The 72,089-nt window shown below is 30.5% G+C and overlaps 1 long non-coding RNA gene across 2 annotated transcripts; it reads left to right on the top strand.

Moving 5' to 3' along the window:
- Positions 1-19,000: 19,000 nt before the first annotated feature.
- LOC142330277 (uncharacterized) lies at positions 19,001-43,613 on the top strand. 2 transcript variants are annotated; one of them, XR_012757762.1, is made up of 3 exons: positions 19,001-19,139; positions 25,172-25,378; positions 41,586-43,613. It is a non-coding gene; the product is annotated as an uncharacterized LOC142330277 (long non-coding RNA). The 2 variants fall into 2 exon arrangements; XR_012757754.1 differs by lacking the exon at positions 41,586-43,613 and having other exon boundaries at positions 25,172-25,537.
- The last annotated feature ends 28,476 nt before the right edge of the window (positions 43,614-72,089 follow it).

The raw sequence follows: 72,089 nt of genomic DNA, 5'->3' as shown, positions 1-72,089 counted from the left end.
TTTTAACGAAGGTGATATTTCATGCGATCCCAGATCGAACTTCCTCCACATCGTAATATGTCTCTTCCAAATTCTCTTTTATTCTTTTTTACCTTCAGTTCCATTCTCGCTTAAAATTTTTGATCGTATGTCTACAAGTCAACCCATTTTATTGTCAGGTAGCAAATGTTATGTTTTTAATTCTAGCGTCAGCTTTTGTTTGTGAGAATTCTTGATTAAATGAATTAGTAAATTTCTCTGTTAATAAATTTGTATACTACAATTAGATATCAAAATAGTAAAAGTAACCAGAATTAAAATCGATTTGAAATGTCTAAAATACTTTCGTAGCAAATTTTAAACGTTTTTATATCTATTTTTGCACCTCGGAGGAATTAGGTTTAGCAGCTAATATTTTTATTAGAAACCTGGAGAATTATAATTTTCGACTGTGCAATGCAATTTATTGTGTTATTTTCAACATTTGTACTTAAAAACATTTACTTCATGTTTTTTTTAAATTTTTAAATGTGATATATTTAAAAGCTAACTAATGGAACTTAAACTTAAGTTTAATTATAGTTTAGATTACTTTAAAAAAAGTTTAATTTATAATATTATATGAATTTAAAATATCTGAAAATATCATTCTGTAAAGGATTTTACGAGAAAACTAAAACTACAATCAAGCCGTTTCAATTATTGTAAGAAGTGATAAAATTTTATTATGGAGTAAAAATACCACCATACGATAAAAAATGTCTTAATAATTAATTTTAAAATGTCTTAAAAGTATAATAATTTTAATGAAATATTTTGCTGATAAAAAATATCTGCAGTAGCAAATGATGCTCAGTAATCCCTGACCAAATAGGGCAAAAACATGACCTTTTTAACAAATTAACACTGCTTATGACTAACAAATAATTAGAAATATTTTTAATTAGGAAAAGAAAAATATACGATTATCAAATCTGTAGTAAAAAAATATCACAGATCACTTTAGTAACGTATTTAGCTAACTAAATCTATGTTCTTTAATTATCTGAAATGACTTCTTAATCTTCATTAATATAATTTGATCAGATTGATATTAACTACAAGGTACTCTGCTTCCAGGAATAATTAACGGATTTTTATTTTAAATTGTAAATAAACTTTTATTATAATTACCATTTCAATGTAAAAAATTTTTATTTTTAGCAAATTTATTAGTTTCAGTATCCTTACCAAAAGAAGATTGAAAATGAGATATCAGAGGTGCGCGCGCGCGTGAGATACTAGTTGTCATTTACTTGATTAATTGTCTCTATAATTAGAGTGGAGTGAGGTCAAGAGATTGCTGGTAAATTGCTCTAGATAATAACCGAACCGGTTTTGCGCGCTGTAGGAAAACTTCATCCAAGAATTAAATAATATAAATAAATAATCAATGTTCAATAAACAAGCCGTTATCAATTATTTCATTCGCATTTAATAATTAATTGATATTAAATACTGACCAAATATAAATATGTGTTTTTTGTAATTTCTGTGTTTATTTATATTTATATAATCATTTGATTCGGCCTAATTATGAGAACAAAACAACTTGTGACGTGTAATAAACTATTCACTCTTAAGTCAGCAGTACACAGTACATAGTTTGCCCTTCAAAAGGGGCATAAGATTCAACGGTTTTTTATGTGTTTTGTCAGAAATTCTACTTAGTATAGAAGTTTATAAGATCTAAACATAGGACCATCACTAATTAAGAAGCGACTGCTAGAAAACTAATCTGGCAATGTTTGTAGTGTATTAAGTTGGCGATTACTCAAATGATGGTTGTAGTGTATTTCAAATAAGGAATTATTTTTTTTTTGTATTACCATACCTAAATGCGCAGCGTTTGATATAATTTCCAAAAAAAAAAAAAAACACTTTTTTTTACAAGCTTTATGTGGTAAGAAGAGTAAGTAAAACGGGGATTGGAGTTGATTGTAATATTCTAAACCGCAGGATGAAGTCATAACGTAACTAAATACTTCTGTTTGGAAAAAATAACTCTTATGTCTTAATTATAGCGTTAAGCATAACACATAATAGATTTTTCTTCTCAAAAAATCACATTACCGTCGGTGAATACTGGTATAAAATCCACCTATCTTATTTATGAACTTTGTAAACTTTGAATAGCTATTTATTCGTTCAGCATTTGTAAAAAAAAAAGTGGCTCAACACTGAAAAATGAATTTTGTTGGTCCACATACAAATTTCAAAGATTGTGAAAAGATTCTGATCAGATTTGTCTCAAAATAAGATAATTATACATTTCAGACGTAATAATTATGTATACATTTTGAAATTATTATAATTCATCTTTTAGAAGAAGGGGAATTTGGGTTTTTACTATCAATATCACCAGGATATTATGGACTACCAAAATTAATAAGTTGAGCTCTAAATTTAATGTTGTAGTTGTTAAAGTTATTTAATAACACCAAAGATTTTAGATTTTCCAACTGACTAACAATAAAAGTGAAAAAAGGTGAAGCCATACTCATTAGAAAATCTCATCTATCATAAAAATAAATTTATAAAATAACTATAATAAAATAAAGGGAAAATCAAGATTAAAACAAATAAAATGAGGAATATTTTTAATGAAATGTTTGCATTAATATTTTCCTGATTTATTGTTTTGTCAGAAGAACGCTGTTAGATCACATTTATGCAGTTTTTTCAATGTATCTAACCATACTGTAAGAATTTTAGCAAAGCCCGGAAAACTTTATTTCTGGAAAAGAATAGATTCTTCATTTTGGGTAATATATACTGTTAAGATCTAACCACAACATCCTCTGTACGATCTTATTGTATGAGTGTTTAATAACTAACTTACTTTCCATTCCTTAGAAGTCCCATCAGGATTTACGCCCAGTACACAGCTTCTGCATTTGTTTTTGAAGTATCTGATGAACAGGACATCCATTACTCTATATTTTTTCATGGAAACTTTCACTAATATTTTTACCTTAAAGTTTAAAGTAAAAAGGTTAAAGTTTAAGTAATTGTCTCCACCTTAAATCTTTCATGAAATCATATTTATATATCCATTTATGCAGTTTTTCTTAGGGTTCTATTGAAATTTTATAGATTGGAAATTTCTCAATGTTTTTCCAATCCTAATCTTTTGGTGGAAATATATAATACGCTTAGCAAACGATAAACCGGACAGGAATTCAAATTCTGAACCTTCAAAATGAATGAACATGGAGATCGGCGAAGGTATTAGTATTTGTACCAAAAAAGTCTAAATGCAATCACTTTATACATCCCGTGACAATTCTGATCATTCTTAGGCAGGTGATTTCAACTGTAATAATTTACACTCACGGATTTAAATTGGTGGTCGAAGTAGGTGTGTATACGTATTCAATCAAATTTTTTTTTATTGTATATTACCAATGCACCATGTACACTTTTCTGTTATTATATTATTGCTTCATAAGCATGTAATATAGTAAATATACTTCCATAAAAGAATATATATATATATATAATGTTACATTGATTGTTAATCCGTTTAAAACTGTCTTTTTTTATAATCCTTAAAATCAAAATAAATAATTACGAAAATCTGTTTACTATACATAAAGAATAAAAAAAGCAAAATAACCATCGTTAACTCCACTAAAATTAAAATTCCTATCATATTTGCTAAACGTTTTTAACAGGAATTGAATACAAATGTACAAAGTTGTAAAGAAAAATAAAATATTTTATGCCTTAGTTCTTTACTTCACCACAGCTTCCTTACTAAATCGAAGCTATTGAAATACAAAAGAACTTGAAATAAAATTTACCTTTAAATACGAGTGTAAAATTAAAATTAAGAATGAAAAATGAACTTAAAATTAACTAAAAACTTATTATTAACTTAAAATTAAAAATTACTAATAAAAAATATAATATTATAATACTATAATTAAAAAATTAACTAATAAAAATTGTTTTCTGATTTGATTTAATAACGTTTAAATTAAATAACCTATTTTTTCTTGTGAATGATATAGAATGTAAGTTCTATATCATTCAGAATTGCTAATTCTTCGATTCCAGAAATATCGTGATATAAATTTCACACTCCAGAGTCTTTTTATTATTTACAAATTTTATCATATTTTCTTCCAAAATTTCATCAGCTTTCTCTTGAAATATTCTTTCTTAAGTATCACATAAATAAAAAAATTTCACCGATACCATTAATGTTGTCTAATATTGTTTTAATGGTACATTTTAATATATTTATTTGTATATGCTTTCAAAGCTTCGATTTATTTTTACATCGATTCTAAAGGGCTTTAATGGTAGTCACGGACGTCATGATTACAAAATTATTAGATTTATTTTCAACTATACATCTTATTTATTAAAGTATTACCATTGACGAATTTTATTTAAATTCTATATATCTTTGTTGCCAACCAGACAGATGATTCAACTTTTCATTGAAAAATATAAATGTACAGGAACTTTGAAATTACTAATGCGATCAAATTAGAATTTTGGAGAATAACTTAAACGTATTGGAGATATTTAAAGAGTTTAACTCTAGCAAATGTGCTCGTGATTTTAGTACGTTAAAAACCTCCGTTACATTGGCCTTAGAGAACACATTCTTACATTTGGATTCATTAATTAATTTTCGGTGACAGATAAATATATAAATCACACCCTTTTTTGACTTCCGGTTTCCTAATATTTCGCGGAAGACCACACGATTGTGCGTTTTTAACTAACTGCCTTTAACATTTGCTCCTTTCTCATTTGCTAACACTATGGTTCTTTTAGGCGGGAACTTAAATCATATACTAACATAAATATATTGATCGGTTACCAAAGTGACAATATTATCAATTAATCCTTGCCGGCCTCCGTGGCGCGAGTGGTAGCGTCTCGCCCTCTCATCCGGAGGTCCCGGGTTCAAATCCCGGTCAGGCATGGCATTTTTGCACGCGTTACAAATTGTTCATATCATTCTCTAAACCAATATCTAACGGTTGTCCCGGAGGTTAAAAAAATCCTTGTTTATTTTTGTAGTAGTCAACTGTTAGGATGATGAGATGAAGTTCAGTGTGGAGAGAGGTGTTCCACAGGGTTCGGTATTAGGTCCTACCCTGTGGAACATAGCTTCGGACAAATGTTCAGGGAGAGATATCCGGAGGGCTTCACACCGGTGGCATATGCTGACGATTTGGCTTTGGTGTTATTAGGAAAAACTGAAGATGAGCCGAGAACTGCCGGAGTGGAAGCGGCCAGTGTAGTCCGGAGATGGTTGTCCACCAATGGACTTCGCCTCGCCGAGGAGAAGGTGAAGGTGATGTTGATGTCGGTCAGGGGAGACTGAGTCCCATCAGTTTCTGTGTAGACGACAATATAATCTACCCCAGTACAGCCACAAAATACCTGGGAGTGTGGCTGGACAGGAATCGAACATTCTCCATATATGTGGAAGAGCCAGCTAGAAAGGGGGAGAGGGTGGTGCAGGCATTGAGTAGAAGCATGACTAACAAAGGGGGCCCAACACTGCTGGCAAGTGTTCTCTCGTCAAAGGTTTTATACGGAGTGCAGATTTGGCAGGAAGCTCTTTCCAGAGCTCGAAATGTTGGTCGATTAATGAGGCTGCAACGCAGACTTAACCTCCGGATCGGAGCGGGCACTGCTCCAATTGTTGGGAGGTCGGTCATGTCAGGAAGGACTGTCGTCGTGAGACCAGGTGTCCTTCCTGCAAGGCGCATGCGTCCCTAGTGACCGGGATTGCAAGGTTCCCCCTGTGACGCATGGTTCGGCCGCTGCACCGGAAATCTAGGTGGTGCCAGTCTGGGACAGCCCCGTTCGGGAGGGATGGAATGCTTAGGTGTCTCTCTTTAGATGAACGGGTGGGGCTGATAGCACTACTTGGCGGAAGTTCATTTCTGAAGTCCTGATGGGTGATCCTTTCGGCGTTTCCCTATTTGTGGCGAGGCAATGTAAGACCGGAGTCCCGATGAGAAGACTCCCTTTTCTAGATGCATGACACGGAAAGACCGGAGTCCCGGTGAGAGGATTCCTTCGGAAGTCTCTTTATTAGAGAAATGATACGAGAAAACCGAGTCCCGACTGCCTAGGTGGGGCATTGGGAACGATATAGCCGGGCCCAGGGTCGCTGCTCATGTAGTTTGAGGTGATTGCACCCCTGAAGCTGAGTTTATGTTTCAGTGCGGGTCCGGATCTGAGATGTGTGGCAAGTAATGAAGATAAAAATTGTTGTTTATTTATTGCGTTTCTTACAGGAGTAGTAAACATTATATATTTTCTTTTGCCAAAATGTTTTTTGTGATATTTATTATGTCATGCTCATGAGGTCTCTTTACATTCATTTAGTCTATGGTTTGCTTAATTTTTTTTGGAAATGCTAACTTCTTTTGTTGATAAATCAATTTTTGTTCGAATGTCATAAAATGCTAATTAACTATAATTTTATAATTTAGGTTATATTGGTTTTTTTTAGCTGCTTTTTGTTTTTATCTGTTTTTTCTATTTTTATGGGGAGATCATTTATATTCCTACTTTAGTTCTTGTTTTCATTTTATGTCTTGTTTTCTGTTTTCATTTAACAAATTCTTTTTGATAATTTCGGAAGGTCCTTTCGGTAGAATCCACTTTATATATCGTTATTAACAGGTTTCATTTAGAATAGAATATAATCTGTAAAATTACAGGTTAATTAAGTTATATTTTATAACAGAGAAATTTCCTTGTTGCTTATATTTTATTAATGTTTGTTTCCTTCTTTAACTACTTTACCCTAGGGGTATGGTAACTATTTTCCTTGTTCACTCTTTAAAAATTAAAAAAGGGTCTCTTTCAACTGATAGAAGCTTTTGCCCTTAACATAAAATATCACCTTATAATCTTCCAACACAGTAGAAGTAATTTGGGGCATTCAAAGGAGATAAAGGTTGAGGAGCTTTCTTCAGTAAGAAATAATTAGAGTTTTCCTGATTTATATTCGATAAATAAGGTTAAACGAATATTTTTTTTCTGTATTCATTAATATTGTGTAATTTTTTTTCTACGACTTCTGTGTTCTGATAAACTCTATCTCGTTCGTCCTATGGCTAAATTTTGAGTTGGAATGTCGTTCCAAATTTTGGCGCAATTTTACTGTAAAATAGAAAAGAAATGTATGATAGCAGTCTGAATTAAAGTTTTACGTTCGGTTAAGACGTTATATAGTGTTCATGAAACAGTATAATTTCTGAAAAACTGTATAAATCCAGAAAAAAATTAATTTTAAACATGAAGAGCCTTATAGTAACAAGCCAGTCGTTCAATATACCAACCACTGTTTTTTTCAAGTAAATAAATTCTACTAGTCACAAAATATTACTTATATAATAGTTTAACGTTTATTATAGGATTCAAATTAAGAAATTAAAATAATTTATCGTAAAATATTTATCACCCAATAAAAGAATGGATGCATTAATTATTGCACTCAAATAAATAAATATCATTTAATAAGTAATTATAAATACGTCTATGAGTTAATTTATAATTAGTTATAAAAATTATGATTGCTTTTATTAATTGACAATAAATACATTATCTACATAAATTAATATCCACATATGTGTTATCAATAACTAATAATTTTCTGAGGTCATTTTAAAGACCCTAATTTGATAGCTATTAAAATAAGCAAGAATAAATTGTTATTTTGTTTACTATTATCTTTCATAATATTTTTACGTAATAATATTTTAATTACAATTAACATAAATCACTGTCAATTAATTAGAAAACAAAAATATATGCATATAAATCATTTTATACATATTTACTTTTTTATTAGTTGGTAAGCAGTATATTACGTCGTCATCGCTCAATTATCATCTATTGGCAAAAAATAAATTTTTACATCGAAATATTGTAAATGTAATATGGGTAAATTATGTACATGTGTGATAAATAAAAAACAAAATCTATACGTAAACTTGTAGGAACTAAGGTAAAAATGCAGTGCTTTATCTCTACATTTTTAAATTATTATTTAAATTATTGATCCATTGTCATACAATATTTTTTGATCTTAAAATATCTATTTCCGTTCTTTTTTTTCTAATTTTTACTGTTTTTTACCTAACAGCTTAATGTTTAAATCAAAAATGTCACTTGAAGTAGAGAAGCTTTGTCTGCGTATTGAATTAAAAATGTAACCTATAAAAGGGCATAGATTATTGAAGCTGATACTTTTATGGTAAAAAAATAAAAAAATTTTAGCCCCTTTTCATTCAGTATATTGTCACGTATTTATATTTAATACTATAACTTTAGCCTGCATGCATTCTCAATAAATTTAGAGAAAAAGATTAATTTATCAGTCAAAATGTTTTCAAAACAGAAAATTTAATTTTATTCATGGATAAAAACCTTCTCTGACAAACTTTTAATGGAATAAAATCTTCGCCTCACCTATAACTACGTTAATACGATTGTAAAAATAGGTAGAAAAGAATAATATCCATGTTTACAGATTTAAAAATTCAGGGAAATATAAATTTTAATAAAAAATCCCGGTGATAAGTTTGGTAAATGATATTTAAAATAATATGTAATATAAATAAGAAAGTAATACAAGTAAGGCTTTTTTTTAATGAACATAATTTTTAATAAATTACAAAGATTTCACTTGAAAAATAGTAAAAACTGTAATCAATATAATTTAACATAAAAGGTGTTCATAAACATAACGAAAATCAGATTTATAATCTTCTTGAGGAATAATGGGCAGGAACAGTGGTAAAATATTGTTGATTAAATTTTTTCACTGGCTGATGCCTTCCCTGGATGGTGGATGAGCAGAAATTCGAATTAAATCAAGTGATCTACAGAATAATGTAGGTACTGCCTAGAATTGAGAAAAATGAATTTTGTAAAAAAAAAATCGTGTACTACTGATGGATTCTTACCAGCTGGAAATGATACACTTGTCATTTGCATTGTTAACCTAAGAAATGAATGTATATAGACCAACACAAAATTTTACAATATATTTTTTTGTTAATATATATCCTTACTATTATTAAAATACTTGCTTAATAGATTTTCTTTTTCTTTAACTTAAACAATTATAATAATTATTTTCATTATTAATTTATAACTATTTTAGCTTTTCCTCATATCTCCAATTGTAGAGAATTATAATAGTAATAAATGATGATCCAAACATTGTGGAAAAATTGATTATTACTTAATAACGGAATAAGAAAATCAAATAAAAAAGAAATGAATTGGGTTTTTATAAAAAATGATAGATAATAAGTAAAACATTACCAACGAGACACATTGCAGAACATTCCGTTGTTTATGAATTAATTAACCTATTTTAGTTTAGTCTATAAACAAAACAACCAAACAAAAATAAACATGTTTATTAGTTAAAAATTTTCAAACATTTTCTATTTTAAATAAAGAAATAACTTAATTAGCAAACGGTATTTAAAAAGATGTATTGTCCCACTTAATTTACAGACAAAAAAATTTATGAAATCAGTTAATTTATGAGAAAGTTTGTTGAAACATAATTACCGTACGTTTTGTTTTTTGACAATATTCACATTTAATGAAATGTAATAGGAATGGTATTGAACGTAAACAAGAACAAAGAGAAGCTATGAATGTTCTGTTTGTTTTTGTCAAGTCTACAATAGCAATTAGGATGTATGTAGGAAAACAGTGCAGTTAATTGCAGTGTAAAAGCATTTACAAATATTTACTCAGACCAGTGATTAGGCGTCATTGTATTATAGAAACGACCAAATGACGCACGACTAATGCGTGTAAACTCAGAGGCGAGTCATTGTAACCGCGTTGTTTCCTTCAGGTAATTTATGACAACCGTCGGACCAGTCATTACCCGGCATTCTAAAGACATAATGGAGCCAATCAGCTTACCTGAGCCTGTCATTGTCGCAGCTAACTCGCCCGCGGGGTAATTGGGCCGATTCTTTGGTCGCCCCACTATTTCTCTATTATATTCTATTCATCTCTTGTTAAACTCTAATTTAAATTGGACTTATTGTCCTCATGTCGTGCTTTATCCCGACATCAATAACGCTTGTACTGTTGGATCAGGAAACTAATTATTATCCGCTTTTATCAAACTTCTGATCCTTAGAAGATAAACCGACAAAGTTAAAAGAATTTCAAACGAAATTCTTACGGTAAAATGATTATTTTATTCACAAATCAACGTGAATGAAATTAATACTGTATTTTAAAGTTAATCTTTAAGTATAAATTATTGTACGATCAGTCATTATTTATATGGCATATTTTAAGATGACTTCTAATAATATGTTAATCATTTCTGAAACATTGCAGCAGATGACAACGTTCTTAAAGTTTTATCCGATTGAAAAAAATATTGTTAAAAAAATTTTGGTGTAGAAATTGAAAACAACATTACTTCGTGCTGGTATTTCAGTGTTTTCTGTTTGTGTATAAATTAACAGTCTTAGTCATCTTAGCACTCCCAAATCCAAGTATTCTATCAAATTTCTTACCAGTCGCTATATCATAATTTAATTCTTTTATTTTTTTGTTTTCTCTAATGAATAATATTAACGTTTTCAATTTGACATTGTACTCCTTAATAACAAGGTAAGTTATTCACATTGAAATTTAACGGATTGTATTACCCAAACTGACTATCACTAACACTAATTTTGTCCCAACAACCAGAGTTAATTGATACAAAACAAATTTATCATACCTTTCTTGTATTTGAATCAGTAATCAATTAGCTGGACGTAGTCATGAATGAATAAAATAAATTAATTTTAATTTCTGACAATTTATTTTGTTACGCGGTGCATTTCATCAATATACAGTAAGAAAAAATAAATCTGTTGTTTATGTGAATGTCGATATTATTATTCTTACTTAACCTTTGTCGTCTTAATCATCTTGAATTGAATATTTATTTTAAAGCAGCAACGAACAGGCTTATGCTCAATTACAGATTACGATAAAATTTTTATCGTATGCCATGTATTCCATATCTGACCGGAGATCGAACCCAGGACCTCTGGATGAAAGGCCGAGTCACTACCACTCCGTCACGGAGATTGGTGTAATTTAATAATATTAGATTAGTAATTAATTTTTTCATTAAATGTAGATTACCTTTTATATCTTATGTTTTTATCTGGAAGGTTTGAACTCCGATCAGGCATTGCCGTTTTCTTACACTATGTACAGGATCATTCACGGGAACCGGATGTTTTTGAAGTGGGTTGTACTCGGGCGTTCGTGGTGGAAGGAGCACGTGGCTGGTGTCTGACGTTTCCTTTGTTCATAGGATTTACATTTTAGTCGTTGAGATGGAGTCGTGGACGCTAGACCAACGCCTGTACGCGTATGACAGTTTTGTGCGAAATGACGAATCCGTAACTGCTGTTCAGCGAGATTTCCGCCATCAGTTTAATATCCATCGTAATGCAAGTGTCCCTTCTCGTAACACAATATTGCGATGGGTAAACAACCTTCGAACACAAGTGGTTCATTATTGAAGAAAAAACCACCGGGTCCCCGACGAACTGCTAGCAATCCGGAGAACATCGAACGAGTATGGGAAGCCATTGTCAGAAGCCCACCCCGCTCTATTCAGAGGCATTCAGCAGCGCTTCAAATGAGCACAAGTACGGTAAGACGAATTCTGCATACAGACCTGCATTTCCATCCTTACAAGATAGCCGTCGTGCAGCAGTTAAACGAGCAAGATTTCACGCAGCGATTACAATTTTGTCGACAAATGCTTACCATTTTTAAAGAAAATGAAAATTTGTTATTGTTAATGAGTGACGAAGCCCATTTTTATCTGAATGTCTTCGCATCGGCTTCACGAGAGACCACTTCATAGCCCAAAGGTGACTGTCTGGTGTGCAATAGGAAAGGCCGGTGTTATTGGACCATATTTTTTTGAGAATGACGCTATACATAATAATAGCTGATCGTTACATTCCGATGTTGAATACGTTTTTCATCCCTGAGTTACGAAACCGGGGAATCGATTTTCAAAATGTGTTATTCCAGCAGGATGGAGTTACAGCGCACACAGCGAGGGCAACGATGGCTGTTCTCCGTAACTTGTTTCCGGGACGGATCGTTTCCAGATTCGGCTACATTCCTTGGCCCCCTAGGTCCCCCGACTTGAGTAGTGATTTTTTTCTGTGGGGGTTTCTGAAATCGCGTGTGTACGGCAATAAACCGCGTACATTGGAGGACCTAAAGATCGCAATTCGTCATCACGTCACCCAGATTGATGTAGACATGCTGCAAAGAATTGAGGCCAGTTACCGTGAAAGACTACAATAATGTATTGCCCAAAATGGACATCGCTTGCCGGACATAATTTTTCGTTCATGAGTAAGTAACAAATGCTTTGATTTAACAAGTGTTTCAGTACCAATAAAACTTTTTTAAAGTAAATATTCAATTTTTTATGATTATTTTAAAAACATCCGGTTCCCGTGAATGAGCCTGTATAGCCATATCACATTCTACCTAGCAGGTTAGCATCAGAAGGGCGTCTGAAGTTAACATTCTTGCCAAATCCCAAGAAACGCTGAGAAAAAGTGTTTAAACAATTTTAACTGAAAAAAAATTATTTAAGTCTAAAATATTTAAAAAATATATTAAAAGGATTATTACGTTAATTATTGAATTGAGGGTTTAATAAAATTAAAGAATCAACGTAAAACACTATATATTTATGTATTAGTTAGTCGTTATATTACCTATTTTTCCATCTAGCTCTATAGCAGAACTGTAGCTGTAGAAGGGAAAGTATTGTAATCGGTTCAATTTGGGCATGTGCGTTTTTCACTGGATCTTGACGTTTTGACACCTCAGGAACCCAAAAATACCGAATGGGAATTTTCTGGATGTTCGTATGTACGTGTGTGTCGGTGTCTCAAAACGTATATCTTCTGGACTGATTTTGACCAAATAGGGTCAGATTACTTCTGTATATGGGGCATTTATGCCATTAAAGTTTTAATGTAAAAGGTCAAGGGGATGAAGCTGTAGAGCCTGGTCACGCTCAGTATCTCAAAATTTCGTCTAATTAGGTCCTATTTTTCTTAGGCACATTTTTAAACAATTAAAAATAATAATATTTGCAAAAAAAAATTTTAATCACACCCCCACTCCAAAAAAATATCTACACTAAGTGTTATACTGCGTCAATAGTACCCCGTGTCACAGAAAGGAGCGCTAGTGTAGAACTGACGTACAGCTATTGAAGAAAAATAATATATTTTCATAAAATGATAAATATTTTAACTTAAGTAGAGTATGTATGTGTGTGTAAAGAGTGCATCAGAAAAAGGCTGCGCGACGGGAAAGTCCTACAGTTGTCTTAGCTTTTTTCTGAAAACGTAAAAAATTCCTTCGAAAGAGTTTTTTTTTAGAAATCATACAGTTGTTTTTTAGGAAATTTTCATAAAAGAAGATTAGGATTCTCCTGTCCCATATATATAATGTTTAATGTTGTTATTGGTAACAAAATTTCAGAATCGGTCGGAGAGAAATGGTGTTTCGGGTTCATAGTTCATAGGTATACTGCTTGGAAAAGCGTCCCTATGTGTTGCTCCAAATATTACTTTCATTCATTTAAATGTTAAAGCATATAACCAAATAAAGTTAAATTTATGGATTGAATTGTGATTGGATTCATTTTATAAAACATATTAGAGAGTGGCTTCTTAGAAAATAAATGTTCATGTTGATTTCACACATATATATATTATTATTATTATTATTTTGCTTTTACGGCCAACATGGGACCACTTAAGTCAATTTTAGTTGGATCTTTTCTGAGAAAAGCGTGTTATTTTACTCTTCCGAGCTTCCTATTTTGTCGTTTGTCTGTCTTTGTTTAAATCTAATGTTTTTTGTCTTTTAGCCTTGTAATTTTTCCAGTTTTATTCTGTAGGAAATTCCCAATTCTTTCATATCTTCTCTAATTTCTTTGATCCATCCTACTTCTAGCTTTTGGAACCAGAGCTTTTCAATGATATTTTTTGACAGCCTTGTTTCCGGTATCCTTATGAGATGAGCAAAGAAAGAGATTCTTTTTTTCCGCATAGTATCAGTAACAGGCTCTATTTCTCGATACACCACCTCATTTGGCACAATCCACCATTGGCCTTCTTTTTGGTGTTTTTTATTGATACACATTCTGACAATTCTCCTCTCTATTTTCAGAATTTTATCAATTCGGTTTTTCTGAGTGATTTTGAAAAGAGTCTCGCTTCCGTAGGTGACTTCTGGCTGAAGTACAGTTTTATAATGTTTTTAAGTTTTGTTTTAGCAGAAAGGCATTTTTGTTATATGTTGACCAAGTTAATTTTTGGGTTTAATCATTTTATTTGTCCTGTTTTGCCATGTCACTTTTTCATTTAAATTATAAGTTATTATTTCCCCTAGATATTTAAATTGTTTTACTATTTTAATTTTCTGATTGTTTACCGTAATGTGCTCACACACATATATATATATATATATATATATATATATATATATATATATATGTGAGTTAATGGTATGTAACTTCGGTTACTACCAATTCTTGGAAAGTGCAGGCCAAAGAAGAACGACCCACCACTCGTCTCAACATCACGGACTGGAGTCCGGAACAGAGCCCAACAGAGATGCGTCCTGAAGGGCAGCCATACCAGAAGCGGATGAAGAGCTTCTACACAACCTCTCCTTTTTTAAAAACTTACAGTAAGATAAAATAACCCAGCAATTGCGACTCCTCCGGAAAAGGGGACGCATTGCTCCATCCTTGTAGCTAGTGCCCCGTTGTGGCGTATTCCTGCTAGCCTATTAAGAGTTAGCACCGAAAGGACTTCAGTGAGCGGTCTGAAGGGGAATTACGTCGGGAGGACAGGCTTTATAAGCCTAGCCTTCCGCGGTCGGCCCATGAAATGGGTTCGATAACGCTGGTTCAACAACGGATTGGAATGCAATTAAATCCGTCTTAAATTCACTAAAATAATAATACACAAAACTTGAAAAATTAGACCCGAGATATAAAATAACCCTTTTAAAAACCAAGCCCGATTAGAATGATTCAGCAGCAAGGGACTCTGTCCAGGTTCTGCGATAAAGTAGGGAGTAATAAACTCCTGCCAACTTTGCATTCCATTCCATTCCATATATATGTGAAATCATATGCTATTATGATTAATCATAATGCTATTATATATGCTGTATATGCTATATATGCTATATATATATGATGCATTTTGAAGCAAACCCTTTTTTTTCTTTTCAACAAATATTGGAAAGAAACAAAAATTATGGTAACATAATTTTTTTTTTTATTTCATAAGTTGGTAGTATTAACATTTGATCAACATTCACCATTTGTCTACAGAATGTGAATAGTTATACACTTTTAAGAGCTATAGTCAATTTGTACATTGTGTGTAAAGTTGAAGATTTTATGTTTCGCGTTCTCAAAATCCCATTTTACTTTCCAAAGGAGGATATGCAGACATACCTTTAATTTATGATTATTGCAATGGTAACTCGTTGACTGCAAAAATGCAATATCAAGAAAGATTTCCTAATGGAAGGCTTTCAAATCATAAAACCTTCGCTTTAGTTTTCCATTATTTATGCACAACTGATTCTTTTCCTACGTTCTTATTCCGTTGAAAGACAAGAACAACGTCGTTCGCTTACGAGGAGAATTTAATACAGCAAGTTCAAAGTAGCCTGGGTCTTAGTACTGGAGGGATTTCAGATGGCATTGGTTTGCCGCACAGTACAGTATGGCGAATGCTTAACAAAGAAAATCGCAGCCCGTACCGCTATCAGAAGGTTCAAAATACTGCCTGGCGGCTTTACGTTGCGTCTAAATTTTGTCACTGGCTTCAAGAAAATAGTCATAAATAAGTTCTACTTTATTTTATGATTAGGCAACATTTACAAGAGATGGAGTTAATAATTAGCGAAATAAACATCACTAGGATTTTGAAAATTCACATTCCACAGTAGAAAGCGGTTTACAGCACAGGTTTTTTGTTAATTTTTGGTATGGATTATCGATAAGCATATGACTGTATCATTTATTTTCGAAGGTCGCCTTACGGGAAAAGAATATTTTATTTTTTTAGAAATTACATGCTACAGTTTTTAGAAGACACTCAACTAATAACGCAACAAGAAGTGCTTTTTCAACAAGATGGGGCTCCTATAAATTTTTTTTGATAAGTTAGAAATTATTTTAATGCAAAATTTAGGAACAAATGGAACGGGCGAGAAGGACCGATCGGTTTCCTAGATCACCTGATCTGACGCCAATGGACTATTATGTGTTGGAACATATGTAATCGATAGTATACGCTGAAAAGGTCCTTTGGCAAGAATTTTCAATGCGTTTGAAATTCTGCGAAATAATTCCCTTACGGTGAATGATCCAAGGAATTTTTAAATGAGCAGATTACTGTGATAACAGTGAAGGAGGACATTTTGAACAATGTTGAATAGAATGTTCTAAAGGTTTTTTTACTATTCTATTTTTGTTAAATGATTTAATTTGCAGATATTCTCGGATGTCAAAAGTATTATTCTTTCTGGTAAAAAATTAATGTATTTTTTTGCCCACGTTTCGAATATTTTAACATCAAAATATTCGAATGTTTTTGATGTTTCGAATTTTTTGATGCTATATTTTGAAATTAATTTTTTGTAACTGGTTTTTGTTTTGCAGTTGACTTTATTTACATAATTTTATTCAGAATTAAATTCTCTACAAGTTTTTTTTTTTAAAGTTCTACTTATTTACTTATCTATTTAACAAAGTTGTCTATAAAGCATAAAAAACGGGGTTTTCACCACAGATTTTTCTCAAACTGGATTTGAGAAAACCCAGTTACTGTTTTCTCAAAAACCACTGCAGATACTGTTTTGAAACCTGTTTTATTCAATTTCTCAGTTAAAAAACCATAAGAAACTATTCACCTTATCTTTTTATTTGGATTCCTAGAATTTCAATATCGCTTTATGTCACTCTTTGCACAGTAATCGTGGTGAAATCTTTTACCAGCCGTAACTCGCTAACGAAGCGTTTTTGGATCGATGTTTATGAAAATATTTTTCATTATTTTCACTGGTAGAACTCCTCCTGAAATTTTTTTCGTTTCTTCGTGATACACTCTGTATAATAAACAAATAGACAGGTAGTTGTTTTACTACAGTTATTTTTACTTACGATACGTTGTTTTTTATGCCGTCCGTTAGTTTTTTTGTTTATCTTTGTATACAAACAGTCCTTTGGATAACAATAACATGTAAACTATTATAAATTTTGGAACGAATCCGGTCAGTGATTGCTTTTCAGTCAAAAGGGGCAATGTATAAAAACATTTTTCTTGGGTTTAGTTTTCGGCATAGATTGAAGATTTTGATCAATAATGTTGTTTGTATCACATTTGGTTTAATTTTAATTCCCAAAAAAATTTTTAAAAATCTGTATTTCTTTTCCAAAAATAAAAAATTAATTTATTCGTTTTTAAAATTCTTTATATAAAAAATTTCTGAAAGAGTAACACTGATAATAAAATCTGTAAAAGTGATCATATTATTATTATTATTATTACTGCTTTTTTCTTTTTTTAAGAGTAAAGACAATTAATAAGTCATCGCGAGAAAAATTAAAATGTAATCAGTGTTGGCAATGGGTTTCTTATGGCTAATTACAGAATTCATTGCTGAGATTTGGTAAGGGTAGGCTTATCTATTCAGTAATAACCAATTCATTATGTTGAACTTTACCATTGAATTAATTAAAATTTAAACCTTATTATTATCGGTTACGTAAATAACTATGATTAATTTGTTTTTAAAATGAGTTTACGCAACGAAAAAGCATATGAGAAATGGAAGTGGGACTATAAGACGGCTAATAGTTTATGGGTGTCAGAGGTTAGATCGAGACATAATAATTAAAATAGAAAAGACAGGCGTAGTTTGCATCGATAACCTCTTTATCAGAACCTCTTAAATTAGTGAGGTTGGAATTCTTGCTTGGGCTTGAGTTATTATTTTTTTCAATCTTGGGAACAATATTTTTTATTGAGATGTATGTAATTATATGTTTACAAATTTATTTTTATTGATGTCTCATAATATTGTCTTCAGTCAATGTATATTTCAAAATAGTAAACGAAGTAAAAATCAAATAAAATAACGTGAAAAAATAAAACAAATAAACGGACATTACATCCGATTTGGGGTTACTACATGTCGTTTCTAATTGTTACATTGCATTTTTCGATTCATTGTTATAACGATAATAAAAGAATTATCCTGTGGTAAGTACAAATCGATCTTCGTTCTATATGGATCAGAACGCAGAACACAGTTAAATGATTTTATTTGTAGATATTCTCGGATGTTGAAAGTATTATTCTTTCTGTTTAAAAGTTAGTAATTTTTTTTACCCACATTTTGGACATTTTGATGTTAATAAAATCCATTTTTTGTTACTTGTTTTTGTTTTGTAGTTGACTTTATTGCATGTAGTACATGTAGTATTTTCACTGTAGTATTTCTTTGGTGTAGTTACGATTATCCATCAGTTGTACAAATAAATGCTTATTTATTAAATCAAAACGGCAATAAACGACAATATTCCGGCTTTGCTAAAAACAGGGGAGTAATAAGCTCTTCTTACGTTCTACAATGTTATACAACGCTGCCTTATTTTTCTTTCTTGTGATTGCTTTTCTAGCACGCTATTATTTTATCAGAAAATAGTTAAATTTATCTTTTATTTAATATTATGTAACCTTAAAATTTAATTAAAAAAGCTTATTGAACATTTAAATTGTATTGCGTAAAAATTACACTGTTAATTGCGTATTTAAAGATTGTATTAAATAAAGAAATGGCACCCTTTGACAGTCATTGCTGATAAATAATATCTCTGTTCTCATGACTATCATTTACATTTAATTTATCAATTGTATTAATAAACTATAATTGAACTATTATATTTTGTTTGAAACAGTTGTTCACTATAAAGGCTTGCACAAGAAAAAGGAAGTGAGAATGTAAGTAGTTGTATTTAAAAATATCTGTTAACTTGCTCTGCTGTATGATGAATTAAATAAAATTTAGATATATTTACATAAAAAATGTATTTTTTTTTTTATTATACAATTATAATCTTAGTCTTAATGGTCTTCATTAAATACAACATTTTATTCAGAATTTCAAGACTATTGAAATGGTCATTTTAATGGAAAATATCTTCGCGTTCTGCTCAAAGGGCATACACTACTACATGATCAATAACCAAATTTTCCGACAAAAGTGTTCAGGACATAAAAAGTAAACTCTCAAATTATTAATAATATTTGGAAGTTTAAATAGCAAATTCTGAGGAACTGTTTTGTTTTTTTTTCTAAAATTAAAAAAAAAATTAAATAAATGTGAAATCTATTATTATATTATGTAAAAAAAAACAAAAACAACAGAAAATTTAAAAAGAAAATATTTAATCTTTTATTTAATGATACTATGATCTTTATTTTTACTATTTCTAAATCGACTTAAATGTAGCTTAATGGAAATATATAAGGGTAACTTCATTAAAATATGTCTTCCCTATGTTACAGGTTATGAATTTGAAAGTCCTCCTATTTAAAATAAATTAGAGTGTACAATTTAAATTAGAAATATCTATATTCCATATTTTTTTAGAATATGAATTAATAAAACTTTTACTCTTACTCGATAAGAATAAGTTTTTAGCACAGGATCAAATTTGGTTTTACAAAATCGTAAGTGATTGAAGAGACTGTACTGTTTTATTATTTCATTAAAGTAATTAATTTAGAAATGTTAAACTAATTTAAAATGGCTGCTACATTAATATACGTATTTAAATTAACCTTGCAAATTAAGTTATAACAAAATCATATTTATTAATAACATTGTTTATGATAATAGCATAAATAGATTTTAATTAAAAATTATATTACTGTCGGCCTTACTTTATTCGGTTTTAGGTTTTTGAACTTAATTAAAACCTACTCATTAAATTTCGCTAATAACACTTTAATATCTTTTAATTGTCTTTATAAGTTAAATATGTATACATTAGCTATAAGTATTTACTTAAATATCTAGTAATACAAAAATTAACGATTATCAAATTCATAAGAATATCCTCTTAAATTTTGTTTAATGGATTTTATAAGACCATTAAAATTTTCCATGTTTTATTTAGCTTCGAGATATAATTTTTATAATTTTCTAATATTCGAGAATAGACTTAAAAAAGTTGTAAAAACTAGTTCTCAAAAATGAAGTCATATCCATTCTAGAACTACAGAAGAAAATTTAGGAAAAGTTTTGTCGATTAATTCCAGAAAACTAGAAGAAATAAACATCACTTAAAATAGAAATATAAGGATTTTAGTGAACTATTAAAAAGTAATTTCCCAACTAATCACAGATTTCAAGTCTTGGCTGAAGGTTTTTGCATTAATCCTACTGTAGAAGTATTTGATTTAAGTGAAGGAGAATTAAGATTCTCATTAAAAAAATCTTCAAAAGAATTTTTTTCTATATAAAGAAAATTGATTAAAACAGGAGATTATTTTTATTTTTTTGACACATTTGTTAAAAGCTATTCAACTCGTTCTGCTGAATGGAAAATAATTTTACTCCAAATTTTGGAATATATTTGTGACATTGGAGTTTAATAATAAATATTACCCTAATTTAAAATTTTCTCTTTTAAATATTATTAATAATAGTTTTTTTTGTCTTCAGTCATTTAACTGGTTTGATGCAGCTCTCCAAGATTCCCTATCTAGTGCTAGTCGTTTCATTTCGGTATACCTCCTACATCCTACATCCATAACAATTTGTTTTACATATTCCAAACGTGGCCTGCCTACACAATTATTTCCTTCTACCTGTCCCACCAATATAAAAGCGACTATTTTAGGATGCCTTAATATGTCTGTCTCTTCGTTTTTAGCTATATTTTTCCAAATGCTTTTTTCTTCATCTATTTTCCGCAACACCTCTTCATTTTTCACTTTATCCATCCATCTGATTTTTAACAATTCCCCTATAGCACCACATTTCAAAAACTTCTAATCTTTTCTTCTCAGATACTCCGATCGTCTAAGTTTCACTTCCATATAAAGCGACACTCCAAACATACATTTTCAAAAATCTTTTCCAGACATTTAAATTAATTTTTGATGTAAACATATTATATTTCTGACTAAAGGCTCGTTTCGCCTGTGCTATTCGGCCTTTTTTATCGCTACTGCTTCGTGCATATTTAGTAATTCTACTTCCCAAATAACAAAATTCTTCTACCTCCGTAATCTTTTCTCCTCCTATTTTCACATTCAGTGGTCCATCTTTGTTATTTCTATTACATTTCATTACTTTTGTTTTGTTCTTGTTTTCATGCGATAGTTCTTGCATAGGATTTCATCCATGCCGTTCATTGTTTCTTCTAAATCCATTTTACACTCAGCTAGAATTACTATATCATCAGCAAATCGTAGCATCTTTATCTTTTCACCTTGTACTGTTACTCCGAATCTAAATTGTTCTTTAACATAATTAACTGCTAGTTTCATGTAAAGATTAAAAAGTAACGGGTATAAGGAATATCCTTGTCGGATTCCCTTTCTTATTATGGCTTCTTTCTTATGTTCTTCAATTATGTTGCTATTTGGTTCCTGTAAATGTTAGCAATTGTTCAGATCTCTGTATTTGAACTCTAATTTTTTTAAAATGCTGAACAACTTATTCCAGTCTACGTTATCAAATGCCTTTTCTAGGTCTATAAATGCCAAGTATATTGGTTTGTTTTTCTTTAATCTTCCTTCTATTATTAATCTGAGGCCTAAAATTACTTCCCTTGTCCCTACACTTTTCCTGAAACCAAATCGGTCTTCTTCTGACACTTCTTCCACTCTCCTCTCAATTCTTCTGTGTTGAATTCTAGTTACGATTTTTTATGTATGACTAGTGAAACTAATTGTTCTGTATTCTTCACAATTATCTGCTCCTGCTTTCTTTGGTATCATGACTATAACACTATTTTTGAAGTCTGACGGAACTTCCCCTTTTTCTAAAAAAATATTAAACACCAGTTTGTATAATCTATCAATCGCTTCCTCACCTGCTCTGCGCAGTAATTCTGCAAGTATTCCGTCTATTGCAGGAGCCTTTCTGCCATTCAAATCTTTTAATGCTCTCTTAAATTCAGATCTCAGTATTGTTTCTCCCATTTCATCCACTTCAACTTCCTCTTCTTCCTCTATAACACCATATTCTTATTCATTTTCTCCGTATAACTTTTCAATATATTCTACCCACCTATCGACTTTACCTTTCGTATTATAAATCGGTGTACCATCTTTGTTTAACACATTATTGGAATTTAATTTATGAAAATATTCCTTAACTTTCCTGTATGCTCCGTCTATTTTACCAGTGTTCATTTCTTTTTCCACTTCTGAACACTTTTCTTTAATCCACTCTTTTAGAGTATTTCATAATTGTCGATAGTTCCTTTTACTTTCTTCAACACTAGCATTCTTATATTTTCTACGTTCATCCATAAGCTGCAATATATCATCTGAAACATAAGGTTTTCTACCAGTTCTCTTTGTTCCGCGTAAGTACGCTTCTGCTGTTTGAAGAATTTCCCTTTTAAGATTCTCCCATTCTTCTTCTACATTTTCTACCTTATCTTTTTTACTCAGACCTCTTACGATGTCGTCTTCACAAATCTTCTTTACCTCCTGTTTCTCAAGCTTCACTAAATTTCACCGATTCATCTGACACTTTTTCTTCGGGGTTTTAAACCCCAATCTACATTTAATTATCACTAAATTATAGTCGCTGTCAATCTCTGCTCCAGTTTTGCAGTCAACGAGTAGATTTTAAAATCTTTCCTTAACCATGATGTAATCTATCTGATACCTTGCAGCATATCCTGGCTTTTTCCAAGTGTATATTCTTCTTTCTATAAGTCGGTCCCCTCTTTCATTCCTTTTGCTAAGCCCGTAGTTTAAAGCTAAAACTTTACATAATTTGTACTTCATTTTCTTGAGGAGTAATTCCTTATTGATATAATGTAAATAAAGAATAGAGAATTACTTTGTATAGTAATTATCACTAAACATTTTTCAGATTATTTCTTAATTAATGACTTATTTACAACTTGGTTACTGGTTAAGTAATATATATTAAATGGATGTTTTTCATAGGATATGTTTCACACATATTCTTTAACGAAACTTATTCTTAAACGTTAGGAGTTTTCTGATATAATTTAAGGACATGTCAACGGAGTGTTTTTCATTTGTTGAAGGTTCTGTTCTCTGAATAGAACAAGTCGGAAAAGGAAAAGTTCAAAAGATCCGGAAAGTTTAGAAAAAATGAATTATACGTTGCTCATCTAGTCTCGTCGTGACTCACAACCATATCACAACATACGTGCAATCATTTTTTGCAAGGAATCGGGATTTTTACGACCAAAAAGTTGAATAGCATCTCTATGATAGGTGATTATATTTTTAACAATATTTATTAATTTGAAAATTTGTTTCAGTATATTTAAAATAACGATAATAGTACAGAAAACATCTTGAGTCTTATTAACAAAAGAAAGTGACCCGTGAACGTCCAAGACAAGAGAATATCCTATGAATCATGGATACAGAAAGAGTCCTTTTAAAAGAATGGATGCGTCATTTACTAACTCAACACAATTTTTGGAAGAAAGTAACTGAAATCAACAAAAAGGACTGCACATCTTTATAAAGAGGACAATTCTATATAATTGGCCTCAATTATATATTATTTAGGTCTATATAATTGGCCTAAATAATATGGGCTAATCTATATTAGCCCATATATTTAATATTGCACTATTACAGGCTGCAAGTTGAATAACAATTCAACTTTTTATTTATTTATTTTATTTATTTCCAGATATGGAAGTAGTAGTTCAAAACAGGGTAGTCACATTTAACGGATGATTTAAAAGCCATAATTTCAAGAAACCATTTTTATTTTTGCTATTGTAATCGCTTTAGTGCATTACCCCAAGACGTTATCCAAATTCTCCTAAGTGTAGAATATATTCTTAAAAATATTTCCCATGATTATTGGATAATTTATATATTTATAAAATTTAATATTTTTTTTCTAAATACAATGTTGTTTATTAAGTGTAAATTCAGTTTGTTGCTTGATATAGTTAATAATAATTGACTAATTATAAGCGCTAATTACTAATCATAATTATCTGGTAATTAAGCCCTAATTTATAGAACGGAATGATAAGCTACGTAAATTTAATCGTAGTGCGATAGTATTTGAAACAGGGTTATTCCACCTTACTATAGATTTTCGTAAATAGGTAAAGTTTTTTATTTTATTGGGTAAAGATGCGTACTTTGCTTTCGTTATTATACATTAGTATATTTTTCAATATTGAAATACATTACTATATAGAGAAAGAAATACTTCCTTTCAAAAAACTTAAGCTAATTTTTTTAATGTAACATAATTTTATCGATAAAAGTAATAAAAACTGAGATTTTAATATTTTTAAAGTTATTTCAATGTGTTAAATTAAATAATAATTCAATATTTTTAGGTTTAGGTTTATAAAGTAAGTACACTTATTTTGTTTACAGTATACAGTCATAGCAGTTAGATTACACGGTATTATTTGGAGTAGAGTTGTGCGTAAGAGCTCATAATCGGAAACTTTAATAAGAAATCAATCATTACCTGCTTCTTTTAATTACTTTTTATTAGTGTACTTTTTAAATTTATATCATTTTTCAGTTAAAATTTTTATTTCATTTTGTTTAATAATAATAATTAAAAAGATATTCTTTTTTTATGAATTTCAGGAGAGAAATTTTTCTTTTACTAAAACTAGCAAATAATTTTAGTAGCTGAAAAAAAAGAGAAATTATTTTAGTAGTAAAATTTATTTTTTTCGATAAAACTATTTTAATATTTTTTTCAGTACATGAAACTATCAATGAGAAATGTAAATTATACCTTTTTATTGTTATTATAGAGGGAGTGACGGAATGTTTCTAAAAACTGCTTGTATTTTAAAGCCAGGTGGAGTTGAGTTAAGGTGACTTGTGTCCTTTGTGAATGCGGGAGTTGGTTTTGAACAAACAAGCTAGAGTACCCGATGTGAAGTGAAAAGTGGAGAATTAATGAAGTCTACCGACAAAAGGTTTTCAACCCTCCATCTCGAACAATACGACACGGTCAGGTATATAACAGTTGATAATAGGGTTGTAATGAACACGGGTTCGTAGCAAATTCACGGCATTTACTTCAGGTTTTAAATCCTCTTTGATCTGAAACACATTCAAACTTATCTTTTTCTTATGTAAACTTTTATTAATATTTTATACCTTTTGACTTAGCATTCATTTATTTTTATTGTTTTCACTACGCCTTGCGATTTTTCCTAACCGATTAAGATTATTCTCAATTTATTTATTTTTTCTAAAAATTAAAAACAAACTATGGAATATTTGTTATCAAATATGATTACTACTTTTAAGAACAGTATTAATAATTTTTATCTTGTTCTTATCCAGATGAAATGTTAGGTTCATCCTACATTTAAAAAATTCTAAATCAATGCTAACGAAATATTTTTCATTTAAAGAGATTTAATCAAAAATAAATTATTATTATTCATAAATTATTGAATAAATTATGAATAATAAATTACGTTTATTCATAAATAAATTTTTTTTTTTCATTTAAGGAAATTTATCTTTGTTCTGAAATGCGACGTTAAAATAGGTTAATATTAATTAGAAATTATAATCTAAATTAGCCAGTTTTTGGAATTCATTGGCAAACAGTAAATGGTATAATTATTTGGATTTACCCGTACTTATAACTGGGTCCTTCTTTTATTCTCTTATAATGATCAGTCATATAGATGACGATAACCAGTGCTATCTAATTGTGATCTAATTTATAATTGGCGTATTATAAGAGTGTAAATTATTCTTTTTGTAAGGTTTTAAATACTTAATAGAAATAAATTAGGGAATCATTATGAACTATTTGCAATAATTGTTAACTGCCTTGCAGAATTATTTATTACTACTTTATTAAAGACATCCTTTAAAAATTTGTATGTATTCTTATTAAATTTGTGCCTGCACAATTTCATTAAAAGCCTGATATTTATCATATCTTTTTTTTTGTTATTCTTGAATTATTACTCATCGTAAAACTTATCTGCAAAGAGGTTAGTAATTTTTAATAAATCAATACAGTTAAACTAAAAAAATAGTTTTATAATAAAAAAAAAAGGAAAATGAAATCGGATTCAACCGATGTGTCTTCCCCTTCTAGGATCCAAATACTTCATTAATTAAAATTTATTTGCCTATAATTGTGGAACTAACGAAAATAAGTGCTACTTATGATATACTGTTGAAAAGCTCTCAACAAAAGCTTATTGCTGCAGTTAAGAAAAAGTCCAAAACCCACATTTTCTTTTGATTTTGGGTTTTTTGGACACTTTTGGTTCAGTTGATTGCAGTCAAAAGGGGAGGTGCACAACTAGATGTTTTAACAGTCCTAAATCCAAAATTTCAACATCCTACGGCTAATCGCTTTTGCGTTATGCGTTCTAAATACGTACCTACATATATACACGTACGTATAGACGTCATGCTGAAACTAGTCAAAATGCATTCAGAGATGGTCAAAATAGATATTACCATTGAAATCTGGAAACTGAAATTTTTCGTGTCACAATACTTCCTTTACTTCGTACAAGCAAGTAAAGTGAATTTTTAAATAAATTTTTTTTTTTTTTGTCTTCAGTCATTTGACTGGTTTGATGCAGCTCTCCAAGATTCCCTATCTAGTGCTAGTCGTTTCATTTCAGTATACCCTCTACATCCTACATCCCTAACAATTTGTTTTACATATTCCAAACGTGGCCTGCCTACACAATTTTTTTCTTTTACCTGTCCTTCCAATATTAAAGCGACTATTCCAGGATGCTTTAGTATGTGGCCTATAAGTCTGTCTCTTCTTTTAACTATATTTTTCCAAATGCTTCTTTCTTCATTTGTTGCGCAATAACTCTGCATTTGTCACTTTATCCACCCATCTGATTTTTAACATTCTCCTATAGCACCACATTTCAAAAGCTTCTAATCTTTTCTTCTCAGATATTTCGATTGTCCAAGTTTCACTTCCATCTAAAGCGACACTCCAAATATACGCTTTCAAAAATCTTTTCCTGACATTTAAATTCATTTTTGATGTAAACAAATTATATTTCTTACTGAAGGCTCGTTTAGCTTGTGCTATTCGGCATTTTATATCGCTCCTGCTTCGTCCATCTGTAGTAATTCTACTTCCCAAATAACAAAATTTTTCTACCTCCATAATCTTTTCTCCTCCTATTTTCACATTCAGTGGTCCATCTTTGTTATTTCTACTACATTTCATTACTTTTGTTTTGTTCTTATTTATTTTCATGCGATAGTTCTTGGGTAGGACTTCATCTATGCCGTTCATTGTTTCTTCTAAATCCTTTTTACTCTCGGCTAGAATTACTATATCATCTGCAAATCGTAGCATCTTTATCTTTTCACCTTGTACTGTTACTCCGAATCTAAATTGTTCTTTAACATCATTAACTGCTAGTTCCATGTAAAGTTTAAAAAGTAACGGAGATAGGGAACATCCTTGTCGGATCCCTTTCTTATTACGGCTTCTTTCTTATGTTCTCCAATTGTTACTGTTATATCTTCAATTGATACATATATATATTCAAAAATTTTTAAATTAAATATATAATTTAAATATATTTAAAATATATATATATATGTATGTATGTTTCAATAGTCAATACAATGTAGCTAATCTCTGTAAAAACCAGATCAACATTTAACAGACTACATTTTATCAAGGAATAAGCTGTAATAATAATAACATAATTTTCAATAGCATTATAATTTTATTAAAAGAAATTGTTTAATTAAAAGTTAATTATATAGTTTGATAGTTTTTATCTAGGACCAGGTAATTGGCATCATTTGTGAGATATAGCTGGAAAAAGTAAACATATCAAAGAAATTTATTCCAGTATTAGCTAAAATTATTTTCTTTTATATTTCTATTTTCATGTGAATGGTGTATTTTATTATTATTGTATAAATATTTGTTATAAAAAAATTTTCCTCTCAAATTTTTCACAGTTCTGATGAATTTTATTTTAAACAATCACTATTCATTGAAATCTTATTTTAATTTATTTTAAAAAAATTCAACTTATATCCAATCAACATTTGTTTACCACCACTGATGACTGCTTTATCTACCCTTAGATTAAGAAGTCATCAATTTTTTTTATCGTACAAATGACACCCATCTCTACCCGTTAGATTTTAGTTTAATTAACACATCTAAGAGGTTACTTACATTTTACTTATAAACAGGGCCTGAACTTTGCTACTCTGAAAAAAATATTTGCTGGCTTGAGAGAAATGCAATACGAGAATGAAATTGACAGACAAAATGAATATTAGATTACTTCATTCAAGGAATAAACTAAAATTTAGTTTCAATATTCCTGTCCACTTTTATTATACATTATAATATTACGACTAAGTTGGAAAAAATTGAATTTTGAAGTGTAAAAGTATGTTGAAATAATTATTTGTAGTTTACCGTAAAGAATGTTTTCAAAAACGTTCCTTTTCAATAATACGGTGGTTTATTTTTTCTTACAGAAACCATAATTTTAGCCCTGTACTAAATAACGAGTAAGGTTTTCTAATTTTAATATATCCACTGCGTACCTAAAGTTTTTGCTCTTAAATAAGTGGGGAAAAAAGGGATACAAAATACGTAATGTAACTTTTAAAAGCAATTAATTAAATAATTTTTACAATAGGAACAAAGATGAGTATTTACTGCAGGAAAAGAAAATTAGTTTTTTTTTTTAAAATATGGTCAAGAAGAAATAAATTTTACGGATAATTCATGGTATTGTGTTCTACAGACCACTTTGTAGGTTGGACTGCCCCCTAAAATGTTACTCCCTGGAGGTTCGGCGCGTGCTCTCTTTGTCCACTTTTGACTTTGATTGATTTTTTAAAGTGAACCACTTTCGTATAAACTCAAAAGATATTTCTTTCCGTCTATTCAAAATCGATAGTTACCTTACATTATAAGGGTTTATTTAATGGAATTTTAAGTAACACCTGAACACTTTAAATACAATGAATACAATAACACAGTAAGATCTCAAGACTCTTCTTCTTAAAGCAAACAACCCAAGTCCTTCTTGAAAAACCAACAATTTACAATTTCATGGTATTGTAAAAAGAAGTTTTATGAACTCCTTTTCCAAGAATACTAAATTAAAAACAAATTGTTAAAATTTAACAATAACATTCTAGCAATATGTACGGTCTACTTCTCATTTTTTTTTTAGTACTGTGACTGTTCGATGGAAAACCAATACACTATTTCTTTGCAGGCAATACAAATGTAATAACAATAGGAATGATAATATATTTTTATCGTCGATTTCAGTTATTGTTATTCAATTATTAACCCAATTTTATTTCGGTAAATAGTTTTGGTCTAACCTAAACAAAGGCTTATCAATCTTAATAGAGTGTATTTAATGAATTGTGTAATTTTCTAGATTTCTTTGCGGCATTGTTGTTTCTGTTTTCGTGTACTGAAATACAACTCTTCACATGTCGAATTGCCAGAGCAGTGTTGAGGGGCCATAATTCTAAACATGTTAATAATCCTTTTATGAAAGTATTAATAACTATCAGTGTTTATCAAATATGTTAATAACAATCTATTTCTTTTAGCCTAAAAATTTATTATAAATTTTAGACTTTCTATTATTTTGTAGTTTGAGGTGTGAAGTTTTAATGTTCTACTTTAAATAATCTCTCATTAATATGATCCAGTTTATTAAGAACTGTTTTTCAGATAATATTTGATTTGTCCCGTAATGCTTGTCTACAATAGATACAGTTATTTATTTAAATATGTTTTAATAGATAAAAGTACCGTGCATAGAAAAAAAAATCAGTTGAAAGATTTGACTAGATATTCATTACAGTATTGAACCTTTAATAAGAATGGATTGGTTTAAAAAAAAAAGTACCACACATCTTTAAGAATTGCCCGACCGAATTAACGTCTGAAGGGCGTGTTAAGTAATATTTTTTTTTTTGTGTAGGAGCGAGCGTGAAATATCAGTTGATTGGCTATTGAATCACAGCCATTCAAAAGAGTCATTCAATTATTATTAAAACCTCGTCTATTACGAACAACCAAAATTATATTTTTGTCTGCAAACACATAAATCAACGGTTATGTTGCTTTACTAATCGTATTCGTTTCTTTTATGTATAATAATATTTATATTCTCGCTTTAAATAGCTGTTTACACTCTTCACAAGTGTTGACTACAACGTATAACAAATGTGTTTTTCTATTAAATAAAAAACAAGGTAAATACAAATTTAAATTTTCCCGTTTTCTTTTCTTTTTATTCACATTTTAATAACAGTAGATGCTTTCTCAATAAAAATGAAAAAGCAACTGTTCTGTTGTCATTCAATCCGCAGGTATTCTTTGAATTTTACTCATATCAAAGTCATATACAGTACTTGTTTTTCTGATTTCAGAACGTCGGTTATAAGCTAACTACTGAAACACCACGTTTTTTTACCTTAATAATTTAACTGAAATGATTTAACAGTTTTGGAGTATGTAGCTTTTTGTTAAAATTGAGAAAACTTGTGAATTTATTTTTTTTATAAAATGAATATCGAAAATGCTACATCAAATTTTATCAATAAAATTTACCGTCATACTGAATCCCATTCCACCACGAAAGACGATGGAACGGCAGCCTTTGATTTTCATCCAGAAGATAAATGAAAAAAGTATCGGTAAAGCTTTCTATTTTTTTTTAAATTACAAACATTGCGTAGTCATAATCATAAAATCATATTCCTAGTGAAAATATTTATACTGTTGAAACTGTAAGAAAATCATCTAAGAAAATAAACTTAGATGAAATTAAACCTCATAGCAAAGACTGTTGCTATGATATTTTTTCTGTCGGAAGTTGATCAAACATGCTCTAATTTGATTGACTGTTAAAGTAGAATTAAAAAAATTATTTTTTACCAAATTATTTTTCTCTAGAAAAAGTTTGATTAAAATTCAGGGTTTTTGTTTATTTTTAAGAGAAAATATTTATGCAGATTTATATTTAAACATAAAGCCATATTCAAATACAATTCCCACAATTTTTTTTCCATTTACAGCCTTTAATTACACGAAATAAATAAATTCTTCTTTTTAAGAAAATGGTAATATTGCTTTGCGTAATATTTAATTTTATCTTTTGTGGAATCAGTTACTTATTTTTTTACATTGTAATTTTAGTTATACTGAATAATGATAACATTAACTGTATCTTGTAAGTCTTTTACTTCGTAGATTTCGTATTATGCTCATATTAGAAAGCTTGTAAGATACAACCAAATTAATATTAGTGTTTTAAAAATGTTTATTTAATAATTTTATAGTATATATATTCTTTAGATATATTTTATCCGAATAATGATGAGGTTAATGTAACGAAGGTTGTTGGTGATGAAGGCTTATACTTTTAGTGGAGAAAGTAGTTGAGAACTGTCTTCTTCTATTACTTAGCCAAAGATTCTTTTTCTTTAATGTAGCCTATGCTTTTTGTAGCAACTGATGCAGAACAGATCTAACCAGTTTTCGATCTGATGATCATACCTACGCATGAATCAATAAATAAAGAATAGTAATTACGTAATAGTAGAATAACATAAGTAATATTCAAACTATAATTAATTTCAGGTAAAAGAAAAAAATTGTGTAGGCAGGCCACGTTTGGAATTTTTGTTTGTTGTCTTCAGTCATTTGACTGGTTTGATGCAGCTCTCCAAGATTCCCTATCTAGTGCTAGTCGTTTCATTCCAGTATACCCTCTACATCCTACATCCCTAACAATTTGTATTGCATATTCCAAACGTGGCCTGCCTACACAATTTTTTCCTTCTACCTGTCCTTCCAATATTAAAGCGACTATTCCAGGATGCCTTAGTATGTGGCCTATAAGTCTGTCTCTTCTTTTAACTATATTTTTCCAAATGCTTCTTTCTTCATCTATTTGCCGCAATAGCTCTTCATTTGTCACTTTTTCCACCCATTTGATTTTTAACATTCTCCTATAGCACCACATTTCAAAAGCTTCTAATTTTTTCTTCTCAGATACTCCGATCGTCCAAGTTTCACTTCCATATAAAGCGACACTCCAAACATACACTTTCAAAAATCTTTTCCTAACATTTAAATTAATTTTTGATGTAAACAAATTATATTTCTTACTGAAGGCTCGTTTAGCTTGTGCTATTCGACATTTTATATCGCTCCTGCTTCGTGCATCTTTAGTAATTCTACTTCCCAAATAACAAAATTCTTCTACCTCCATAAACTTTTCTCCTCCGATTTTCACATTCAGTGGTCCATCTTTGTTATTTCTACTACATTTCATTACTTTTGTCTTGTTCTTGTTTATTTTCATGCGATAGTTCTTGCGTAGGACTTCATCTATGCCGTTCATTGTTTCTTCTAAATCCTTTTTACTCTCGGCTAGAATTACTATATCATCAGCAAATCGTAACATCTTTATCTTTTCACCTTGTACTGTTACTCCGAATCTAAATTGTTCTTTTACATCATTAACTGCTAGTTCCATGTAAAGATTAAAAAGTAACGGAGGTAGGGAACATCCTTGTCGGACTCCCTTTCTTATTACGGCTTCTTTCTTATGTTCTTCAGTTGTTACTGTTGCTGTTTGGTTACTGTCCATGTTAGAATTATTCTTCTATCTCTGTATTTGAACCCTATTTTTTTTAAAATGCTGAACATTTTATTCCAGTCTACGTTATCGAATGCCTTTTCTAGGTCTATAAACGCCAAGTATGTTGGTTTGTTTTTCTTTAATCTTCCTTCTACTATTAATCTTAGGCCTAAAATTGCTTCCCTTGTCCGTATACTTTTCCTGAAACCAAATCTGTATTCTCCTAACACTTCTTCCACTCTCCTCTCAATTCTTCTGTATAGAATTCTAGTTAAGATTTTTGATGCATGACTAGTTAAACTAATTGTTCTGTATTCTTAACATTTATCTGTCCCTGCTTTCTTTGGTATCATGACTATAACACTTTTATTGAAGTCTGACGGAAATTCCCCTTTTTCATAAATATTACACACCAGTTTGTATAATCTATCAATCGCTTCCTCACCGGCACTGCGCAGTAATTCTACAGGTATTCCGTCTATTCCAGGAGCCTTTCTGCCATTTAAATCTTTTAATGCTCTCTTAAATTCAGATCTCAGTATTGTTTCTCCCATTTCATCCTCCTCAAATTCCTCTTCTTCAGCTATAACACCATTTTCTAATTCATTTCCTCCGTATAACTCTTCAATATATTCCACCCATCTATCGACTTCACCTTTCGTATTATATATTGGTGTACCATCTTTGTTTAACACATTATTAGATTTTTATTTATGTACCCCAAAATTTTCCTTAACTTTCCTGTATGCTCCGTCTATTTTACCAATGTTCATTTCTCTTTCCACTTCTGAACACTTTTCTTTAATCCATTCTTCTTTTGCCAGTTTGCACTTCCTGTTTATAGTTTTTTTTTAATTGCCGATAGTTCCTTTTACTTTCTTCATCACTAGCATTCTTATATTTTCTACGTTTATCCATCAGCTGCAATATATCGTCTGAAACCCAAGGTTTTCTACCAGTTCTCTTTATTCCGCCTAAGTTTGCTTCTGCTGATTTAATAATTTCCTTTTTAACATTCTCCCATTCTTCTTCTATATTTTCTACCTTATCTTTTTTACTCAGACCTCTTGCGATGTCCTCCTCAAAAATCTTCTCTACCTCTTCTTCATCAAGCTTCTCTAAATTCCACCGATTCATCTGACAAATTTTCTTCAGGTTTTTAAACCCCAATCTACATTTCATTATCACCAAATTATGGTCGCTATCAATGTGTGATCCAGGGTAAGTTTTGCTGTCAACGAGTTGATTTCTAAATTTTAGCTTAACCATGATATAATCTATCTGATACCTTGCAGTATCGCCTGGCTTTTTCCAAGTGTATATTCTTCTATTATGATTTTTAAATTGGGTGTTGGCAATTACTAAATTATACTTTGTGCAAAACTCTATAAGTCAGTCCCCTCTTTCATTCCTTTTGCCCAGCTCGTATTCACCCACTATATTTCCTTCCTTTCCTTTTCCAATGGTTGCATTCCAATCTCCAACTATTATTAAATTTTCATCTCCTTTTACGTGTTTAATTGCTTTATCAATCTCTTCGTATACACACTCTACCTCATCATCATCATGGGCGCTTGTAGGCATACAGACCTTAACAGTCGTTGTCGGTTTAGGTTTTGATTTCATCCTTATTACAATGATTCTATCGCTATGCGTCTTGAAATACTCCACTCTCCTCCCTATCTTCTTGTTCATCATGAAACCTACTCCTGCCTGCCCATTATTTGACGCTGAATTAATTACTCTAAAATTACCCGACGAAAAGTCGCCTTCCTCTTCCCACCTAACCTCACTATTTCCTCCTATATCCACATTCATCCCATCCATTTCCATTTTTAAATTTTCTAGCCTACCAACCTTTTTCAAGCTTCTAACATTCCACGCTCCGACTCGCAGAATGTTATTTTTCAATCTTCTGGTGACCCCCTCCTTAGTAGTCCCCACCCGGAGATCCAAACGGAGGACTATTTTACCTCCGGAATATTTTACCAAGTAAGGCGCCTCCATTATTGCTATGTGAAAATGCAGAGAGCCACATTTTCTTGGAAAAAAAAAACAGCTGTAGTTTTCCATTGCTTTCAGCTGCGCAGTACTCAGAGGACTGAGCGATGTTGATATGGCCGTTTAAGTCATTGTGACTCACGCCCCTAACAACTACTGAAAGAGCTGCTGCCCTCTTTCAGGAATCATTCCTGATCATCATTAGTCTGGCTCTCAACAAATACCTCTCCGATATGGTTGCACCTTCGGTCCAGCTACTCTGTATCCCTGAGCACTCAAGCTCCCTCACCAACGGCAAGGTCTCATGATTCATAGAGGAGTATACGTTTGGAATATGTGAAACAAATTGTTAGGGATGTAGGATGTAGAGGGTATACTGAAATGAAACGACTAGCACTAGATAGGGAATCTTGGAGAGCTGCATCAAACCAGTCAAATGACTGAAGACAAAAAAAAAATAATTTTATTTGATATAGGTTGTAAAACAGTCTTGTTAATTGCAAGTACTCTTTTGAAACCTAAACTGTCCTAATAGCATATTTATTGGCATAAGCAGAACAGTATTTTTCATGCCTTCCTATTTAAAATTTCGGGCTGCGGATCTTATTCAAATCATTATAAGAACTGAATGGTTATTACTACACGAACGATGTATTTTATTTTATTATTATTTTAGAAGCCAGTGTCACACATCATTGTCGCATGTGACTATGAAAGGTTATACAAAAGTAGGTGAAACACATAAAGATAAAGGTAAAAAGTGTGATATCGATGAGTCGTGTAATTGAGATTGGAGAAATAAAAATAATCTATTTCTTCGTGCTTCTTCAATAAGACGATACTTTCATGAACAAAGATCCGGAAATTCCCCGAATTAGAGCATGAGCTATCTTTGTTTATTAAAGAAAAAAGAGGAATGTGTTTTGCATTTTCTATAGAAATCTAGATTATAAAGAAATAAATAGCATTAGCAAGTAATATTCAGAATTTTACACCAAGCAGAGGTTGGTTTCAAAAATTTATGTGTAGATCTAATTTGATTATAAAAAAACGAACCATTGATTGACAAAGATTGCCAGATGTAAACAAAACTTATAGAATTTCAGCGATATCTTATTAACTTGCGCAAAAAAATTCAATTTCGTACTATCACTAATAGGCAACCTGATTAAACGCCTGTCTACTTTGAAGTGCCACAGAATTTAACTGAAGTGTTTCTTTTCTATCTGGTGAAAAACAAAGGTTTACAATTATGCTTGCAATTTTAGCAAACGGAAGAAAACTTTCACCTTTTGCTATTTGTAAGCGAAAGATTTTGCCCAAAGAATATTTTCCAAAGCGGAAAATTGTTCAATATAATATAAATTAATGGATGGATGATTAAAATCGGTGAGGTATCTTAAACCCAAAAGCTTGCAAAAGGTAAATTCTACGCTCGTCCTTGATAGATTTCGGAGACATTTAACTGAAAATGTGAAAAATTCAATATCGAAAAATAATTCTGAATTAGTAATTATTCCAGGAAGTTTAACTTCTCTTCTTCAACCTTCAGATGTACATTTTAATATCCCCTTTAAAGACAGATCGAAGGAATTTTATTCCTTCTTGATTGGCAAACAATGATCATCAATCCTTTACACTTTCTGGGTGAATTAAAAGACGGTCTTTCTCCTTGATCTGAGAACGGACATTGACTGCACGGGAAAATATATCTTCAGAGATAGTGATTAAAAGCTTTAAAATGTGTTCAATTTAAAGTAATTTGGATGGGACGGAAGATGATATCCTCTGGGAAGACAAACAGGACGTATCCAAAAATGGATAAGAATATGAAGAAGACAATGGAAAAGTCAGCAATCATAAGTAATTATTTATCATTTATAAATAACATTAATAATTAAATCTGTGTAATCGAGGGTTATTTTTTTAGAAATACCTAATCTTCTATCTATTTTAATATGTACGTATAAATGAATATATATTCTAATCTGTTTATCTTTCTCATTAATCTTCAAAGTACCCTGCGGCTCTTATGCAGTGGTGGGGCTTATGAGGAAAAATACAGCACATCGTAGCGAAAACGAGCCAAGTCAAATTTTAAATACGTGAAAAATATTTTTGTGTTTAATTTATTTATGATGTAATAATAGAATAATTACTTTAACTATTATTGAAAGTTTTAATAAGAATTCTATTTTAATACAAAAAATATATTGCAACAAAATATCTGTTTAACTAAATCGCTTTTGTAGAGTTCTAATTTTTTTTTTTAGCTTTCAGAAAATGTTTTGTTTAAAACGTACATAACAGTTATTTATATATTGTATAGATATTATTACCGAACGATAATAATAATAATTATTATTAATTAAAGAGTGCTTTTCAATTGAATGTTGTTATATATAAATACAAGGACGGGTTTAAAGACGTGAAGCATACGGCCGTATCTTCTCACACGTTTCTTTAAGATGAGGTCATTTATTAACATTAACAATAAATACCCATACAATAGAACAGTTTAATTTGATTAATTAATTAAGCTATTTGGTCGAGAGATAGAAAAATAGTATAATACTGAGCGGGGGTAAAAGAAATGAATAAATGAATGAATAAATGTTGAATGTTAGTGTCAACACAAGAGGAATTCGTTAGTATTAATTAACATGAAGTAATGAATATGTTGTGGGGTCTGTATATGATACGATACAATCATATTCTACCTGTCATTCAAAGCAACCAACTCTTGAATTAACTTGATTTGATACATCGACCTTGCCAGCGCTGAAACGGGTCGACTTCAACTATTATATTATTTCTCTTATACAACAGCACACGTCTGTGATACTAGGCAACAAAAAATTAAATTATATTGTTATAGTTATAAAGCTGTTACCACTATAGATATATTTCTTACTAAAGAATAATTAATTATTCAAACGAATAAAAAAATAATAAAATAAAAAGATGTTTCTGTAAAGGATATGATGTGGTATATATTAAGATAAAAATAATAAAGAACTGTAAAGTTTTTACATTAACCTAAGTCGCATAATATTTTGTGGAAAGATGAAATAATTTTTTATAGTATAAAATGGAATTAATAATGGCTTCTACTTTTCTTTTATTTAATTCGTTAATGTAAATATATATAAATTTCCACTATCGCAATCAAAATCTATCGATTGCAAAGAACCTTATAACAATATCTGAATAATACTTATATATATATATATATATATATATATATATATATATATATATATATATACGTGTGTGTGTGTGTGTGTGTGTGTGTGTGTTGTTTTTTTTTTGCCGCAGTGTTTAATTTCCAATCGGTTACAATTTACCGAACTATAAGAAAACTTGAATACAAAAAGAAATGTATATGTATACTATCTTATACAGTATACATAAATATTATACAAACATGAGTACAAGAAACTTTGATAAAGTTCAGAACTTAAAAGCAAACAAAACACTAAAAACAAAACAAAAACCTATTAATCATTTAACTAATTAAGCATAAAAACAGAGAAATTGTGAAACAAATCAAAGAACCAACAAAAAAGTAAGTGGCTAAACGAAATGAACATTTTTTTTTCCAAGCACAAACTTTAAGGTAGCCTATTTTTCTCAAATCTCGGAGAACTTACAGATCTAATATACCCAGTCGCTTTAGGTGTCATACATCCTTGCTAGTATCAGCAAATCAGATTAAACCTATCAAAAAAATTAATGTTTTAAAAGAAATTTTATCTGTGATTTACAAGACTGCTTGATGTTTGGTGAAAGGAAGTTCAACAAATTTAATGAGAGAAAATCACTTTTCTTATTTTTTTTTTTACAGTATACTCCCAAATCTTAAGTTTTTATTATACTGATTTTAAGCTGCATCAACAGTTGTTTGATGAGAAAATACTGTTATACTATCAATTGTTTCAATATTTTTGAGTCAATTTTTTTCTTATAATGACGATGAATGCACGAAACTTAAAAAAAATTCTTCTTCAGATCCTTACGTTTAGTAATTTAATACATATGTCTAATAGCTTCCACTTTTGAAAAAAATATGATTTTACGACTTCCAAAAGTCAAACCTGTTAATTACATAAAGTTAATCGTTAGATTTTACATGTGAGTATCCTTGCATTTTTTTTTTTGTGTAATTCCTTTCCTACATATTTATGACATAGCCTACGTTATTATTAAGTAAAACACGCTTCAGCTGTTTGATTCTACTCTGATTTCTAGTGAAGTACACTTAATCATCGGAAAATAAACTAAGAAAGTTGAATTTCAAGGTATAAATGAATTAATTCTAACGTTAGCATAAACTTAACATATTTTTTATTCTATTCTTTTTTTAATCATTACTGTCCTGAATTGTAAAAATAAAATGTTATTCTTGTGAAGTTTGATTGTTATATGAAGAAGGAGCATGAATGTAATAGTTAACTAACTTTTATTTTGTAATATCTTATTTTACTAAAAGTAACGTCGGCTAACAAATTTTTTTCTTTTTTTTTGTCTTCAGTCATTTGACTGGTTTGATGCAGCTCTCCAAGATTCCCTATCTAGTGCTAGTCGTTTCATTTCAGTATACCCTCTACATCCTACATCCCTAACAATTTGTTTTACATATTCCAAACGTGGCCTGCCTACACAACTTTTTCCTTCTACCTGTCCTTCCAATATTAAAGCGACTATTCCAGGATGCCTTAGTATGTGGCCTATAAGTCTGTCTCTTCTTTTAACTATATTATACCAAATGCTTCTTTCTTCATCTATTTGCCTCAATACCTCTTCATTTGTCACTTTATCCACCCGTCTGATTTTTAACATTCTCCTATAGCACCACGTTTCAAAAGCTTCTAATCTTTTCTTTTCAGATACTCCGATCGTCCAAGTTTCACTTCCATATAAAGCGACACTCCAAACATATACTTTCAAAAATCTTTTCCTGACATTTAAATTAATTTTTGATGTAAAGAAATTATATTTCTTACTGAAGGCTCGTTTCGCCTGTACTATTCGGCATTTTATATCGCTCCTGCGTCGTGCATCTTTAGTAATTCTACTTCCCAAATAACAAAATTCTTCTACCTCCATAATCTTTTCTCCTCTTATTTTCACATTCAGTGGTCCATCTTTGTTATTTCTACTACATTTCATTACTTTTGTTTTGTTCTTGTTTATTTTTATGCGATAGTTCTTGCGTAGGACTTCATCTATGCCGTTCATTGTTTCTTCTAAATCCTTTTTACTCTCGGCTAGAATTACTATATCATCAGCAAATCGTAGCATCTTTATCTTTTCACCTTGTACTGTTGCTCCGAATCTAAATTGTTCTTTAACATCATTAACTGCTAGTTCCATGTAAAGATTAAAAAGTATCGGAGATAGGGAACATCCTTGTCGGACTCCCTTTCTTATTACGGCTTCTTTCTTATGTTCTTCAATTATTACTGTTGCTGCTTGGTTCTTCTAATTTAGAAGAAGAAAATTATCTTCTAAATAAAAAGAAGATAATTTTTATTTAAATTAAAAAATTATTTTTCATAATTCTGTTTGTTTTTTTAAATTATATTTGTAGATTAATATCTATGAATGTTTTCAAATGCGGTACAAATCGATAAAATTAGTGAGTAGATAAATAATATTTAAGGAAGGATTTCAAAAATTAAGATGACACAAGTAAATTTTTCATTTGATCTTAAATTTATAAACTGTGAAAATCCATTAAAATAAAATATTTTACCTTTTATTCCAACTTTTGATCAACAAAATCCTAACGACTCTAATATAAAACAATCAATGATGATTACTTTATATGCTAATTAGTATTCTTATTTAAAATTTTAAGCAAAATTTTATTAGAATTTTTCAAACGATATCACGACCTGTATTTCTTACTATTAAATACCAGAAAAGCAAAGTTTTGAGTTCGTTAATAATCTTTTTAATTTCTAAATTATACATGAATGTTTCTCGCAATATTACAGTGGATGTTTACAGGATCATTTACAACATTATTATCAGTAAGTATTGTTTAATTTTTATATTTTCATACCAAATTTATGTAGGAAAAAACTGTAAGTATCCAATTGAGGAAAAAAATGCTCTGCTTCATTGTAATTTTGATTTCATGTTGCTTAGTGCGATCCCAATTTTTTGGGCTTCAGCTCTCATTTTCAGCTACTATTCGTAATCTTTGTGAGAGGGAATTAATTTTACGTTTATAAAAATATAACGATTAAATTTTATACAAAGTAATGAAATAAATAATTTAATTTAATTTATATGTTACAGTGTAAGCAGCTTTATACATTAAAAAAGAAACTGCAAATGCGCCCCAGTACAGAAAATCATATAACTCCTGAACCTAACGTATAAAAAAAATAAATTATTTTTACGGTAATAAAATTTATTAAATTTAGAATATATATGTACACACAACCCTTTGTCGATTATTTTTAGAAATTTTATTTAACCCTGCAATAATTAGGTTCATTATACAATTTATTTATAACTGGAAGGTTTTCTTTTTCAGATTAATTAATGGATTTTGACGGCTGAATGTCCTTCCTAACACCAATCTACTCGTAAATTTTAGCAGCACACTATCTAAATTATTGTCGCAATCTGTTTACTAATTTTACTTGATGTCTCTTAACTTTGGTATTCTTATGGAAACTGGTGCAATAATATGGCTACGGTTGTTGGCGATAGATATTTCATAATAAATGCGTTATATTTCAACAGGTATTATCCTGAATAAAACAAGATAAGCTATAATGGAATGTAGTCAAGAATGCTCACATTATTAAAAGAAAATAAATAATATAACGAGTTATATGATATTAATGGAACTTAAAAAAAGATAAAAAAATGAATGAACATTGTATGCTAAAGTACTCTTATAACAAATAATAAAAATTGAATGAAATAAATAATAATTTACAAAATGACATGAATTGGGTGCAACAGACCAGAAATTGTTGAAAGTGGGCGTGTCAACACACAATAAAATAAGCGGAGGAAGTCTGTAAAGGCAGCCAAAAACCCACATGTTTAGCTTACGATAAATGTAAGATCTCCATCCTATAGTTTACTCCTGCTATAAGACCACTTGCAACGGCTATTTCTTAACGGTATATTTTAATTCAGATCATTTATCAGTAACAAATTGAAATTTATCCGTAATGTAAAGACAGCTTGAAATAATATACAAGTGTAAGATATGCTTTTAGTGCTTTCCTCTGTTTTTTAACAGTTCCTAAAATAAATTATTACAGTTTATACAACTATGAAGAACTTATATATTTCTCATATATTTCGTTTGTCATTATTTTGAAAAATTAAATTAAAATTTTGAATTCAACCGTAAAGCAACTTCATAATTTATCGCTTATTTTAAGTCACTATATTTTTGGGTAAACTTAATTAGCCTCTAAAAGTATTAATAGTCAAACAATTCCTAAGTTTCTCCCACGTCACTCATTTTTGTCCAGTCATATATTCTACTTATTTTCCAATGTCATAACCCCACTTGTGTTGTAGCATTGTCTAAACGTATTTCATTATTTTATCGATGACAGTATGGAGAGATTTATTTTTATATAACTGGTAAATAAAACGTTCTTATAATTTCAGAAATCTTATGTTACTTTCTACGTGAAGACACTAGGATATATGTGAACTGTTACAAATTAGTAACTGCTACAACTGTAGAACTGCTACAACTATGATTGCATCAAAATTAAATTATTAATTACTAGAAGTGAATGGTTTATAAAACTGAATTTTATCTTTGTTATCAAAAAAAAAATAAAATTATTCTTTTATAAAAATAATGTAAATATCTTCCTTACTGCATGTCTGTTGGCAGTAGATATTACATTTTATCCTGTTTTAGTTTCGAATTTTGCTATTGTTCCATTTATACGTCTAAAAAAACTTTTAAATATTAACATAGTTGCAAATAAAATAAAGCTGACAACACAGTTGTAGGACTTTCCTACAACCAAAACTTTTTTTGGAATTATTTTTTAATTGTTAACAAATCTGCTTAAGAAAAATAAGAACTTAATTAGGCGAAATCTCGTGATAAAGAGGGTGGTGGCCTTGCTCTACAGCCCCACTCGCTTGACCTTTTAAGATGAAAATTTAATGGCATCAATGTCACATATATAGAAGTAATCTGACCAAGTTTGGCCAAATTCGGTCCAGCAATTCTGGAGATATAAAGAGTGCGGCACCAAACACACACACACGTAAACGTGAAATCTCCGAAATATCCATCCGGATTTTTGGTTTTTTTGTTTCTTTAGGTGTCAAAACGTCAAGATCTGGTGAAAACCGCAAATGCCCAAATTAAAACGATTACAATATTTTCCCTTCTATTGTATTGTATTATTATCCCTTCAAAATTCCTTCGGCTATAAGACTAGACGGTAAATTAAAAGTAATTCGTTTTCTTTGGCAGATTTAATATTATTAAATAATTACACTCTGAAAATGTAATTAATTAACTCTACAACTTTCTTTAATTAATAACAATTTGTTTATTTTTTAATAAGCCATATATTTATGTAAAAATATTTCGATTCGTATGATGCTGTTTATATATATATATATATATATATATATATATATATATATATATATATACATATATACAATATATACATATATATATTGTATACATATATATATATATTTGTTAATTCCAAAAATAAATTTATTTTGTCTGATATTTTAAGAATTTTATTCCATAACTTATCTATTATTTTACTACACAACTATCTAAATCTGCCCAAGAGAAGCGAGTTTTGATGCAGCTCAACGTTTTCATCTATTTGTATATTACGGTCAAATTCTATTTTGATTTATATCTTAAAAATACCTATACATCTAAAATAGATCTTAAAATACCAAATTTTTTTGGTATTAGGTGAGCTGTCGTATATGCTGTGTTTTTAAAAAAAATATCCTTCTATAAAGGAGGCTATTACAATTGTTGGGAAGAGCAGCGAACGTTAGCCCACATTCACTGAGCCAGAGCCTGGTGGGTGTCCTTTTTTTATACGCACTAATTTGAAAATGAAGCATAAACTTTTATTGTTGTATATAAACTAATTTAAAATGTTTTTTAAATGTACAAAATTATATTAAAAATTAAAAAGATAATAATAAGTTAAATTTGGAAGTACCACCTTTCCAGATAGTTAGTTATTAAACAATGATTTCTGTTGTTTTTCCATTCACTTCTTACGTTGCTGCTACGATATTTTATTTTTGGGACTGACTACATTTTTCGGAGTTAATTACAGCTGACGATTCTGTTTGAATTTCATTCTAATTAATTCAGTTACCTTTGTAAACCTCAGTTTATTAAATTTAAAATGAAAAGGCTACTGTGAAAAACGTTATTTGTAGTAAGAAAACTATTATCTTAAAAATAAGTGAATTATACCACCAAACTTTGTGTACGTGAACACTCATATATTAAACACTCCCAAAATAAACACTAATATATTCAAACCTTTACAAGCTTTTATTTTAAAGGTATTTTGAATTTGAAAAAAAAATAAAAAAATAAAACTGAAACTGAAACTGTAACTGTACGACAGTATTATACAATTTCCGAAACCAATAGTCGAAATTCTATCATTTCTTTTCGTTTTACCTGGTTGCAAGTAATGATGCTGTCGCAGGAGAAATGTGGTGATATCATCCTCTTATATGGCCGTGAATGTTATTCACATCTTGATAGTAATGATTTTAATTGACATTATCCCAAACGCCAATCTGTACTACAAAGTACTGTGGGAACATAACTTGACAAGTTTTGAAAAATGGAAATGTGTGGGTGGTTTATGAGCAGGATTAAAGAGAACATGGACTTCCTGTTCTCTGTCCTCTTTTCACTGAGGCTAATTTTTACATGAAAGATGATAGATGTTAACAGACAAAATCTGCACTGCTGGTCAAAGGAGATCCTCCATTGGTACGATCCCTCCGTACAAGGGTCTAATCGCGTAGTGGTGTGATGTAGCAACTGGACTGTTCATATCACTGGCCAGTATTTTTTTTTTTTTTTTTTTTTTTTTAGAAAAAAATGAATGACGAGAAGTATCCTGTAAATGCTAAGAGATTGTCTAATACCCACACTGGACATCGTTGAAGAGCGTCCTGAATGGTTCAAGCAAGACGGAGTCCCACCACTCTTCGCGATGTTGTACGACACTGGCTAGATTAAAACATTCCTGAACACTACAATGGTCACAGAGAACCGACTGAATGGGCTCCACGGTTGCCATTTTTAAATCCAATGGTCTTTTCATTCTGGAGTCATCTAAAGTCACAGGAATTCAGTGTGAAGATGTACGATGTGGGCCCACCTACGCAGTAAAATTTAAGATGAATGTCATGCTGTAGACAATAATTATGGTCCCAGGCTGTTAATTAACCTGAAATTTCGCCCATATTGACCTATCTGGAATTCGATGGAGGATATATTAAATAAATACTGTGATTTCGTCTATGTTGCGGGACTTTTCAGGCACTGTAGAAGGAATTAGATAACAAAAAAATATAACGGATTATAAATTGTAGACAAGAGACACTAAGGAAATACTGAGTGGTCAGGTTATGTTAAAGCATTTCTTTTACAAAGAATTGGCTAAGAAACCTTGGACCAAGGTTATCTGCTAGTTGTATTTATTGTACAAATTAAATTACGTTTTGTGCTGGTCAGGGCTACGTTACAAAATTTAATGATGCAATAATGGCGTTGAAATTTGTTTGGCTATTGTCACGTTGAAACGGGCAGCACATCTGACCGTGGATTAATTAGTAAAGCTAATGCTTAGCGAGGTTCAACCGATTACCTTTTTCATTATTAGAATATATTCAAGTAAAATTCTTTCAAGATACAGTATTATTTTCAAAGTAATTATATCATCATATTTTTTGATGGGAAAGTAAAGTTTGTAATAAATTATTATCACTGTATGATAATGTGGTCACGCTATAAGCAGATTTTTTTTTTTAACATGAATAAAATATAGAAGAAAAACAGAATAATTTACTTTTATTTAATTATTATAAACTATTAAAATTTTTTACTGAATATCAATAAATCATATTTATTATTATTACTTTCTTCTTTGTTTTTAAGTTTTAGGCGTATCGACTAATATGTTCATTAGCCCCTTTCCACAACAACGAAAAAAAGGAAAATATTTCTTTCCCTCCCTGATCAGATCATCCAGAAATAGACTTGCCAAGAGATATTATAACCTAAAAGAAACACAACACGACAAAGCTATAAGGGGCCATGCCACTTAAAACTGACACACACTAACGTATTATTGTCAATATAGGTAAATATCTTTAATGTCTTACGAAAAAATTAAATACTCTTCGTTGATTAAAATTCATCAGAAATTCATAAAAAGAATACCTCATACATTAATTTTATCGCCTAGGTTTATCCTTAGGCCATCCTTTCATGTTTATTTTTTCCACCTTTCTAAGGCCTTGATGTCGAATTCAAAGGATTCCGATACCTCAGAGATGGTTCCTTCTGATCTTCCGCAGTAAATTACGGAGGATGTCTTGCTGTCGGCATCAGGTTATACCGCCTTAGATGGTGCCGTCGGCAGTGCATGGGAGTCGAAACTCGATGCACTCCCCGCTACAGCGTGTGGGGCAGCTGAAATGCTCGCCATTCTACTTAAAGGCCCCCGAGCTTTTGGTAGCTCCATTACACGTCGTCCTACATCCTCGTTTTCTAGTATGATAATTTCTTTTTTTTTTCATTTCCCACATTTTTCTCGCTTAAAAGTAGCTGATCTTCTCAATTTTCTTTTTCTCTTGTATTGCCACTTCTTCGTTATAGTTAGAACAGTTCGTGATCGTCCAATATGATTTCCATTAAAGTTAACATAAATTGGTGGTTCCCTGCAAGGGTTATCCGGGTGTAACGGGTCACCACAAACACAGATTTGTTTTCTCGTGCATCTCGCTGTTGTGTAACATCTGAAACATCAAACTGACCGAAACTATTGTGTTTCTGACATCCGAAACATCACAATAGTGTTGGGATGAACGAACACATATCTAGCATAAGAAATCCAGCCTTTATTTTTTTAGGACATTTAGGTTTGTTAAACGTCCAGGGATGCGAAGCGGAGGGTATGATTTCTCCATTTTCGTATTCAGTCGTCAATATGCAACACCTTCCTGTCCATAAAGTTCTATAATTTTTTTTTGTGTAGTTTAATAATTCCCTGCACACAGCTTCTCCTTTGGAAGTATTTAGTGTATTATGTACAACCTCAAAGTCGAAAAATCCTATTATTTTTTTTTTTTTTTAATGATTACTTCACCATTTAAGCTCAAAGCTTGTGCATGGGAATATGAAATGAGAATTTTGTATCGTATGAAAGATTCCATGCCTGACCGGGATTTGAATTCGGGATCTCCAGATGAAAGGCCGGAGGTCCTTTCTTCGCTAGTAAACGTGATGACTGTATTTCATTGATCATGTCAACAAACAATCCAAATTGCAGTCTTCCTTGTTTCCTTAACAGGTCTTTTAACAGATCATAAAAGGAATGATCTTGGAAAAATCTTCTTTTTTCTTTATCACCAAATATTTTAGCATGGCTTCATTGCCTTTTGGTCGAAACTTAGTTCGATTCTTCTTCTCTATGTCACTAAACTCAACACTCTTCCTCCTCTTCGTTTTGCAAAGAAGACCATATTGGCGTAAACGCATTATTATATTCTAAAATGACAAAGGCTCTCCTGGATGAGAGTTTTTACGAAGACCCTCTGCCAAGAAAGTAATGGAAGTTGAATTTTCCACAGCCTATAGTTTATCAGTGAATGTGTCACAAAGTGCGGGTGGAGAGACGGTTGGGCGTGATCATTGATCATGCCTGGGTTTCCCCTGTCAGCCTCTTCCACAAATTTAATCCGGGCCGGAGCCTAACCCACTATACTCGTACGTAGCAGTACCCTTACCAGTACTCGTAGTCCTATACCCTTACCAGTGGGACTACCTCTGCAAAGTGAATTACTAACACCGAGTGATGCAAGACTTCGGTAGAGCTAAGAGCACTGCAGCCCATTCTCAACCCGGCTCCACATCCGGGCGGAGAGATGAGTACTCCCCGTCCGCACTCCATTCAGCCATGGCAAAAACAGATCACGGTCATACTTCCCGCTTCCGCTACAAATAGCAAAACCGAGAAGCACAACCGCAACCAGCTCGGATAGCTCGGGACCGTCAATCCCGTACTCCACAGGGGAGCTCCTGAGCAAAACCATTGCCCCGTTGGTCGACATAAGTAAAGGTACCGAAGTACTGTGTCGTTTCCCGTCCCGGTCGTATGCATTGATATTGGTGCATGGACGTGAGGTTGAGTTTTGTTCGGGGAATTATTGTTACTAATTTTATTAATATAGTCGTCATATTTCTTCATTACCGTACATAAAATCCAAGTTTTATTGTAAGATAAATCATGTGAAAATTACCTCCACACCAACACATTAACATGTAATATTTCAGACATTTTTTTTTAAATTTTCTGCATCCAAAGAACGTTCTGGCATCACCGAAAGAGTACCAGTTGTCTTATGTTTTTTTGTAAATTACAGTAAAAGATTCCTGCCGAAATTACTGCAGATTTCTGCCAAAAAAAATTTATTTTCTGTCTTTGTTGAATATTATCGTCCTATAATAAAAAAATAACGTGCCAAAGACGTTAAGTAGCTGATAAATATATAATTTTTACATATTTTAGAAAAAAAATGAGAGAATATTTATACAATTTCAAGTATTTTAACTCCATTTTAAAGCAGATTAAATAAGGCCATGTTATTAATCATTATGTCTATAAGATATTTCGGTCTGATTGTAAGTGCTTTGCCAAACATCAAGTGAAGGCAGCTTGTCGTAATGAATGGTTGGTAATTGCCTGTACCAATCTCCTTTATATTAAATCTACTGTACTGGAAATCGTCAATACGAGACTATCTGGACGACGTTTTCCTTAGTCGTCTGTGTTCGGGGCACACTTGTTTAACGCATGGATATCATGTCATATTGGTGATGTTTCAGTACGTCTTTTTCATAACTGTTGTGTTACCAGTGTTTCGGCCAGACTGAATATGTACGATTCGATTGCATTGGAGATGAGACTAGCCACAGACTATGGAGGTATTTCGAATGACGTATCCGAACTTGAAATCGTTTGCTTTAAGTTATTTTAATTTTTCCTTATTATTACTTTTTCTAACCCGTTTCAATTTCAAACATTAATTCATTTTTTCCTTTATTTTCGTTTCTTTGTAAATTACTTCTTCGAAAAAAAACTGGTTTTATTATATATTTATTATTCCACAATTACGAAATTATTGTTAATTTATCTGTACTTCGGCGCAAAGCTGTATAGGATATTCAAATGATAATAATAACCTTCGTCAGTATCTTTTCACCCCACCAATAAAAAAAAATTTTTCAACAACCAGCATTTACGAAGAAATATTTCTTCCTACTAAAAAGAAAATTTTCCTTTTAAAAATGTAGCAATATTGGATATTATTTACTCTGTATTAAATTTGTAGATTTGCTTTAACAGATATTGAAAACTATTTTCATATAACGTATTGTTCTAATTTAATTTGTATGAAACAAGTTATTATTAATATTTACCTTTTTTTCTCAGTATTGTAAAATGAATAAAATCGCTTCTGATTTTTACGTTTGCTGTTTTCTTCTTTATTGGAATGACGCAGATTGATAGGCTATCTTTCTAGTGCGAATTGTTAATGCATCGAGCCCAGGTCGAACCAGTTTTATGTTTATATGTTAACGCCAACAATTCCACAATACTGTTTCCAGCTACCGTTCTGATGCTAGGTTCAAATAACGCATTAAGCTATGACGCACCGTGGTTACAACAAATTACATGTAAACTCATTACATGAACAAGAGACGATACAGCTGACGGGCCTCGAAAGAAGAACGTTGTAAAAAATATCTACACACTTCTACAGTACCGTACAATCCCATCAATAATTTCTATAATATTCTTCTTCTTATAAGTTTTTATTTTAAAAAAGTTATTACCTTCCTATAAGGAAGTCTAAAGTCACACAAAACTTTACATGATCAGGATATTTTCCTGTGATCCCGACCGGCTAATTTGTCTGCCCACTGGCTCTTTAGCCATTAGCCATTAGTTTGTGCGAAAAATAAAGTAGACTGTTAAAGATATTGTGGTTGCCACCATAATCCAATATGCAGATAGCGTTAGATGCAGAGTGCCCTATACTGGATCACAGCGACGAGAAGGGACTACCATCGTGAAGGGTACCGTGAAGGAGTTCAACACATTAGTTCAGAGATTGTAAATTCCAGCATTGTTAACGTTTCACTTAACAAATTACGAAGAGGATCATAATACACACGTATGCAAATATTTACATTTATAACCTGAATAAGCTCATGCCAAGACAAAATATTCAAATTAAAAAGCGATTGCATTGTTTTCTATCCTATCCTTATTTTTTTATACGAGTACATATTATTTTAATAGTATTTTTATCCATCCAGAAACTCCTTCGATTATTTTTATGTAAGTTTATTGTAAGTCAAAAAATGAACAAAACTTTGCTGTCAGAACATTTGTTTGATTTATAGGAACCAAAATATCGCCGATTGTTTTAAAGTTTTTATTTAAAAATAGTTATTACCTTGCTACAAGAAAGTCTGAAATCACACAACGTTTCAATCACTTCTGATCATCACATGATCAGAATATTTTCCTGTGATCCTAACCGACTAATATGTCTGCCCATTGGCTCTTTGTGTAAGTTGTGAGCCAATAATTTGTGTGAAAAAATAATGTAAATTGTTATAAAAAAAATCAATCACATACATTTATTATCTTATTATCAATAAAAGTAAATGTTCACCCTCATTTTCTGTAAAAAGAGCCTAGACATGAAAAAGTACGCGCTAGCTATAAAAATATAAATTAAAAAAAAGGTCTATAAAGCAAGTTATATCGGCTGCTTTTAAAACTCTTAACTTTTAAATCCTTAAGCTTTAAACCCTTCTAAATTTAAACTTTTAAAACGTTTAACCATAAGCTTTAAAAACAACTCTTACAACAGCTTAACAAATTTTACATTTTGAAATTTTTGTAAATGTGTACTAAAATATTCGGAATTCTTTTGATCTTAATATACTGTCGAAGCTAGATTTATTAATATTTTTGTTTCCTCTGCTGGTCGAAGCCGTAATGTAACGTGTCGTTTCATATTAGAATGATGTACGTTAATTTAATTTTGACATTATTTGTCCCAATATTACTTGTGGCTTTCCTTTCTTTTTCCTGTTTAGCCTCCGGTAACTACCGTTTAGATAATTCTTCAGAGGATGAATGAGGATGATATGTATGAGTGTAAATGAAGTGTAGTCTTGTACATTCTCAGTTCGACCATTCCTGAGATGTGTGGTTAATTGAAACCCGACCACCAAAGAACACCGGTATCCACGATCTAGTATTCAAGTCCGTGTAAAAACAACTGGCTTTACTAGGACTTGAACGCTGGAACTCTCGGCTTCCAAATCAGCTGATTTGCGAAGACGCGTTCACCACTAGACCAACCCGGTGGGTTAATGTTTCTTGTGGCTGTGATGCATGTAAAGCACCAGAGGTAAAAGAGGTATCAATCATAATCGCTGTTTCTGAAAGTAATGGTGTTTATTGTACAACCAGTTCCTATGATGAACAGAGGAAAGTTGTTACTTGCAATAATGAATGTCTGCTTCCAATTAGTATATTATAATATACTTCAGTTACGTATACACCTCGGTTTGCTGTTTTTGTTATTCGTTTGTGCTGAGATATTTTATTATAATCAATTTTTATAATATGTACATTGAGTATTTATATAGTTAAAAAAAAACCTGTTCTATTGCATTGTTGACGTTTTTATTAAGATTCGTTCAATAATTAATTAATTTTAACATCAAGGTAGTTTGTAAACTTACGCTTACAAAGCGATCATTTTTTCTTGTTATGGTTTCTTCGTGATCTGCTATTTTTAATATCCAATTTTTGGGTTAAAATTACCAATGACTACTAGTCTTTCCTGACCTAAACAATTTTGAAAAGGGTGTTTCTTGTAGTTTCAGTCAAAGAAAAAGGCAAATTAAGTTCGAAATTTTTTTTTTATAATAAAACCATTTTTTTTTTTTTTTTTTTTTTTTATAATAAAACCATTTTTTTTTTTTTTTTTTTTTAATAATAAAACCATCCTCCTCTATGAATCATGAGACCTTGCCGTTTTGGTGAGGGGGCTTGAGTGCTCAGGGATACAGAGTAGCTGGACCGAAGGTGCAACCATATCGGAGAGGTATCTTTTGAGAGCCAGACTAAGGAATGATTCCTGAAAGAGGGCAGCAGCTCTTTCAGTAGTTGTTAGGGGCGTGAGTCACAATTACTTAAACGGCCATATCAACATCGCTCAGTCCTCTGAGTACTGCGCAGCTGAAAGCAATGGAAAACTACAGCTGCTTTTTTTCCAAGAAAATGTGGCTCTCTGCATTTTCAAGTAGCAATAATGGAGGCGCCTTCCTTGGTAAAATATTCCGGAGGTAAAATAGTCCCCCGTTCGGATCTCCGGGTGGGGACTACTAAGGAAGGGGTCACCAGAAAATTAAAAAATAACATTCTACGAGTCGGAGCGTGGAATGTTAGAAGCTTGAAAAAGGTTGGTAGGCTAGAAAATTTAAAAAGGGAAATGGGTAGGACAAATGTGGATATAGTAGGAATTAGTGAGGTTCGGTGGGAAGAGGAAGGCGACTTTTGGTCAGGTGATTTTAGAGTAATTAACTCAGCGTCAAATAATGGGCAGGCAGGAGTAGGTTTCGTGATGAACAAGAAGATAGGGAGGAGAGTGGAGTATTTCAAAACGCATAGCGATAGAATCATTGTAATAAGGATAAAATCAAAACCTAAACCGACAACGATTGTTAACGTCTATATGCCTACAAGCGCCCATGATGATGATGAGGTAGAGTGTGTATACGAAGAGATTGATGAAGCAGTTAAACACGTAAGAGATGAAAATTTAATAATAGTTGGAGATTGGAATGCAAGCATTGGAAAAGGCAAGGAACGAAATATAGTGGGTGAATACGGGCTGGGCAAAAGGAATGAAAGAGGGGACCGACTTATAGAATTTTGCACGAAGTATAATTTAGAAATTGCCAACACCCAATTTAAAAATCATAATAGAAGAATATACACTTGGAAAAAGCCAGGCGATACTGGAAGGTATCAGATAGATTATATCATGGTTAAGCAAAGATTTATAAATCAACTCGTTGACTGCAAAACTTACCCTGGAGCAGACATTGATAACGACCATAATTTGGTGATAATGAAATGTAGATTGGGGTTTAAAAACCAAAAGAAAAGGTGTCAGATGAATCGATGGAATTTAGAGAAGCTTGAGGAAGAGGAGGTAAAGAAGATTTTTGAGGAGGACATCGCAAGAGGTCTGAGTAAAAAAGATAAGGTAGAAAATGTAGAAGAAGAATGGGAGAATGTTAAAAAGGAAATTGTTAAATCAGCAGAAGCAAACTTAGGCAGAATAAAGAGAACCGGTAGAAAACCTTGGGTTTCAGACGATATATTGCAGCTGATGGATGAACGTAGAAAATATAAGAATGAGTGATGAAGAAAGTAAAAGGAACTATCGGAAATTAAGAAATGCTATGAACAGGAAGTGCAAACTGGTGAAAGAAAAGTGGATAAAGAAAAGTGTTCAGAAGTGGAAAGAGAAATGAACATTGGTAAAATAGACGGAGCATACAGGAAAGTTAAGGAAAATTTTGGGGTACATAAATTAAAATCTTTTAATATGTTAAACAAAGATGGTACACCAACATATAATACGAAAGGTAAAGTCGATAGATGGGTGGAATATATTGAAGAGTTATACGGAGGAAATGAATTAGAAAATGGTGTTATAGAGGAAGAAGAGGAAGTTGAGGAGGATGAAATGGGAGAAACAATACTGAGATCTGAATTTAAGAGAGCATTAAAGGATTTAAATGGCAGAAAGGCTCCTGGAATATACGGAATACCTGTAGAATTACTGCACAGTGCAGGTGAGGAAGCGATTGATAGATTATACAAACTGGTGTGTAATATTTATGGAAATGGGGAATTTCCATCAGACTTCAAAAAAAGTGTTATAGTTATGATACCAAAGAAAGCGGGGGCAGATAAATGTGAAGAATACAGAACAATTAGTTTAACTAGTCATGCATCAAAAATCTTAACTAGAATTTTATACAGAAGAATTGAGAGGAGAGTGGAAGAAGTTAGGAGAAGACCAATTTGGTTTCAGGAAAAGTATAGGGACAAGGGAAGCAATTTAAGCCTCAGATTAATAGTAGAAGGAAGATTAAAGAAAAACAAACCAACATACTTGGCGTTTAGAGACCTAGAAAACTTTCGATAACGCTTTCGATAACGTAGACTGGAATAAAATGTTCAGCATTTTAAAAAAATTAGGGTTCAAATACAGAGATAGAAGAACAATTGCTAACATGTACAGGAACCAAACAGCAATAATAACAATTGAAGAACATAAGAAAGAAGCCCTAATAAGAAAGGGAGTCCGACAAGGATGTTCCCTATCTCCGTTACTTTTTAATCTTTACATGGAACTAGCAGTTAATGATGTTAAAGAACAATTTAGATTCGGAGTAACAGTACAAGGTGAAAAGATAAAGATGCTACGATTTGCTGATGATATAGTAATTCTAGCCGAAAATAAAAAGGATTTAGAAGAAACAATGAACGGCATAGATGAAGTCCTACGCAAGAACTATCGCATGAAAATAAACAAGAACAAAACAAAAGTAATGAAATGTAGTAGAAATAACAAAGATGGACCACTGAATGTGAAAATAAGAGGAGAAAAGATTATGGAGGTAGAAGAATTTTGTTATTTGGGAAGTAGAATTACTAAAGATGGATGAAGCAGGAGCGATATAAAATGCCGAATAGCACAAGCTAAACGAGCCTTCAGTAAGAAATATAATTTGTTTACATCAAAAATTAATTTAAATGTCAGGAAAAGATTTTTGAAAATGTATGTTTGGAGTGTCGCTTTATATGAAAGTGATACTTGGACGATCGGAGTATCTGAGAAGAAAAGATTAGAAGCTTTTGAAATGCGGTGCTATAGGAGAATGTTAAAAATAAGACGGGTGGATAAAGTGACAAATGAAGAGGTATTGCGGCAAATAGATGAAGAAAGAAGCATTTGGAAAAATATAGTTAAAAGAAGTGACAGACTTATAGGCCACATACTAAGGCATCCTGGAATAGTCGCTTTAATATTGGAAGGACAGGTAGAAGGGAAAAATTGTGTAGGCAGGCCACGTTTGGAGTATGTAAAACAAATTGTTGGGGATGTAGGATGTAGAGGGTATACTGAAATGAAACGACTAGCACTAGATAGGGAATCTTGGAGAGCTGCATCAAACCAGTCAAATGACTGAAGACAAAATATAAAAAATAAAAAAATAAAACCATGTTACATTGAAATGTAAAAACTTTTCGAGTAATTTTATAAAGAAGATATCTAAAAGTCTGTATGTGTTTTTACAAATTTTAAATCTCTTAATTATATTTCGCATTGATTATTCATTGTTTTACTGTTTCTATTCGGCTTTGATAAATTTTTCCAGTCTCTTACTTATCGTCTATTTGTGAGAAACAATTAATAATTAAAGCAAACATAGAATTTTTATGATATGTATAAATTTATGTTTTAGCTTGAGTTATTTATTTTATAAGGATAGGTATATAGATGAGTCAGAAATATCAAGATTGTAATGAAAAAATATAATAACATGTTCTGCGTTCCATTGTTAAAGTTTTACCCGATGAACTGTTTGATTTGCTACTAGAACATATACTATTGTTCTGAGACGATTATTATTATTTTTTTTACATTTTTATGTTTACACATGTGAAGTATTTATTTATGTGAGGAAGATTGGGAGGACTGAGTGAAGGTTTAAAAGAGTGGAAGATGTTCATATAGCGGGAAGGGAAGTAAGGTTTCGTGCTCAAGAATCGTGAAGAACTTTGATTCAGGTTGCATTGTTTACCTGCGCGTAAGTTTAACATCTTGTTTGAATCTTTGTATTGTTGTTTATAAATGTCTTATAACCACAAATTATTTTAACATAGACTAGAAGATATAACACGTCCGTGATGTGTTTTCAGTTCTTGCAGCAATGATGGTAATTTAACTAAAAATATTTAACTTGCTAATAGATATTTCAATTTTAATCTGTTATAAATAAAACTGATGATGGTGTTGAGTAATAATAGGATAAACTTTGTACTTTAATAGTAGTAAATCTTTTAAACATTAGTATTTTTTATTGTAATAAAATTTCGGTTTTTGATTTTGTTTTAGAATTTTGGAATACTCGTAATTTCATTGTGATAATCCTATAAGTTTTATTTCGTTATAAATTTCTCATTGAGATATCTGTATTCAAGTAATTTTTATTCAAATTTAACTAATAGGTAAAGTGAAGTAACCTTTTGAAAGTATCATCTAGGCCAGTCTTGAAACTGGCATCTAATTTTCAAAGATTTAAATAAAGAAAACAATTTTCAACAGATTTACATAATCATATAGATAATATTAAAATACCCGATTGTAATTTCTTATTAATTTATAATAAGAGATGTTGCAGGCTGAAATAATTGTTGAAAGGAAGACTTTATTAGATCTTCTTGCAATTTTAATTTAAATGGAATTCTCAGAAGCAGAAATTAGTAAATTTCACCAGTTTTAGAGAATTGTACGTGTTAATAAAACTTTGCTTGTCAGTTTAAGTAAGAAGTAAAATGTTCAGAGACGGAAAATATTCTGAACGAATAATATTCAGTTATTTTATATGGTAAAAGCTAACCGGTATAGGAACATATGAAAATTAATCGTTCATAAACTAAATTTAATTTTTTCACTAGTGAATATTCACTATCATATGTTTACTTTATCATTATGCTGATGCCGTGATTTCGTTTTCAATGATGGTATTCTGCATATATTATATTTAATAGTGAAATTACCTCTTAGATTCATATAGCTGTTATTCTTTACATAATAATGGTAAGTCAAAAAAAAATTATTACAGTAATGTTATTAGATTAATGTTGTTGCTCTTTAGAACAGACGTTAAAGATAATTTATAAATTGACCTCTAGCTTTCATATTTGAAGAATCAATCATTCTAAGAAACGGGACTACTTCTTGTTTATAAGTAACAATATCAGTCATTCTATTCAGCTGTTAATTAAGCTGTACTTATTTGATCAGTTAAAAATGTAACGGATACGAAATATTTTTGCACTTATGCTTCTTTCATTGTTAAATGAGAAATTATGCCAAAGCAAACAAAAATCTATTGCCATTTTTTAGTCTTTGGAAATATCTCAGATTTGTTACAATCTCAATTTTTTTATTGATTGATTATTAAAAAATGTATATTTTTTATGATTTATCCTACGCAATGAACGTTTTGACAAACAAAAGCCAAAGGAATCTTACCTCTGTTTTTAGTAAGCTCAAATAATACTCTATTTATTTACGGTACTCTATCTAGCCTTCTGTATTTACTTCTGTATTTACAGGAGTTATACTCCTGTCCATACTTAATCATCTGCCTACAGTTGACTAGGATTGACCGCAATCTTCGACTTCCAAACTAGGATCAATGTTATCCTCCTGCTAACTACATAACATTATGGGCTTTGGAATAAGATTTAGTACTGTTGACCAATCTGCATTTCCAGTTACGAGTCAAAGACCACACACACGCGGCTGCCCGCCCGCGGTATACGTGCGTCGAACCAACAGGCTTCAACTGAAATACCGTCGAAAGGAGCTGACTTTCTTGTTGGGCATATCCACTCCAGAATTTATGATGGTTTTGGGTAAAGCCAACGGTAACTCAGTGCGGCCACTCGGATTCAACCGTCTCACCGCGGGAACGAAAACTGAGTTATCTTCACGGAGTTCGTATGAGATGAACCTTAAAATTAAGCGATTTCACGTTGATATTCAGTATAAATACCTGGAATTCTTGTAAAATTATTTATTGTTGAAAATAAAATGTAATGTTTGTGTAACTGTAAGCATCGTTTTTGTTTTATTTTCATATGAAGCAGAAAAACCTTTTGAATATTGAAGAAATTCTTCTAACACTGTGCAAAAATTAGAATACTTACTTCGAACACACATTTTAAGATCTGACATGAGAAAATAAATGAAACATAGTGTTTAATCCCTAGTTTACTCTGTTTTTATAAAAAAATCAGAAAATAAAAGTAATCTAAATTTTCAATCTGAAAAGTGGTTGCAATTGTGGGTTAAAATACATAATAATCCCAAGAAAAACCGTCAATTATGCCCACCCACACGCGCACACAAATGCATACACCAAACTGTAACCCCTTTTTAAAATCTCAATAAAAGTCGTAATTTTGATATTAAAAAGAAATTTACTCAAGAAACGTGTGCAACTGATTTGAATTTTTAAGAAGAAAACTTTACATTAATTGTAGATTAAAAAAATGATTTAATGACTAAATCAACGATTTTTTTTAAGGAATAGTTTTTTTAAATCATTGATGCTGCTCGTTTTAGGTGCTAAAATTGTAAGTTTTGGCTTATCACCTTCCAAATTGATTACTTTAAAAAAATTATCCATCCTTTCAGTTCTCTCGGCTTCTCAGTTTTTCGTTTTATTTTAAGTTAATTAAATTATCTGATTATCCTTATGGTTTTAAACCTTATAGGTTAAAAGTTACTTAATATTATTCATAAAATATTCCAAAATAAATTTTTACGATAGGTGAAACTTTCAGAATTTCTTAAATATATGTGTTTCTTATATATATGTGCTCAATTGATAAAGCTGAAATAATTACGTGTACGTTTCGAATAAGATTAAAGATACTTCCTTTATATCTTTTTATTTTTATTTTGTAAAGTAAATTTTTTACACGTCTTGGAATTTATACAAATCCTTCATACTATTCATCAGAATAAATAAAATGAATTACATTATCTACATAAGCGTATAATTTTAAATAAGCATAAATTCAATTAATTAGATCCGCTTAACTATTTTCTTCTTTTTTTAAATTCTTAAAATTGTTACAAATGTTTATTTATTGAAACAAAACATATTAAATAACAAAACTAATATTCAAATATATCTGTGGTAAGCATATACTCAACGAATTCTCCTGAATTACAAAGCGGTTACAACCTATTAATAATAAATCCACAGCTTACGTCAACAGCAATTACTGTCATATTATCTGAAGCTATTGTCACTAATTCGGTATTCAAAGCCTCAAGCCAATCCTACTCGTTGAACTTGGTTTTGTATATAGTATTCATACGTGCGTTCGCGCGCGTGCGCGTATATGTATGTACACACGCGTTTGCGTGTATGTATGTGTATCTGAATGTGTGGGTCAGCCAACCATCTCTCATCCATTTCAAGGTGCTGAATAGTTAGTGGTACAATAGAGAAATTGATTGAAATGATATCTGCTGGAAAATTCTGTTATCAATTTTTTTTCTTCCTCTCCACAACACAATGGTGTTGAGTGTGCTGTCCTTTGGTATCCAGCGTCTAGTATTACCTCACTTATATATATATATTTTTTAAATTTTTTTATTGCTTCGTGAATGTGTAGTTCGATAATAATAACTTGCATCTAATTATGTTTATTTATATTTTATCCGATATGATTATTATTAGGCTTATGAAATGCGCAAGCTCTTTTTTATATAAATATATATAAAAGAGAGAGAGAGAGAGAAAAACATATATTGTGATTTTAAATTCTCAACAATACCATTGTGTGCAGTTCTATAAATTTGTATTTGTAGAGTTCATTTATCGAAACTCCACTAACCCATACTAACGTAAATATTTGTTATTAATATGTTATATTATTAGATTTTTCAAAGTTTCAACATAAAGAGTATTTACTGGGAGAATTCAAGAAATCAGTTTTCAAGAACTTAATTTTAGCAATAAAAATTAATTAAATAATAAATTTTACGTGTTTAGCCATGTCTAAAATAAAATAATTACTAAGGATTTTATTTTTTGAAATTGATTAAAATTATATTTTTAAATTTGTATGTTTCACCTGGCATATGAAATGCTAAAACTGAGTAGGATCTGGAAATCGCAAAAGGATTTTGAATGTGTTTAATTTGAGAAGAAATGTTAGTAGGAAATAAACATTTGTATAAAAATTTACTATTTTTTCTTGCAACGTAGTTTATTAATATATTTTCTAATAGACTAATGTCTAATTAACATAAGGAATCTTACTCATCAAGCTGTACTAGATTAGTATTATTTCAAAAAAAAAGCATATAAAATGTGTATTTTATAAAATGTACATCGGAAAATAGAGACACATCAGTTTTAATATGAAAATTAGCTTTTACCGTTGCTCACAATGAAAATATAATTTCGACAATTTTGTTAGTTAAGTAGTATGATTTTTCATCAATTACCAATTTAAAATATATGTATAACGAAATGAGATTTTGTTACACTTAAACGCTATCATACACTTTCTATTTACACCCACTCATATTAGCGCGCTTGTGTCAGTTTTTTAGTTTAAGTGTTTCTAAGGGTGAAATAATATTACTTTATAAATAATATGCTTAGAAGTTTCATTATTCTCGTTTTACTAAAATTAGAGCTAGTAGGATATTTTTAAAATTAGAGGTTCAAAGTACAACAGTTCGTTATTCAATCTCTAAACCGGACGAGTACATCCTAATGATTAGTTTTCATTCCGAGTTCAGTTGGGCGTTTTAGAAGATCGCTAGGAATTTGTATAGGAATGTGAAATAATTATGAGGGCCTTTTAAATAGAGAAACTGAGAAAGAGATTTTGAAGTCAGAACGCCTGCCGTGAACGTAGACTTAAGGTTAAAGGGCGGTAGTCCCCCCTTTCTGCTTCTCGCACGAATCTTGGCGTCGTATGTAACCAATTAAACAAGCAAACGTGACACATTTGCGCTGTTAAAACCCTGCACGGTTCGTTTCACACGCCGTGAATTGAGGAGGCATCGGTAAGTGCCACCTCTCCTACCCTAATGAGCACCACGACCTTATAACACAACTCCATTGAAAGTAAGCAGTAACTTGTTGCTAGCCTTATTTGCCAACAATTTCTAGCGTGTTCTTTTCTTTGTACAGTATTATAGTATTTCTACATAGAACAGCTTTAATTAAATACCGATCAATTCAGCTTATATCGTAATAGACCTATTATTACAGTAATACCGTAATTTGTTTAATTTATATTACATCGAATACGAAAGATAGATTTTTTTCATTTTTTTTACTTTTAAATTAGTATTTATAAATTACAACATCATTTTTAGAAGTTCATCGGGATGTTCGTTATCCTTCTCGCCCAAAATATAAATAAAAAGTTACATAATCATGAGTAGTTTTTTCACCAAGCTACAATATGTATTATCGTAAACTACTGCGAATGCAAAATCACAATAGTTTCAAATAAAATAAAGAATAACGGTCTTAATAAACCATTTTAGAAAATTAAAATGAAACAGACAGACTTATACTATTCATTAATTAACGATTCATTAAGAGGGTGAAGAATAATAATTAAGGATAAGGATAAGTATTTTCTTAATTTGCGTAGTTATGTTTTTATTCAGGCAAACAATATATTCAGTTAATTTAGTCCACAATTAAAATGAATTTAATTTTAATTTTAGGAAACATTTTTCCGACGATAAGAATTTTATTATTTTAAAAAGATTAATAGATTTTTATCTTTTTAATATAAATATTTAACATTGCCAAACTGATATGTATAAATCTAAAAGATTTTATTTTATTTAAAGACGTTTTCTAAAAGTCTTCATTTTGATTTTATCATTAAATTTGTAGTATATTTTGGCATCCATAATTATATTAGCTACTATAAATAATTTCAGTATTATTTAAAATCATCCAAAGTAGGTACAGCAAGAATGGAAAAACATTGGGTACTGATAGTAAAATTAATACCTGGATGGATGTTTATGTAAACAACGTAAGTAAAATAAAGAATTTTAGTATCTTGTATTTGGAAGAATATAGTTAAAAAAATGAAATATAATTCCAAAGTTACCTGCAAGTAATTATTTCAGTCTTATTATTTACTCTATATTTAAAATTTCTTAATGAGCTTCATATTAACAATACTGATAGATTCTTGCAGTAATTCGGAATATTTTTATCTAACTTTTACTTAATCTTATTGTTTAAGAATGCGCTATGCTAGTATAAGAAAAGAGGGTTTAATTATTACCATTATTCACTAAAAATATTAGTTTTGCACGAATAACTGACTAATTTAATTTTCTACGACTAATTTATTACTATTTATTTCTATGACTAATTTTATTTTATTATTTGACGACGACTATTATGAACATAATTTTAATTTAAATTTAATTATAATTATACATAGAAAATTTATACACATGAATATTAAATTAACAACTACAATAAAATCCCTGATGATGGAGAAGTGACTCCGAAAGCGCTAGGACACATACATTTAAAATTATTGGTAAGTGGAAATTAGAGAATATATCTATATAGAAATAATATACATATGTATTTATTTTTTTTTTTTACTTTTTACATAAAAATTGGTATTTTTACGAGCTAAATTTACGAGCAATTTTTGGTATTATTTTTTTAAGTACAAGCTAGAACGCAAACGCTTTTATAGTAGTTCCCGCCCTGTAATATAAAACTGGATTAGTATACACTGAATATCTGCCAGCATAATTTATTGAACAGTGTTTTGCATTTTAAATAAATCCTAAAATGCTTTTTTTTTGCATGGGAAAAGTAGGAATTAATGAAGTACGATAAGTTTTTATAAACTTATTTTCCATAGATACTGAATGATCTGAAAAAAAAGATATTGGTTTTTATTAAGAATTCTATTAAATAAATTTGCCATTGGCCACATCGTAAAGACTGTATGTCTTTTATGAATTTATACTCGTAGCATGACTAACTGTCAATTATTATTATTGTTATTATTATTATTATCATTACTTTTTTATTATTAATCTATTATTTAAACTAACACTCTGTTTTGCATTTTAACTTGTTGGTAGTTTTCTATTAAACATGTAATTAATAAATTAACAATTAATATAATCCACCTCATCAGCAAGTACTAGTTTATTTCTAGTATACTAGTGGGACCGGGACAAACCCACCGGGTTGGTCTAATGGTGAACGCATCTTCCCAAATCAGCTGATTTGGAAGTCGAGACTTCTAGCGTTCAAGTCCTAGTAAAGTCAGTTATTTTTAAACGGATTTGAATACTAGATCGTGGATACCGGTGTTCTTTGGTGGTTCAATTAACCATACATATCAGGAATGGTCGTACTGAGACTGTACAAGACTACACTCATACATATCGTCGTCATTCATCCTCTGCAGTATTATCTGAAAGGTAATTACCGGAGGCTAAACACAAAAAATAAAGAAGTAGGACCGGGACAGTCATTATTGTTTTTAATTTTTAAATTTTAAGTACGATTATTTAAACTTCTGAGTTTAAATGTATTAATTTTAACTCCTGATGATGGTTTCCAAGTAAGCCGAAAGATCTAGAGTACATAGTACGAGCTGGTAAGGTGGATTATATTAATTGTTAATTTATTCATTTAACATATCAGCGGTACCATGTTTCAGAAATTAAAGTTTAATTATATGCGGTGATCAATAAAATATGTTTAGTTTTAATATGATGTATTTATTTTAAAACTTTTAAATATATTTCAATAGGAATTGCGTTTGGTTAATCAAACTTGCGCACGAACAAGCGCACACACACACACACACACAGAGAGAGAGAGAGAGAGAGAGAGAGAGAGAGAGAGAGAGAGAGAATGATGAAGGGCGGGAGGACGGAGAGACACACACAGACACACATACCCGCGCACGCACACTTTTATATAAGTACAATTTTACATACATACAATTATATTTATATATTACATATATATTTTTTTTCACTTATCCTGGTGTTGCAGAGAGAATCTCATTTTCAGAAATCCAGTGAAACTCCTTCAGAAAAAATACTTCATGTTTCTTTTATTAGGCAGCTATAATTCCAGAGGATAATCTCACATTACATGTGATGTAAAGTTTGGTCCAATTGAAGATGCCCTATCTAGCATTTCGAGATTCGTGCAATTGTTACTTTGCACTCCGTGATATTCCTTTAGAGATTTATAACGAACGGCGGAGAAGTTAACCAGTTTAATCGATGATATTCATAAGGTGTTCATTTAAAAAACATCTGTATTATAGTTTGGTGGTCTTATTTCGGTTAACACAATAAAAAGCTCTTTTTGTAACTTATAATAATGCAATTAGTTAGTTGCCTTATGTTAATAACCTCATTTTTTTAATTAAGAAGTAGTGTTATAGAAATTTACAACTTCATTTAATTTGCAGCGGTGCTACAAATTGATTTAGGAATAGAAACACGAATAAATCACTCGCGAAGTGAATTCATAAATATTTTATTTTAGTCTAAGAAATTTAAACATTTTATCCATGATCCATTTATGTTGGTAAATATAATTAAGTTTTTTTAGACTTTTTATTTATTGTAAGTTAAGAAGCACATTTTGTAAAAAATGTGCTTCTAATAAATACATTATAAGAAAACACTTATAGGTAATCGTTATAAAGTATTACTATTTTTTAATAAACTTATTTCACTATTAACTCTTCAAAATGTAATTTTATTTAATTTAATTTAATTAATAAAAAAAAATTTATAACCCACTGGGTTAGTCTAATGGTTATCGAAAACTTGTCGCAAAGCAGCTGATTTCTATGTCAAGAGTGCTAAGGTTCAAATCCTAATAAAGTCCGTTGCTTTTATAGGGATTTGGATACTAGATCATGAATACCGGTGTTCTTTGGTGATTGGGTTTCAATTAACCGCACGTGTCAGGAATGGTTAGCCTGAGTCTGTTCAAGACTACACATTAACCGATACAATTACATTGATAAGTCTCTTATGACTTTAATTGTTGATGCGACTAAAAAAAAAATAATTCCAGTTTCAGAGTATAATTTTATTTTATTGTTTCCAAGCTCTCTCATGAAGTTACATTGGCAAATAAAAAAATAAATACGTAAAAATTTATTCAATTTTCATTAATTTGTATTAAGTATTACAAAGTAAGCACGAATAAGTGAAGTAGAAACAGTTTTCGTAAAGTAATTACAAATAATTTTCTTCGCAATTATAATGCCCCTTGATAATTCTCGGGTATAAATTATCACGATAAACGTTTGCCAGTTATAAAATTGTATTTATTAAATTTTATTACAAATGTAAAAATTATATTTTTTTAAGAATTTTCCTTTATATATTTTTTTTTATTTCTTAATTTATTTTACAACCTTAATCTTAACAACAATTACAATTTACTAACTTAAAACATTAAGCTGAAAATTTCTGAAAGTATAATTTAAAAAACTTTTTACTTAGAACAGAAAATACGTTTTTTGTAATATTTAGATTTTTTTAACTTTACATCTTTAGTTTCTGTTAATATATCATATAAAAAACAAAACAAAACTTATATGTTTTTCTTAATGGTTTGTATGTTTTGCATATGACATAATGTGCTTATTAAAAATTAATTTTCTGTTGGATGGCACTAACTGACTAGGGTGGGAGAAAATACTTACCAGCTCTCTCAACTACATAGACCTAGATGCTAGACCAAAATAACAAACCACTGAAACGGCTCATTAGTGTGAACTCTACAGTTTTACGACTTCGGTGCCACCGGAAGAGTGTCTATTAAGTTAGGGGAAAAAACGATAGTCAAATCGTATCGTCTCATTCACGTCCTGTTTCTTTCATTCCCGATGAATTTTATTGCAAAAATTAACTAGAACATATAGACACAGATAAGTATAATTTATGATGTATAATGTAGAAAATTAAAAACCATCATTGTACTATGTAAAAAGTAATTATTTCCAGTAAATCATTTTAAACATTTTATTAAGTTCGGAGAAATTAGAAGTTTTTTCGAACTAGTTTGGGTTTATTATATTCATAAATTTTTAGCTAATAATAATAAATTAAAGATACGAAGTTCAATGGAGAAAAATAAAATAAATAAATTAGGAAATGTAGTGAATAAAAGTAAGGATAAGATTGGCTACAATCCGAATAATTTAATTAAAATAGTCTAACACTTGTCTTCCATTTAATTTTCTATTTATAATTAAAATTCTGGTCTGCGGTAAAGGAACGAAAGCGGTGAACTACCAGTGCTTATTTTTTGCAGTAATGAGGAGATCATTAGTGAAATACTAATGTTATTTGCTGGAATAAATTTTGTCCTCATTTGGCGCAACAATTCTGAAAATACAACAAAGGATTTATATAATAATTTAAATACGTTCTGGTATACCAAACCCCGTTTAGTGGTTTCTAATAAAACAGGAGAAGGGGTTGAGCTACGTTTCTTCATTGTTGATCCAAACGGAGCCCTCTTTGTGGTATTTCTGTTATTTGGATGGCTTAAACCAAATTAACGAAGACAACCTCTTATAGTATAGAAAAAGTCACAACATAAAGGTATTAAGTAAAGCTGTGTTTCCCTCATAGTGTCCCCTGCTAGTTAGGGGCGTATTTCAGTACTCTTTTGATTGAAAGCTTAAGAACGAGTCTTTGTTTTTCTCTCTTATCGATATTGATATGACAAAACCCGGCACAAAATCGCAGTTCTCGTAGTAAAGTTCTGTCATACCGTATTCGGTTTAACCATCCTGCCAACTGATCTGTATTTACTCTCCCTTTCGTTATATTTTGTCCTGTACAATTATTAACTTCCTTTGTCATCTAAACCTCAGAATTCCCTTGCAAAATTCCACAAAGGTTTAATAACCATAGAAATTTTATAACATCAGAAAATATTTTTTTTCTATCACTAATCATTATAATTTTATCAGTTTATCATTTATTAAATCATAAATATTGTAAAATATATTGCAAAGCTCAAAATCATGTATAATTTTAGTTTTTGTACTCATGAAATACTCTGTCGTAAAATAGTTATGTATCATTAATAATGGAATTATTTTCATTAGCGATCAAAAACTCTACATAATACGATAAAAAAAATTGAGAAGATAAAATATTCTATCACTGCCTTATTATTTAATATTCATACTAATAAATCATTTAGAATCACTGAATGAACTCATTGAAACAAGAGTTTATAATAAAATTAAATGAAATCCGTATCACCGTTCTCCTATGAATTAACAACAGCATTTGTTACATTAAATGGCGACAAAACGATTAGTATATAACCCTGCTATTCTGTTCGCGTTAATATGACCGGAAACAGTTATTGTCATTCTATCATTTCTTTTCCGCTGAAAATTTTACTTTAAATTTTTAGATTTTTGGACTACATTTCTTTTATTTTGATGGATAGACACATGAATGTTTTTAATATAATTTTTTATCATACCATTGTTTAGTTTTGTGTTAATGTACTGTTCTGGTCAATATAAACCGATGTAGTTTTACCCAGTGTGAATGGGTTGGGTTGGGAATAATGTGGTTGTGTGTGTTACAGTATAATGTCCCTGTTTGCTTGTAAATTTGACATCTCTGAACTTGCATGTGATGATGAGGTGATGTAATATCATCATCATCAATTATGAAATACTTTTCAAATGAAACATGAGATTCATAAAAAAGAAAACAAGCATTATGTAGCTGAATATGGTTAAAAATGTTAGATTACTGTTGAAATTATGCAAGTTTCAACATGAATTTTTGTCACGATTGGAGATGCATTATTGAGACACTTTACTATACATATAGCAGCAAAAAATTCAGGACATTTAGTCTGATTTCATTATTTTATATAGTACAATATGCGTATGACAAATTAAGTAGAATAAGCGAAATACAAAAAACATAGCAGTTTTCGACAGTGAAGAAGTGTCGTAGATTGAAACTAATTCAAGTGACTGAGTGATAGTGATAGTGTTGACTCTAGTCTCTGAAACGATAAAAATAAAAATAAGATGGTGATAAAGATAAAATTTCTTTCTCTTGTTTCAAGGCAAAGGAATTTTACATCAGGCACAAGTACACTTTCTAAGGATGGAGAGATTCAGTGAAAGGTAGAGCCTCCACAACCACACGGACATCAAGCTCCCCAAAACATTATCAAAAATGCACCCGGTGTCATGAGATATACATCTTCCACAATAACATTCTTTGTAAATTAGTTTCATCTTATTTTCAATTCTCTCAAAAAGAAGTGATAAAAATGACTAACAACGAGGGGTTCAAGATTATGGAGAAAAATGTAAGTAATTCAGACATAGTTTGGATTATTTTTATTGGCCGGGATTTATAAATCTCATGGGGCCAAGCAGACGAAAAATGTTCATCTCATATTCTCAGCAACTATGTCCCTTGAAATGTTTTGTTCAATATCGCCAGTTTTATATTTTGATAATGGATTGACACGTAAAGAACGAAGGCGTACAGATAAATTAGCTCCTGTGCGTAAAATCAGGGAAAAGTGAAAAGAAGTTCTAGCAAAATTGTGTTATCCTGGTGAAAATGTAACCACTGATAAACAATTAGTTGGTTTTCGTGGTCGTTGCCCTTTTAAAAATATATATCCAACAAACATGCAAAGTATGATATAAAAATAACGATATTTTATGATACGAATACTTATTGCGCGCTGAAATTGCAGGTTTATATGGAGAAAGGACCAGATGGCCAGCCAGAGAAGAATCGGTGAACAAGAGTTGTGGGAGTTTTATTACAATAGATAACTTATTAAATTTAAAATTTAGGGTAGCTTCTTCTGCAAATGACAGATAAATGCGATAACTGATAAAAAAAACTACAAATCATTCTAGATTATAACGCTACTAATGTGCTGAAGATACGCTTGACCAACTCGTACCCTTATACACTTGGCCAGTGAAATTTTTTACAACATGCTTGAATCTACATACAATTCATAAATTCATGTTCTTTGAACATCAGTCAATCCAAGCTAAAATAAAGATTAACTAAGTAAAGAAAGATTTTATTTACAAGAATTTGGAAGCTTACTATAAGCTTTGGGATACCTTGTTGTATCATATATAAAATCAAGAAAATACATGCCCAAAACATTAAATTCCCTAAACATTATGAAAGTAATGAAGGAACAAGATAATATTTAGCTTCTCGTAGAAACTTTTTACAGGGAAGTTACAGTGACAAAACCCGCTCGGTGAAAGTTTGATCTTTCAAAAAATTACAGTAAAACTAAAATTATTTGTTCTAAATGTAGTAAACGTTTATGTAAGCGTGAAATCTGTTTATGTAAGCATGAAAATTTATGTAGAAGAAATCTTTTTTATACATTTCCATTATATTTATGTACTGCAATAAGTTTAAGCAAATGATTAATATTATAGCCTATTTTTCAATAAATTAATGTTTTCATCCATTATATTTAATGTTTTAATTTTATTTTTTAACATTTATGTAATGTCTGTAACTGGATGAAACATTGTATTTCGAAATTTGTAAAATGTAAAACAGCCTACAGGCTGTTCAAGTAAATATATTTGTATTTGTTTCACTGATTTTACTATCCAATATATTGGTATTGTATTTCATAATACATAATTATCACTATTTACAGAACTTTTAATATTAATATTAAATAATTTTAGCCAGAAAGTTATTACACAATAAAAATAATTCCGTAAAAAGATATTACATGGGTCATATTGATCCAAACAGTATGTTAATACAATAAATGTGAACAGAATAGCAGGGTTGAAACCACCATCCCAGCAAAGACGTTTTCTTTCACGTTATTCTTCAACATTGATTTAGAGTATTTTATATATAACATTTTTCTCGCATTAAATAATGATTTATATGGCCATTTTCCATAGAGGGGATGACTAAGAGTAAAAATTTCAGTATTTACTAGATTTTGTAATATATTTTTCTTTGTAAAATAATGTCATTTCTGTTGTTTGGAACTGCAGACCTTGACCAAATTTGTCAATTTTAATTTTTTACATTATCTTGCCACTCTTCCTTCGTCAGTTCTTGACAGTGTTAGATATTCAACTCATGTACTGTTCATAAGTTAATATGATACGTTTAATCCATTCACTTATTTTAATTTTTCTTCCAGTTATACAGGTCTAAATTGTTAAGTTCTATTGTGTTCATTATAAATTACTCTGTTTACGAACAATTCTTATTTTTTCAACCGATTTTTGTTTCTTTTAGCTAAATTATTTTATAATATTAATATTTTTTTTATAATATTTAAGCCGACTTAAAAAATAAACCTATTTTTTATAGCAGGTTTTTAATTTTTATTTGAAACTTCTTTATCCATTTATTACGTGAATTAAAAATGAACATTAATCTTCTCCATTCTTTTACATTTTGAACACTTATTTTTATATTTTTTGTCTATATTTAATGAGTTAAGATTAAACGAAAATAAAAAAATTGCGATTTCAATTTTAAAACTTATCAAATATTTTTCTCACTTATTTCACGTCTAACTCCAGGTTGTAATTCTGCTGTTACTACTAATTTTACAGTTATCAAAACTAATAATAATGTAGTCTCTTATTAACATAAAACCAAAATGAAATTTAGTGACTATTTCCAACATGTTTCAACTTGCATAAAGTTTGATTTCATTAAATAGAACTAATGGTTTTTATTAAATCTAGTTTATTCTTGACCTATGTTTTATTAAATTATAAATTTATAATTTAAATTTTAACTCGCCCTTATATATATATATATATATATATATATATATATATATATATATATATATATATTTCATTTATTTCACAAAACTGTTTATAACTTGAAGAAAAATTCTTTATGATAGTCTGAAAAATATTTGTAAAAGCTTCAATAAAATTGACTAAACGCTCTAGCACAAACTATAAACGACCGGTAGTTACATTATATCGTCGTGACACCTGTGTTAAAATCATCATTCGCTGTATTTGTTGAACGGTGACACTCGGTGACAAGTTTTTTTTTGGCTCAACACGCCAGCGGTAAGCGACGGAGATAGGCTCTTACGTCTCATTAGGCATGACGGTACAAACATTATCAACAGAGGGCATTATCAGAGATTACAGCCCATTAGTCCAGCCCTGCAATGCATCATAGCTCGCGCAATACTGGCCATGCAATTTCCCCATTTCACCGCTCGCTAAACAGCGAATCTCTGTTTCCATTCAGTATGCAGTCCATCATCGATTCTGCGCTCCGAAGCACCTCTATTGCTATTGCTTCGCGACTGCTGCAGTTAATTGGCCCGATTTTCATGCATCCAGTTCAACGACTATAATATATTACCATAATGTTAACAACCTTGCAGCGTTTCGATTCACTGTATTGATTTACACATCATCATTTACGATTTTGTCGTATTACATAAGGATATTGATTATTTAAAAATTATATTAAAATTCCCCGCTGAAATTCATAATTTCAATATTAAAACTTTGAAATAAAAAAAAAAACCTTACTAATAAATAACTGAAACAATTGAAAACTCTATACGTAAAGTTACTATACACTTTTTACAGCATATTATATTTTAAAATTATAGAAGAGTCGGTCACTATTGACTGCTACATTAGCTCACTTACATTCGTATGTATATGATTCAGGTAATATATTTTCCATATGCACATATTACATAAATATTCTTTTTTTCAAAGTTTATTTATATTCCGTATTACAAACATATTTATAG

Source organism: Lycorma delicatula, chromosome 1 (assembly GCF_047948215.1).
Source record: "Lycorma delicatula isolate Av1 chromosome 1, ASM4794821v1, whole genome shotgun sequence".
NCBI classification, from domain to species: Eukaryota; Metazoa; Arthropoda; class Insecta; order Hemiptera; family Fulgoridae; genus Lycorma; species Lycorma delicatula.
The sequence above is the reverse complement of the archived record's forward strand: the minus strand, read 5'-3'. Positions and strand labels throughout refer to the sequence as shown.